At 34.2% G+C, this 72,089-nt stretch overlaps 3 protein-coding genes across 4 annotated transcripts; 1 reads left to right on the forward strand and 2 right to left on the reverse strand.

Moving 5' to 3' along the window:
* The first annotated feature begins 9,563 nt into the window (after positions 1–9,563).
* On the forward strand, positions 9,564–33,948 carry LOC132273722 (esterase-like). 2 transcript variants are annotated; one of them, XM_059774768.1, is made up of 5 exons: positions 9,564–9,917; positions 10,899–11,096; positions 31,254–31,423; positions 32,721–32,991; positions 33,481–33,948. In XM_059774768.1, exons 1-5 carry the CDS (start codon positions 9,659–9,661, stop codon positions 33,921–33,923), a joined length of 1,341 nt encoding a protein of 446 aa, XP_059630751.1. In that variant the 5' UTR covers positions 9,564–9,658; the 3' UTR covers positions 33,924–33,948. The 2 variants fall into 2 exon arrangements, with proteins under 2 accessions (XP_059630751.1, XP_059630752.1); XM_059774769.1 differs by having other exon boundaries at positions 10,986–11,096.
* Positions 33,949–40,176: 6,228 nt separating this feature from the next.
* On the reverse strand, positions 40,177–42,528 carry LOC132273723 (uncharacterized). Its single transcript, XM_059774770.1, has 2 exons — positions 42,099–42,528; positions 40,177–40,751 (listed from the first exon to the last, which is right to left on the reverse strand). Exons 1-2 carry the CDS (start codon positions 42,403–42,405, stop codon positions 40,423–40,425), a joined length of 636 nt encoding a protein of 211 aa, XP_059630753.1. The 5' UTR covers positions 42,406–42,528; the 3' UTR covers positions 40,177–40,422.
* A 10,100-nt stretch (positions 42,529–52,628) lies between these two features.
* LOC132273257 (probable CDP-diacylglycerol--inositol 3-phosphatidyltransferase 2) lies at positions 52,629–54,040 on the reverse strand. The gene is made up of 6 exons (XM_059774253.1): positions 53,925–54,040; positions 53,745–53,789; positions 53,591–53,656; positions 52,981–53,095; positions 52,831–52,887; positions 52,629–52,735 (listed from the first exon to the last, which is right to left on the reverse strand). The coding sequence occupies exons 1-6, from the start codon at positions 54,011–54,013 to the stop codon at positions 52,631–52,633; spliced, it is 477 nt and encodes a 158-aa protein (XP_059630236.1). The 5' UTR covers positions 54,014–54,040; the 3' UTR covers positions 52,629–52,630.
* Between the last annotated feature and the right edge of the window lie 18,049 nt (positions 54,041–72,089).

Here is a 72,089-nt window from a genome sequence, read left to right on the forward strand (position 1 = left end):
GAAGGGTGTACAATTCGTGTGGGATGAACACTGTCAGCGAGCTTTTGATGAGCTAAAAAGGAAACTGACTTCTGCATGGGTTCTGGCTACTCCGCAGAGCGGGATAGAGTATCTTGTTTACACGGATGCATCGTTGCAGGGTCTTGGATGTGTATTGATGCAGGAGGAGCGACCGATTTCTTATGGATCTCAGAAACTTAAGCCTCATGAGCTTAATTATCCAACACATGATTTGGAATTGGCAGCAGTGGTCTTTGCCTTGCGTATTTGGAGGCATTATCTGTTGGGTGAGTCCTTCAGATTATTCAGTGATCACAAGAGTTTGCAGTACTTGTTCACTCAGCGGGAGCTGAATATGAGACAGCGCAGATGGTTGGAGTTTGTAAAAGACTTTCATTACTCTATACAGTACCATCCAGGGAAAGCGAATGTGGTGGCGGATGCACTCAGTCGCCGACCTGTTGGTAGTCTTTCTGCTCTATTCACTACTGAGTGGAATGCTTTGAAGAATGTAAATGAGTTGTCAGATGCTTTTATGGCTTGCATGGTGGTTACACCTTCCATCATTCGCAAGGTTTTACAAGCACAACTCACTGATCAGCAATGTGTCGACAAGGTCACAGAGATAGCTTCCGGAGAGGTTCCATTCTACTATGTTGGGGCTGATGGAGGTTTAAGGTACAAGGGACGGCTAGTGGTACCTTCTGCTGATAATTTGAGGAAGGATGTGATGACTGAGACTCATCACTCTGAGTTCTCTGTTCATCTAGGAGGCGATAAGATGTATCAAGATATGAAGCGGCAGTTTTGGTGGGCAGGTATGAAGAGGGACATTGCTCTTTTTGTTTCTCAGTGTAGTACTTGTCAGATGGTTAAGATTGATCATCAGAGGCCGCCAGGAGCTCTACAGTCACTACCAGTTCCGGAGTGGAAATGGGAGAGCATATCTATGGATTTTATGGAAGGGTTACCAAATTCTTTCAAGGGGCATAATTCCATATGGGTCATTGTGGATAGGTTGACCAAGTCAGCTCATTTCTTGCCTATTTGCACTGACTACACTTCGGAGCAGTTGGCGAGGCTTTACATTTCAAAGATTGTGAAGCTACATGGCATTCCATTGTCTATTATATCGGATAGGGGTTCGAGCTTTGTATCTGGATTTTGGAAGAGTTTTCAGCAGGCTTTAGGTACGGAGTTACACCTTAGTACTGTTTATCATCCTCAGACTAACGGACAGACTGAGAGGGTGAATCAGATTATGGAAGATATGCTTCGGTCGTGTGTTCTGGATTTCAAGGGCCACTGGGAGGAATATTTGCCACTTGTGGAGTTTGCTTATAACAATAGTTTCCAGAAGACTATTGGGATGGCACCTTTTGAGGCGTTATACGGTCGACCGTGTCGATCACCTGTTTGTTGGATGGAGGTTGGAGAGAATCGATTCTTAGGTCCTGAGTTCATCAAGGATACTTCTGAAAAGATTGCTCTTATTCGAGATCGCATGCGTACTGCCCAAAGTAGGCAGAAGAGCTATGCTGATCATCGCACTCGTGCTTTGGAGTTTCAGGTTGGGGATCAGGTTCTTCTTAAAGTATCTCCTATGAAGGGTGTTATGCGCTTTGGGAAGAAAGGGAAGTTGTCTCCGCGGTTTGTCGGTCCATTCATGATTACGGATCGAGTTGGAGCTGTCGCTTATCAGTTGGCACTTCCGGATACTTTGGATCGCGTTCACAACGTGTTTCATGTTTCCATGTTGAGGAAATTTCTGCGAGATGAGGATCGGTATTAGCATATCGATGTTGGAGAGATTGAGTTGCAACCGGATGCAACTTATTTAGAGCCACCGTGTCGTATTGTCGACCGACGAGATCAGATTCTTCGTAATAAGGTTATTCCTTTGGTTCGTGTTCAGTGGAGTCATCACAATGAGGCTGAGTCTACTTGGGAACGGGAAGATGTCATTCGCTCGCAGTTTCCGGGAATTTTGGAAGAAGGTAAGAGCGAATTCCGAGGACGGAATTCCTTTTGTTAGGGGGGAAGAATGTAATACCCCTAATTTTCAAAAGGATAGTCTCGGTATTTTGTTTAATTGTTTTCTGTTCATTAATTGTTTTTGGTTCATTAATTGTTTTGAATTATGTTTTAATATGTTTTAATTGGTTTTTTATTGATTTATTTGGTTTCCTTGCCTTATTTGTGTTCTTTGAATTAATTAGTTGGTTTATTTGTTTTCTTTGGGTTTAATTAATTTATTTAATTTATTTACATTAATTATGTGTTTAATTGTAATGGTGTTATATTTAATTCTTTATTGGAAATTTAAATTGGTAAGTGTCTTGATTTAATAAGTAGGGTTTTACTGTTAATCAGTTTGTAAGCCGTCATAGGTTTCTCAGTATGTTGGATGGGCCGGTTAGGATTTCAGTTGGGGCTTGAATTAATTTAGGGTTTAGTAAAATCCTATAAATATATGTTAGATGTAATTGGACTTAGGGTTTTGGTTGCCTATAAATATATAAGAGAAGTCTGCTTAGGGAAAAAAATAATAAAACCAAAACACGGCTGTGGAATTAGAAACGAGGAACAGAGGAAGTTGTAGGAGGAATCGCCGGAGATCGTAGAAGACAACGTAGAGATTTTTAACAAAAATCTCAAAAGGCAAGTTCTAACCTTACTCTCTCCCTTATACTCGTGTTCTTTGCATACTCAATAGTTCCAGGATGAATTACATGTTTAAAAAAAAAATAAAAACGTTAGCTGTTTCATGTTTAGGGTTTCACTGAAACTGAATTTGTTTTAAAATTGTAAACTGTTTAAACTTTGAACTTTCTTGTTTAATTCTTGGTTTAATCCATATTAGTAGCATAATAAGGACTGAATTAAGGGTTGGAATCTTCTGGGATTAAGTTAAACTCTCTGAAAACCTATACTGTGAAGTATCGGAGGCGTAAACGGCGACCGGAGAGGAGAACACGAAGAAGAGTAGGGAGAGAGCCGGCTCCTATTGGATTGGAGCCCGCTCTCCTTGGACTGGAGGCGGCTCCAATGGTCTAGGAGCCGGCTCCAGGGCCATTGGAGGCGGCTCCAATATTCTGGAGCCGGCTCCAGGTTGTTTGTTCGTGGGTTTTTTGGTTCTGTTGGTTGTTTTTCCAATTTTCAGTGATTAGGCTTCCTAGTGATTGTTTTAATGTGTTTTAGTGGAGAATAAATACTGTAATAGATGGTTTAGGAGTAGTTTAGAGTAAACATAAATATGCAAAGATCGGATTAACATAGAATTGGACACAAAGCATTAATCATTAGGATTACATGGAGTTAATTATGAATGTCTTGTAGACTTGTGTGGGTTTGGAGTTTCTAACTTCCAGATTATAATGTAAAATTTCTTGTGAGAGTTTGTGCACTGCTAATTGCAAATTCTTAGAGTATACCTACATACAAGGAATCTGTATTTTTTTTGCTAAAGATTAATTGATGATTAAACTTGACATTTAATTCGTCAATTTTGTTGAATAGGAGCTTAACAGTATGATAAATTGTCTAGGTTTATTATGCATGCCATGGAAACAAATATTATAACATTTGTTTAAGCTCCGTTAATTATGGATATCGGGAATAAACTTATATTTACAGACGCAGTCCTGTGGGTGATCAAGTAATGGCTTATTGTTGGATTAATTAAGCATATTTTTCTAGTATACTTTAATGTGCTTAGTTTGGAACTGTGGGTTTTTGACATTGATACTGTTAGTACTTAATCAATGGTTGGATTTATTAAAGCATGATGGTTAATCTATTCTAACATGGTTAGGTTGGAATTGTTGGTTTTGGCATTTATAAATTATTTAAATGTGTGGAATAGAGTAATTAATATTGATATTTATGTTTCCAATGTTAATCAATTTGTTGGGACTATTCAAGAACGGTTGTTAATACATTCTGATATGCTTGATATGGACTCGTTGATATTGTTATGTACTTGTATATGCTTTATCAACTATTGGACGGATTGGATTGTATGTACCGGTATGGGACGGTGACATACTAGGTTTGGATTAGCTCAAATTGCTAAGTCCTACCTATTTTGGAGTAAGGGCACGGGTTATAAAATACAATCCTCCTTATATATATAAGTCGGTACAGTTGAATACGCCGAGTGACTTACTGGATTTCTTGTGGATGGTTAGAAACGGAGTTTAGATATATTTTTATGTTACCGTGTCATGAGCTTGAGTCTCAGTGTCGACGGTTAGGGTGCGTATATGCAGTTGGATGTGTAGCTGACTGTGAAGGTTGAGGTATACCCTGTTTAGGTTTAGGTACTCATGCCCACTCAGGTGCGTATTGTGTGATGCCTTCTATCCAGGTTGAGACCCCCTTCATGGCCTAGCGAGAGTCCAGTAGTGTGGAGATATTTATGTACGGATTATTAGTTATTGTTGAACTATTTAGTATGTACATGCGTATCGAGTCTCTGCTTGGATTGTAGTAGGATAGAACTTGTTCGTGGGCCTGACCCACTCCTATTTTTCAGGTGTACGTCAGTTCCAGGCTTGAGCTTGTTCGTGCTGAGCAGAGACGATCTTCCATTCTATCGACGATGTAGGGTTTCTTTCCAGATCTTGGATTTGGATTTTATCTTTCATTTTACTTTCATTCAGTGTGAGATTTCTATTAGGGGTCCACTAGAGATGGATTCCCGAGTTGTTCAAATTATGGATATTTGGTTTATCAAATTTAAGTATTTAATTATTTAAGGATTATCTTTTAGTTCTCTTTTCAGCTTTAAACTTTCATTTCTTAATTCATTTTGTATTCCGTGTTCGTTATAAAATATTAATTGTTTGATATTCCCTCGGGTTTGGGCCTGGGCCTGATCAACCCGTGTCTCGGATCCGAGGGGTATCACAAACCATGAGAGGTTATTTCCTCCTCTATTTTTTTTTTTTTTTTTTTTTTTTTTTTTTGCTCTCTCTTCTCTTAGCTTGTAGCACATCCTTATATAAGCCAAGTAAGAGGTTGGGTGATGTCATATGACATCATATGTGGGGCCTATTAACATTATAAAATAATGTTAATTAAGATGGGTCTAAAATATATGGGAGTCAAAATGGCATCTCTCTCTACGAGTCGGGTTAAGTGTTAACTCGACGAGCCCTGAACTTCATCCACCAAACCAAGAACCTCTTTGGATCCCAAATAATCCTGAGTCCTGCTCCCAACTCAGGTTTTCAAGTCTTCGATCTTCTGTTCGAAGTATACTGACATGGTAAGTGTCACGTAACTTAGACCGTTTAACTTGTGGGCCATCATTTCTGATGTGGCGTCACTTGTTGACTATTTGACCGAGCTTTGTGGGCCATTATTGATGATGTGGCATAGTCCGTTGACCGTTTGACCAAAAAATGTGGGCCATTTGAAGTGAGATGTATTCAACACCTACAAATTCCAAGAAGGAAATTAAGTGATGTCAATATAAACCCTTAGCTTTTTACTAGAGTTTGATATTTAATACAGGCCAAATAGTGCAATAAAAGCCCAAGTGGTTGCAGGTTTTGTTGCTCAATACTTCCCAAAGAGAGGAACCAACACTTCTGCAGAGATAAATTTGGACGAGCAGTAAACTCTTTAAATTCATTGCTTTAATTGTCCTTTTTTTTATCATCGACTTTATCATCGGAGGATTTTTGACAGGCACCACAATAGCAGTAATTCTTAGTTAAGGCAAAAATGGCGTCGTATCGGTCGTATCAGAATCACTCATCAACAATGTTAATCAATTTTATTTGGTCTATCGTGTGAAAAGTTTAAGAGCAAGCCTTTCATGAGTTGCCCCTCCTCATGGCAATTGTCATACACTTTTTCTTTATTTTTATTTTTATTATTTTTTCTCTTTGACAATAAAACACTCACATACCTACGTTATTCTTGGGACTTGAACTACTATCTATTTGCTTTAAAAGGCGAAAAAGTACCATTAAACTACAACTTATGGTAATTCCTTAAATTAACAAGTTTTGAGTACCAAAATATTATTAAAAAAAAATAAAATTATACTTATTTAAATTATATCAAATTATTTTAAAATAAAATTATACTTGCCAGTCAAAAGTGACAAACAGTTTGATAATATATATATATATAGTTAAAAAAAAAAAAAATATTATATAAAAGTTTGGTTAAAGTGTAAGATTTATTATAAATAAATTTTGATAGGAAGTTTCAACCGTATAATCCTTATTGTTTTTCTTTAAACGGTTAGGGTTTTTAATTTCCTCATAATTTCACATAATTAAGGTTAAACTCTTCTCATAATTGAATTAATGAAATGTTTATTTTTCAAATTTTGATAGTTTTGGAACTCACGGATGTAAATTGTTACTTATCTTCTGTCTCTCTTGAAAATTTTCTGGACAATCAATTCTGTCCTCTCTCTTTACTTGTCTTTACTTAAATAACTTTGTTTAGTTGCACTTGCGCTTAGAAACGTTGATTGAAATTTTGTGGACACTCAACAAAATAAAAAACGCATAGACGTTTCAAATATTGCCATGTCTTAACTGTGGGATCCACCCACAAGTTGTGAAACAGTTATCATCAAATTTGTCGGTGGTGTGTGTGAACTATGTGATTTTTATTTTTTTTTATATTGTCATGTCTAATCTGTGTGATCTGTGACATGAACTAGTTGTTTTTCCTTGGAAAATAGAAACTGCTTTGAATATCTATAGTTCAAATTTTTAAAAATAATGTCTCAAATTTTTAATTTTTACATCAAATAAATTCAATCATGCAAGTGTTATAAGTGACAAATGGTTATGTGTTTAATTTGTTTTCTCATGGTGAGACATAATTAATTTATTTGATGTAATGTGAATGTTTAAGACCAATTAAAAGTTTTTGTTGTATCAATAGCTGTCAAGTCAAAGGAACCCTTTCCATGCTTGTAACATTTTAAAATAAATACAATATTATCTTTTATATTTTAACATTAAAAAAAAAAAAAAAAGGAAGCTTGTAGTATTATGATAAAGGCTATAATTTTCAAATAATATGTCAATAAATTCAAAAAGTTGTTTTTATTTTTATTTTTCTTGACAAATGAGGGAAGGAGGCTAGAAGATAACCCCAATGGTTCAGAAAGTTTTGAGTCATTTGACCTTGATGCTGTATTAACTAGACAATTGAATAATGACCACTCAAAAGATTATTTAAGCTTTCAAGAATATATCAATAACATAATCGTATTTTAGTGTCATATAAATTTTCAAATAGAAACATTCCTCATTAATGATCCAATACCCAATTTTGTTTACGTATAAGAGTCAAACCACGATGATTTGAAAATTATTTTTGTCATGCAAGCAATCACAAGAGTGTATGTAGACCATTTTTTATTATTATTTTTTTCAGATGTATGTACAATACATACTTCTAGAAACACATATTGTATTTTTATTCTTAATTCCATGGCCAAAATTTTCAATCTCTGGTGTTGTTTTCTCTTGTTTCAATATCTGGTCAACATTTTTGTTATATAGTCTTTTATGATAATCTGTTCAAGATTATCATGCTTTTGAAATGTTAGACAGTTCTGGTCCTTTTGGATAAGCATATATATATATATATATATATATAAATACCCAAGATAAATAACTGATAATGAACTATGAGAGAAACAGAATATTAAAAAGATTAAATAATCATCGAAATAATAAAATAAAATATAAAAATAATGGAATAAATAATAAACAACACAACATGAATAACTTTGAAGAATTTTTGATTAAAATATGGAACTTACAACTTTGATCTTTAAATATAACACTTTTGTTCTGAGCCGAGCTCCTTGAACGAAGTAAAACGAAAAACTTAAACTTAAAAATTACAATTTGAATTGAGGACTTTTGAAATGAAAACTAAGAACTAAACTTAAAATGAGCCTGTCCTCAAAGTTATTCATGTTCTGTTGTTTAATATTTATTCCATTATTTTCATATTTTATTTCATTATATATATATATATCTTATAGACGTATTTAGTGATTGAAATGAGGAAAATAAAGAGAAGGACAGGATTGACTGTCCACAAAATTTTCAGAAAGCTTTATTTATATATATATATATTTTATTTATGAAGTACGGACACTTATACGAAACACGAGTATGACATGACACTGATACGGTGAACGACAAATTTTACCTTGCACATTCATTTTCTTAATAACAAACAGATATATATAAATACAAAATTGCAAATAAAACAACAAATAACATGACCAATTTCAATAATTTCATTTTTGTTCTAAGAAAAACATAGACAAGAAAAAATAGAAAATAAATGAAAAATAAAGTTGATCCAAATTTCAAACGAAGATGTGCAGAAGAGATATAGTTATAATGGGCTAAATATGTACATGAATAAATATATATACTTGCAGTCTTTCACAAAATCTTCTTCATGTAACTTTTAAAAAAAAATTTACTTTTAAACTTCTAAAAAATTACAATAGGTACCCCATTTATCTTTAAAAAAATTACAAAATATACCCCGCCGTGTCTGAGCCGTGTCCCCCGCTTATCTGAGCCGTGTCCACCTCGTGTCTAATAAAAAATAATTTTTAGACACTTTACAGAAATGTCGAATATGTGTCTGAGCCTTAAACACACGTGTCCGTATTTAAAAAGTGTCCGATATTGGTACGAAACTCCTAAAAAAAGTGTCCATACTTCATAGCGGATCGTCCACAAAATAAAAATCTCATAGACTTGTCAAATATTGTCATGTCCTCATTTCAATCGCTTTCTAAAAATTTTGAGGACATGACAATATTTGACAAGTCTATGAGATTTTTATATTGTTGACTGTTTACAAAATTTTAATAAATGTTTCTAAGCGCAAGTGCAACCAAACAAAGTTATTTAAGTGGAGTCGAATAGATACAGAGGATAGAATTGATTGTCCAAGAAATTATATATGTGTATATATATATCCTGTCCAGAAAATTTTCAGAAAGCGTTTATATATGCATATAAACGATAAGAAACAATCAACTATTACTCTTAATCAAAGTTCAGAATATTGGCCGGGGTGTATTAAAATCAGTCTATCATCAGTTATCAGAGTCATAAAAAATTCTCTACTTCACACATAAGGACCAAAATGTATGAAAAGCAATTTTTTACAATATAATTTGATAAAGATGAAATTTTAGTGAAATTTATTAAAATTTTAAAGATTAATCACACGAGTAATTATTTATTCATTTTTAGTAAATTTTATTGAATTTTTAAAGACTATTTAACATGAGTAATAATTTATTTATAAATTTGAAGTCACTGTTTTTATTTAAAAATTTAATAATGATATAGTTTTACTAAATCAATTAATACAAATAAATTACAATAAAAGAATAAACATTTATACATATATAACACGGTAAAAGAAAAAAAAAATTGTAAATTTAAAAATATAATACAAGTCAAAGGAACCCTTTCCATGCTTTTAACATTTTAAAATATATATATACATATATATATATATATACATATATATATTTCTTCTTATTGATGCAATTGAAAAGTCTTACCTTTTGTCACACTAAATAAGCAGAATTACTATCTCTGGCTTCAGCATACATGTTCTCTTCCACAACATGAAGTGTCTAAAGATGATCAAACCTGCCTTTACTCTCTCTTGTTTTTGCATGCTTCTGTGTTATGCCACTGTCCTCAACCCTGTTTTTGCTGACGATACTTGTGATTTTCCGGCCATTTTCAACTTCGGCGACTCCAATTCGGACACCGGTGGACTGGCAGCAACCTTTGAATGGAACCCTCCACCATATGGGGAAACCTTCTTTCACATGCCAAACGGGAGGTTTTCCGATGGACGGCTTATTATCGATTTCATTGGTATGCATTAGGACCTCACTTTTTGTTTACCTGTCACTTAGTTTTGACTCATAATTTATTTGGTAGTCCACTGCAATCATAACTCATGCTCAATAATTTTTATTTTTATTTTTATTTTTTTGTTTTTATTTTTATAATATCTTACATATCAGAGAATAATGATATAAAGTTTTAGAGTCGGACACATTCGATGAAATTTACTTAAGAGGTGATATTACGATGTAATGATGTCAGGGCGGTGTCACTCCCACTCACTTTGAACAATAGGATGAATTCGACTTTCAAATTACTTGAACATTAATGAGCCAAATTTTTTTAGTGGGAACTTTTTATTAGACATACCATCTAATAATTTTTCCTACCTTAACCCTAATTTTAATTATATTATTATTAATTATCATGTACCGATGGTTCAGAATGCTACTAGTCATGTTCATTTGTGAAAACTGTAGTGGAAGACTGGTAGGTACAAGAAATTCCATGAGCACTCATTTTAGCAGGGATTTTCCAAAATTATCCATTCTATATAAACCTTTTATCAAAATAACAGTAAGGGATAGCTAAGATATACACAGAATAAATATAAATGTTAATTTCATTGGATCTACACTTGCCCAATAAAAGTTGAATAGATATTGTGTGTCACCTATTGAGAGATAGAAAAACGATTTTACAGATACATAGAGCTAATAAAAAATAAATACGGAGATCATAAAATAAATAATGTTACTATTTTAAAAATTATATATATATTCTTGAAAACGCACACATACTCATAATACTACTCTTAAGAGGGATTCTAACGATCATAGCATCTCGACTAATGTTCAATTATTGTATCAATTAGAGAGAGCTAGAATCCGTGGACTTTTATTTGAATTATTAGCCTTTTTAAATTGACTTGAAATTAAACAACTCCTCTATTATTAGTATAACAAAAATTTTGCTCCATTCATTGATCCAAAAATTGTGCATTTGTAGCTTCACGTTTAGGTCTTCCTTTTCTGGATGCCTATCTCAATTCTTTGGGAACCAATTACACACATGGAGCGAATTTCGCCATTGCAGGAGCAACAATCACACAGCCGTTATTTCGCTATTACAGCCCCGTTTACTTAGATGTGCAGGTTGGACAATTCGAGCAGTTCATAAACAGATCACAATTTATCAAGAAATCGGGTAAGTTATGTGTTAACCACTAATTGACTCTAGAGGGGGGTGAATAGAGTCAATGACCAATTTTCGTAATTTATAAAAATGATTTCTAGCTAACTATCATGTAATAATCAATTGAGATAGATAAGCAATATATAGCACAAGTATAAAAGAGATAGGGATAAGAAATTGCAAACAATGACTCGGTGATTTAGCGAGGTTTGGAAACTCCTACTCCTTGGCTCAAGATCCTCTTTGAGACTTCCCAAATTCACTAGAGCTTCTCCTTAATGGTGGAGAGCAAACCTTCAAATGAAGCAAGTCCTTACTTCTCTTCCGTGCTAAGAGAACACCCTTTTCCTAGACTTCTTTCTGGGTCACACCAACCCTTACAAGTTTGTAGTAATATAAATGAAAGTACAAGATTGTTTCTTTCTCAAAGAAAAGTTGTACAAATTCAGCTCACAAATAAAGTAGATATGAATATAAATGAAGCTCAAACTCTAAGATGATATAAAAGATAAGTGATATGAATGAATGCTCAAAGGAGAATATTTATGGCTCTTGAATACTCTTTCAAGTGGTGTGAATGTTCAGCAGACCAATCATCTATATTTATAGAGTTTTGGAGCTCAATATAGCTGTTAGAGGTGGTTGGAGTTCATTAAATGCAAAAAGTCCCGTTGGGATTCAAATCTCACAGAGAGAGGTGGCTCTATGTTTAAATGGGGCGGCTCCCTTTCATTTGTGAGGCGGCTCCATGCCTCATGGAGGCGGCTCCATACCTCATGGAGGCGGCTCCCAAAATGGGAGGTGACTCTATTCATGGAAGTATGCTTTCTTGGGCCAAAATTTGGTTACTGGACAGAAAAGAGCCTGCTATACTTTTCATGGAGATGGCTCCTTTGTTGTGTATGACTAAAAATGGATTTAACTTTGTCCTATATACTTCTTATCATGTGTAGCTTATGTGAGAATGTATATATGAAATTCATGAACAATCTTTAGGCTTTTGAAACCAGAATTAGAGTGAATATGCATGATCCTATAATTTTGAGCTTCAAAATGTATTCAAATATACTTTGACATTTGGTCCTAAGCTCTCACCATTCTATCTACCATTTTCTTCATTCTTTGTCCATGATCGTTTAGGCTTGATAAAGACTTACTTTCTTTCTTTGAAATGCTTGGATGATCATTGTAATCCGAGTTTTCTTTGATTGGATATGCCTTTGATTTCTTGCAATTTTAAGGCTATTTTGTATCCATTGCTTAGAATGCTCGGGATAGTCTTTATAGCTCATCACTTTGTATCCATTGCTTGGAGTAGACTTTGTAGCTCATCATTGAGGTTTACCCTTGAATAATGATCATCTATACATCACTCAATGAAGATATTAGTACTTAAACATCATTAATGGTTTGCAATCATCAAAACAATTAGATTGTCCTTTAGGTAAGATCTTTAAGGCCAATAATCTTCCCCTTTTTGATGGTGACAAAACATTGATATGTTTATGATCAAGTGGAGTAACATTTGGAAGAATGCTCCCCCTATTGATATGCATATTTTGAATATAATAGCATGATTGATTTTTCAACAAATATTTTAGATATTTATGTGCATTTAAACTTCACAACATTTCTATAAGTCTTCCCTTATCAATATGCGTCTATCAAAATATATAATTGAAAGATAATATACGCATAAGCATAATGAATCACACATCATTAATACACTCATATTTCTCCCCCTTTATCATCTCAAAAAGGTAGGAGGACAAAGTATTTGCTTGCCATACCATGAAATAATAGAGCATAAATATAAGAAAAATGAGAGATAAAGCATATAAAGAGACATTGAAAACAAATTTTCATTTTATAGATGGCATATTTCAATACATCATGAGAATGGTGACAACAAATGCCATTCGATAGACAAAAACATAAATAAAAAGAAACACCTTAAAAGGAAATGACATAAGCAAAATACAACTAAAAAGATGCTTCTCGAAAGCATATATAGAAATGTAGTGCACAACATAGATTTTAAAGGGTTGCTACTGTCCTAAGGAGGAGGAAGACCATGTGTGCGTCGCATTTCTCGGAGATTAACATGAATATCTCCAATGGCAGTGATCACATCGCCAATTTGTTTATGTTGACTTGCAAGAGTAACTTGGTTTTGACGAGAAACATCAAGGATTTCTAACAAGAGGTCACGATTGGAACGATCTTTAGCTGGATTATTAAGAGGAGTTTTGAGCCCTAAGTCTATTGACTCATTTTCAGCACCATCATCACTTTTATTTTCTTTTTCCCCATCATCAATATCATCAATCTCTTCTCCTCTAGCCCTAGCCTCTTCCATCCTTCTTTTCCTGGGATAATACCACACATTATTTGTGTCCCTTTTCAGCCCCATCATCTCAAGATTTGTGGCAATGAGTATATCTTTTGGTCCTTGTTCGACTGATTCGCCATCATCAAGCGCAATTCCCTTATGGATGAAGATGTGAGTGAGAACCATGGCATAGTATAGGGGGACATTTTTCTTATTCTTACACGCATACAAGGGATGAAAGATGATGTATACCAAATCAAAGTATTCTCCATTCAAGACATACCAAATCAAAAAGACTTCCATTTGAGAGATTTTGGAGCGATTGCCGAATTTCGAAAGAATGGAGTATGTGATGATTTTGTGGATTAGGCGAGCTTCCATTGTCAATTGCTTGGCTTTTATCTCTTTTGTGTTGGTAGTGTGGGAATCATAGCTCATTTGTTGAATTGCTGCTAGTTTGTCAAAATCTTCCCCATTATACTATTTGTGGGGTGAGTATAATTAAATTCCATCCATAAGATGAATATTTCATGCAATGCCGCTAACATCAAGGTGGAATTCTACTCCAACCACAAAGCACTGTAATTTCTCTACACCGAGCATTTTTTCAAAGAGCGTGTAGAACAGTTTCACAAGTTTGGGATAATATTTGTTGTCCATCCTAACAAATGCACCAAGGCCAATAGCATCAAAGAGCTTGTTGGTGTTGATGTTGAGGTCGTTACATATTGTGTGTGACAGAACTTTCCCTTTGGCTACTTTCCTATAGAGAAATATTTTCTTATACAACCTCTTATATGTAGGGTTTCTATACAATATAGTTGCAGATATTTGAATGGGTCTTGGAGGAGGATTTGGTTCACTAAGGCCGAATTCACGATCTTGAGTACGTTGGGCACGAGAACGAGGAGGGTTTCTCCTAAGTGAAGAGGAAGCCATGGATTCTAGGGTTTGGATTAAAAAGAGTTTTGATTGAGAATGCACAAAGGACACTCAAAATAAAAATTCAATTAAAATACAATAAAACCCACAATTCAGTGCACAAATTCACAATACAAACCCAAAATTTGTGTTTAAATCACTACATGATATATCTACGGTTATGAGGGTTTGATAGAGAAGAATTTGACATAGAGTGCAAAGATAGAATCATGCTTAAATAATGGTGACTAGGAACATCATAAAGGCACGAATTTAAAAGAATAAATAATAGATTCTTACCAGAGAGGATGAACCAAACATTTTTGAGGAAGAGAGATATTCGGTGCACACATGAGTTTAGTGAATGATGAGACTAGGTGAAATGAACTTAGGAATAACTGACTGAAAATGTAAATTAGGAGCAAGAATTCATGAATTAAGGACTGAATTTGATGACGTAATCTTACTAGTAAAAGACCCCAAAGCACAGATGAAGTCACCCTAGAGGTTTGGTCTCTGAAATTCTAATAGAAATGCCCTAAATGAGACATACCGAGAGTTTATAAGATATATTCTAGGTGGGGAGCCGACTCTCCTTTGTGTGGAGTCAGCTTTATCTTCTATATTAAAAAGATCCTGAGAGTAGGAAAACACTAATAGGCATGGAGCCGGCTCTTCCTATTATGGAGTCGGCTCTTTCCTTTACTGAGTCGGTTTTCCCTTGTATAGAGCTGGCTCTGTTCCTTTATAGAGGCGGCTCTATGTTGTATAGAGCCAGCTCTGCTGCTGCTTGCTTCAGCACATTATTTCTTATTCTGTGGTCATTCCAATTTCTCTTCTTAATAGGCAAAATCTATCCTCTTGGAGTGGTTTAGTGAAGATATCAGCTAATTGTTTTTCAGTATTGACAAATACAAGTTCAATGTTGCCCTTAGAAACATGATCCTTAAGAAAATGGTACCAAATTTCTATATGTTTTGTCTTTGAGTGCTAAATAAGATTTTTAGAAATGTATATTGCACTTGTGCTATCGCACATAATTGGAATATGATTGTAATAGAGTCCAAAATCCTCAAGTTATTGCTTACTGTAAAGCGATTGAGCGCAACAACTTCCGATCGCTATATATTTGACTTCTACCGTTGATAGAGCTATAGAGTTTTGTTTCTTGCAAGACCAAGACACTAATGATTATCCAATGAAATGAAAGTCCCACTAGTACTTTTTCTATCAACTTTGCATCCTCCAAAACCCGCATCCAAGTAACCAACAAGTTCAAATGAGGTATGCCTAGGTTACCAAAGTCCTAAAAATATGGTATAACTTAAGTAACGAAAAATGCATTTAATGACACATAGATTAGATTCCTTAGGACATGATTGAAATCTAACATATAAGCATACACTAAACATGATATCCGGTCTATTTGCGATTAAATTCAAGAGACTACCAATCATACCTTTATACTTTTTAATATCCACATTAATGCCCTTTTCATCTTTGTCAAGTTTCAAAGATGAGCTCATTGGAGTATTGGCATGTTTGACTTCCTCTAAGTCTAATTTGTTTAGCAAATCTTTAATATACTTAGATTGGCAAATGAAAATAACATTAAGTGTTTGTTTGATTTGCAATCCTAAGAAGAAGGTAAGTTCATTTATCATGCTTATTTCAAACTCATTTTGCATGCTAGAGGCAAACTTTTCATAAAACACACTATTGGTTGATCCAAAGATAATATCATCAACGTAAATTTGAATGACCAACAAGTTGCTATCAATGGTTTTAGAAAAAAAAGTATTGTCAATTTTTCCTTTAATAAAACCATTGTCAAGTAAAAAATAACTTAGTCTTTCATACCAAAATTTTGGAGCTTGTTTCAAACCATACAATGCTTTTGACAATTTGTAAATATGGTTTAGACTATTATAGCTTTCAAAGCCCGGTGGTTGTTCTACATACACTTCTTCTTCAATGAAACCATTTAGGAAAGCACTTTTTACATTCATTTGATATAACTTAAAGTTCTTATGGGATGCAAATGCAATGAGCATTCATATAGCTTCAAGTCTAGCTACGGGAAAAAAGGTTTACTCATAATCAATTCTTTCTTCTTGATTATAGCCTTGAGCAACAAGTCTTGTCATGTATCTCACAATTATTCCCGATTCATCATTTTTATTTCTAAATACCCACTTTGTGCCAATGATGGTCTTATCTTTAGGTCTTGGAACCAATTTCCAAACCTCATTTTTTTCAAATTGGTTGAGTTCTTATTGCATGGTCAAGAGCCAAGACTCATCATTTTCAGCTTCATGAATATTTTTTGGTTCAAGTTGGGAAACAAAAGCCACATAATTGCATATATTACTAATTTGAGATCTAGTGCTTACCCCTTGGAAGGATCGTCAATAATTTGATTGATTGGATGATTAAGCACTTGCTTCCAAACCTTAGGAAGTGTGTCCTTATGAGAGTGACTTTCTTTTGGATTATCTTTGGAGAGATCTTCAAGAGATGTATCTTTTAATTCAAGATTTTCAATGTTCTTTTCACTCTTAATCACATCCTTATTATCATCCAATGAACATCTAAGAGGGAGCAATGGTAATTCATCGAATACAACATGTATAGATTCCACAACCACAAGTGTTCTTTTGTTAAACACTCTAAATACTTTGCTACAAGAAGAATATCACAGGAAAATACCTTCATCTAATTTAGGTTTAATTTTCCAGATTATCTTTGTCATTTACCACGAAACATTTACACCCAAAAACTTTAAAATAACAAATATTTGGCTTCCTTTTGTTCCAAAGTTCATAAGGAGTCTTATTAAGAAATTTTCTAATGATGACTCTATTTATGACATAGCCTGAGGTACTAACGGCTTCGGCCGAAGGAGTTTTAGGAGACTTACGTTCATTCAACATAGTCCTAACCATTTCTTGGAGAGATATATTTTTCCTTTCAACAATTCTATTTTTTTGAGGAGTTCTAGGAGCCGAAAGATTATGATTGTATCCATTTTCATTACAAAATCTTTCTACATCTTGGTTTTCAAACTCTCTTCCTCTATCACCTCTAATTGTTTTAGTCTTACACTTTTTTTTTTTGTTCTCGACTCTTTTACAAAATTTAGCAAAGATTGTATGAGCCTCATTTTTATGTGTAAGAAAAAATACCCAAGTGAATCTAAAGTAATCATCAACAATGACAAATGCATAGAGTTTTCCTCCGAGACTAGCTATTCTCTCTGGACCAAATAAGTCCATATGAATTAATTCAAGTGGTCTTGTAGTCGTTATGTCCTTTTTCCTTTTGAATGATGACTTGATTTGTTTTCCTATTTGGTATGCGCTACAAGTTTTTTTTTTTTTAAAAATAGTTTTTAGGAGGTCTTTGATGAATTCATTTTTAGATAGTTTCGAAATCAAATTCATACTAGCATAACCTAACCTTCTATGCCACAACCAACTATTTTCATTTAAAGACATAAGGCATTTAACATTTTGATCATGTAATTCACACAAAAGCAAAGTATACAAATTACCATTTCTAAGAGCATGAAATACTTCATTATTATCCTTTTTGACAATACATTTATCCGATTTAAAAAACGCATTATATCATTTATCACATAGTTGGCTAATACTAAACAAGTTATGTTTTAATCCTTTAACAAGTAAAACATCATCAACAGATAAGGAAGAGGAGATACCAATAATTCCAATGCCAACGACTTTGCCTTTTTCATTGTGTCCAAATGTAACACTTCCTCCTTTATGAGGTTTGATGGAAAGAAATTTTGATTGATCTCCCGTCATATGTCTTGAGCATCCATTATCAAGGAACCATTTGTACTTGGATGAATATGAAATCTTCAAGTAAACCTACAAAAGAAATTTGAGTAATCTTCTTTTGGTACCCACATTTTCTTGGATCCATGAGAGTTAGAAAGAGACACATATGTTCCTTTAATAACCCAAATTTCTTTTGTCATGCATGGCCTAATAGGATAATTATTAATCTTATGTCCTAACTTTTTATAATAATAGCATTTTGAACTTAGAGAGGAATTTTTAACAAAATAATTATTCAAATGCTTTCTCTTTTTCAACAAATAAGAATCTTTGTTGTGAGGATCATATCCAAGCCCATCCTTAGCATAAACATTTCTTTGCTTTCCAAGCATGAGGCTCAAATTCTTTCTTTCTTTTGTGAATTTGGCTAAAATCTCAATTTGATCTTCAATAATAACTTTCAATGATTCATTTTTAGAAATTAAATCAATTAATGTCAATTCTTTAGCTAATTCCTTTTCCTTTTTCAAAGTTTCATTTTCAAGTTGAGATTTTCAAGATTTTAAGAGATGATAAATTTTTCTCTTCTAAGACTAGCACATTTTTGAACCATCGTACCTAATTCATCATATAATTCTTTAAAAACATTTAACAAGTAATTATGCGCATCAACCATTACATTATAAGTAGTTTCTAAATCAAATGAGTTATGATTAGAATTTACCTCACCTTCATCGTCCATGAGACAAAGATTGACCAATTCATTGAGTTCATCGTCACTTTCGGATCCATTTGAATCATCATCCTCCCAAATAGCCCGCATGACTTTAGCTTTCTTTTTCCGTTCCTTTTCGTTTTTGTAAGCATAACAATTAGATTTGAAATGTCTCGGTTTTCCACAATGAAAATAAGTAAGCACTTCTCTTTTCCCTTGCTCACTTGATGAACCATTTCTTTTGAAGTTGTTACTCTTTTGATATTTCTTCATTTGAAGGACTTTTCTCACGGTTTTGGTGATGAGAGCAATTTCTTCTTCTTCTCTATCATTAAGAGTTTTATCAATTGTGACCTCTTTGGTAGTAGCTTGAAAAGTTAGATCTTTCTTTTGAATTTCTTTGTCTTCATCTCTATCATTCATTTCTAACTCGTAAGCCATCAAGGAACCAATGAGTTCATCTATAGGAAGTGTGTTGAGATCATTAGCCTCTTGGATGGTGGTTGTCTTGGCTTCCCAATTCTTAGGCAAGGACCTAAGAATTTTTCTCACATTGTCGGACGATGTATATGACTTTCCAAGAGCCTTCAAAGGATTCACAATGTTAGTAAAACGAGAATACATTTTGCTAATAGTTTCCTTGTTGTTCATGGTAAAGAGTTCATATTTATGGACAAGCATGTTCATTTTAAATTCCTTAACATGACTAGTACCTATAAAGGTAACTTCAAGTTTATCCCAAATTTCTTTGGCCATTTCGCAATCCGAAACTTTATTGAATTTGTCTTTGCTTAAGGTACAATAGAGATTGGTGATAGCCTTAACATTGCATTGTACAATAGAGATTTGAGGGTCCATTCAATATCGGTTGTTGGAACTTTTTTACCATTAACAATTTTGGTTGGAATATGGTGTAATACCCCTAATTTTCAAAAGGATATAACTGAAATTTATTTGTTTGTTTTATGTGCATTTTAATTGATTAATTTAATTCTCAAAAGGATATAATTGGAATTTATTTATTTGTTTTATGTGCACTTTGATGTAATTTTCTGGCTAGGTGTTTAATTGAAATTGTCATTTATTTTATTATTTGCATAATTGATTAATTGTGAATTATTTATTTGTTTTACTTTAATTATTTAATTGTAATGGTTTATGTGTTTTAATTTAATTGGTGTATTTGTGATTTAATTATTTGATTATTCGTAACTTAATTGACGTATATTTTTGGTAGCTTAGAATATTTATGTGTGTTATATTTATAATTAAGTTTAGGGTTTAATTTATGTATAATAGGGTAGCCGACGTATTAATGGGCTGGATTTAGGATTAGGGTTTAGAAGGAACCTATATATATATATATATATATAAGACATGATGGTCTGATAGGTTACAAATCCTATTCACGACATATTATCTTGAGAAGAAACATAGAGGAAAACTAGAGAAGAGAGAAACAGAGAGGTTTGAGGGGAAAAACAGAGAGCTTTCAGCTATAGACTGTAGTTGTGCCACAGAGGAAGGAAGAGGTTGATGGTGGAATAGAACTGGATCGAGCAGTAGGAAGGTTGCCAGTAGTCGTCCATTCATCGGAAACTCCATAGACGGCGGTGAAGATTTCAAACCGGAATCTTAAGGCAAGTTTCATTTTATCTCCTTCCTGTAAAATTGTGTTCTGTGCATTCTATATAGTCTCCAGGAATTTAATTTAACTATTAAAACGGATGTTTTATGCATGATAAAGTCTCTATACAAGTTTAGACCCCTGTTCGTTTTTGAAACTATGAACTGTTGTGTTTTTGTTTTAAATTTTTGTCATTAATTTCACAAGAGAATTTGAGGAGTTTCTAGGATTGAATGAACTTGAATTGAACCCTAGGAATGTAAGAAAAACATTCTAGAATGGAGGGTTGAACTTCGCCGGCGCGAAGAAGACAAACGGAGAAAACATAAACTGTTGCGTTCATAGTTTAAGCCTATGTCAAGTAATTCATTTTGGAGTTAGAAAAGTTTCTAGGATTGTTAGGACTTAATTTGAACCTTAGAAATCTTTAACAAAAGGTGGGACAGAGGGCTGAGGCTTTGCCGGACATGAAGAAGGCAACACAGAGGAAGAAGAGAACGAAAAACGGAGGCAGGGGAAGTGGAGGCGGCTCCACACTTCAATGGAGGCGGCTCCATTGAAGTGGAGCTGGCTCCACAAAGTGTTAAGGCGGCTCCAATGTGGGTGGAGCCGGCTCAACTTAAAATTGGAGGTGGCTCCAATTTTTGTAAGTGCCCAGTACGTGATTTTTTTGTGACTTTTGTTACTCCAGGGGCTAAAAGGCAGTGCTGAACTTTGATGGGGGTTCTTAAATGATGTTTATAACACATTAAAGACCTAGGCTTATTGGTGTAGGCTATGGGAATGGACATCATGAAATATAGAAAAAATAATATTCATGCTATCAAAGAAGGAGGAAGATTTAATTGCTAGTTGTTTAGCAAATTAAATAGACTGAATTGGAAGGTAATTTTGGGATTTTATATCAATGATTTATATAACATTATTAAGTCCCAAGAATGTTGGTTTCTACTATAGTTATAGACATCATGAAATTTAGATACTAAATTATATGCTGTCAGGAGTAGTGGAAGTTGTAACTTCTAGTTTCGCTTTAGAAAACTAAATGGGCTAGTATGGAGGTAGTTTTGGCATTCAAATATAATGTGTTTAGTTTATACTTCTGTGCCTCAATATATTATACTCTGGGTTTATATTTGAGGATTAAATGACGTTATGAAATTTGAATATTAATTTGCATGTCGTCAAGGATTGAGGAGGATTTAATTGCTAGGGTTGCTTTAGCAAAGTACATGGACTAATATGGACATATTGTTTTTGGCATTCTGGTATAATGTGTTTAGTTACAATTCTATTTAGCATTATGTCGTGCTATGGTTGTTAATTGCTGAACTGTTATAATTTTTGTTCTGTCAATTATATGGAAATGGATGGGTTTAAATTGTTTGCCATTACTTTAACAATTTAAAATGAGGATTTATGATTATACTCATATACTAGATGCATAATAGGATCTTGTCTATATTTGATTGCTATTATGTTTGTCTCTGGATGTATTTGATGTTCAATTGACTGTGCATCATTTATGGATCATTTGCATTGTATGTACCGGTATGGGACGGTGACTTACAGAGGGATGGATTAGATCAAAACGCTAATTCTAACCCATTCATACATATGGAATGGATTAACTAAAACAGTTAACTCCTACATGGATGCATGTCCTGTCAACTAAAACAGTTGAACGACATAATGGATGGTTGCTTTATTTTTCAATCTTAGGAAGGAATTTATATATATATTTATGGTACCGTGGTACGAGCTTGAGTCTCCTGATCATGGTTAGGGTGTGTATATCTCATAGGATGGATAACTGGACATCGGTGTTGTTCCCTGGTAGGTCTAGGTACACATGACCACATTAAGTGTGATTTGCATGGTATCTCTACTTAGGCTGAGACAGACCTACTGGACTAGCAAACGTCTTGTAGTGTGTACTTATATCTATATGGACTACTTTAGCTATTGTTGAGCTATTTAGGATGTATTTACGTATCGGGTTTATGTACGGATTGTAGTAGATTGGAACTTGCATGTGGGCCTGACCCGCTCTTATTTTTCAGGTGTTCGTCAATACCAGGCTTAGAGCTTGATCGTGTTGATGTAGATACAGACTCTCACTCTTCCGACTACATAGGATTTTCTTTCTTACTTTAGTTTTGGATTTTAACTTTGTAAACGTTTTATCAGTTGGAATTATTAGGGGTCCACTAGATGGATTCCCGAGTTGTATGGATTTGAAGGATTTAAATTATATTAATTTATTATTTAAAGTTTAAGGATTTTTATTTTAGATTTCTTTCAGCGTATTATTAATTTATTCTTAATTCAGTTTTTATTCCTGCTTGTTTACATATTGACAGTTGATATCCCTCGGATCTATGCTCAGACTTGATCACCCGTGGCTCTAGAATTGAGGGGTATCACAGTTGGTATCAGAGCACTCCAGGTTCTAGTGTCCTTATGAGTGTCTTTCATTAGAAGTCTTCCGCATTGCGTCTCTTAAACAAACTTAGAGCAATATTAGGATTCGTAGTACTCTTTTATGGTTCGTTAGGAGGAGCAGCTGATGTCAATTATATTCCATAATTATGGAATGGTTGACACTAGAAGAAGGATAGGGTCCGCGGCGACAGCGAATCAGACCTGACAGAGTTGAGGAGTACGTTATCGAGTTCTTTATCAGAAGCAGAACTTGGAATCGAAGGTTTAGTTTCGGTTGGCGCTACTTTTAGAAGTATAAGCCAAGGAGGAATTTAGGAGTGTGTTTTAGGTCACCGTATAAAGGGACCAACACGATTTCAGTTGTTCTCCTAAAGGAAACAACCGAGGAATAGGAGTCCGAAGAGGATTCTAGTGGAGGAGTTTTTCAACATACCTAAGAAAGAGGGTATTGAATTTTGATAATCAGGGATCGCATATTGATCACTTGTGTTCACTAACAGAAAAGTGACTGATGTTGGTGGAGTTGGTAGGGATCGACTTACATATAGTTAACCTTCCGTATTACCTTTAAACGAGGTAGAGAAAGAGAACTCTTCAGGAGTTTAGGATCAGATGGAGTTCTTATAGAATTCAGCAAAGATTATATAGCACGTTTCGGGGAGTAGGGGGATTAGGTTGTGACAATCTAAGTTGCTTAATACAGATACATTAGCGGGTTGCATTCCGTGTATAAGGATGTTGACGGTTAAGCCTTTGGAATTTTCTGAGGCAAATGGATGTTGTTTTGAGCTATGGTTTGAGCTTAGATTTCGAGGTTGGATGATTACCTCTGGAACTGGAAAAGGAGAATGTGAACTAATCGGGTAAAGTTGATTTCTAAAAGAGATTTTCTTTACTAGGAGGAACGATGTTTTACGTAGGGTTCTATTGTGTGTGCTTTATGTGTTTCGTTTTTGTTAATTAGTCTGGAATGGGAAAACGGTTTAGTTGGGGACACAAGTGAGTGGTCAGTCAACTACCGTTTTGGAGGAATAACGTTAATTACGCTAGGATTTTGGGCATGTGGTCATGGGATTTGGTAGGTATACCAACTTTTAGCCAATCTGATGAACCAAGTTATGCGAGGTTATAGTACGCTTTCAGGATAGGGTAAGTAGACCAGCAGTTCGAGTCAAATGATATAAATTCATTTGATAAACTGTAAAGCCACGATGATTTACCAGAGGAACTGACTTAGCTGAATATCTTTTCAGAAGTTTTATACAGGTGTTCCCAAGTCAGCAAGAGGATTTTGTACTGGTTTAAGTACTAATTGGAACGACATCGACTGAGGATAGTAGACGGATTAACTATTCATCGGTCTATCCTTAATCAAGAATTTGGTTCATGAGGGTGTGTCGGTAGGAGGAGTTACCGGAGTTGCATATTGAGGATGAAGCAAAGTCTCTTCATTGGCATAAATAAGGTGGAATTTTTTTTTTTTAGGGTCACAATTCGCAATAAATAGTTGTTGCTCAGAAACTGTTGACTAATTGGAGGCTGAAAAGATTCCAGATGCATTTGAAGTTGGACAAAATCGAAGGAGGATGTAAGGATTGAGGTTCATAACTCTTAGTTCTTAATGGGTCTTGGAGGAAACATGATGCTTTGAAAAAGGAAGCAGATGTTGGGACAGCAGGTAGGAAGAGGGACATAGTGATTTGTCTCACTGTCTGATATCTATTAGGTAATCTAGAAGGACCGTCAGAAAACATTAGATCCTTGGGGCAATTCTTAGGCTAGAGCAGGACTGACAGAGTAGTTTCCACAAATCTGGATGAGAGATTTCTGATTTTATGCAAGGGTTGGGATTCTGGTTGGGATATAGGTTGACTGATAAAATTATATCAGTTTCTTTTTGTCTATTTGGAACTGGTAAGATATCAGTTCATACAAATAGCACGGCTCACGAGGCGGCTTAGATGGATGGATGTGGTGATTCACACTTTGCATTAAGTTTCGTCTGGTGGAAGTTATTAGGAGGATGCTAATCTTATCAACCGATTTGGTAATTGAACCTTCGGTGATTAGTGCGAAATTAGTTGAGTTTTAGCATGTGTGAACATAACACTTGCTATTACTAAGGAAATTGGAAAGGTCAACTTGGAGTGTTGGACCTGACCCTGGTTAGCAAGATGGAAGATTGATACTTGGATGTCATTGGAGGTTTTAGCCACTTCTTATGTCAAAATGGGAGTAGGACTCGGAAGGAGTGGATGGTTGGTCGAAATTACCAACATTGGTTGGAATTTTAATTCTCTATGGATTAAGTATGGTGGATAGAGCAAGTTCGCTGGTGGATATTACTTCTAGTACTATTTACTTGGAAGTTTCTTATCAGTTCTACATTGCACTGATAACAGAGTCATTGCAAGTGGTTATTCATTATAGTAGATAAAAGGTGCTATGTCACAGGAATTTTCTGAAGATGTTGGAACAACAACTATTCTTCGCATTTCTAGACGGGAACTTTGATTAAACTATTATTGTTGATCATGGAGGATATGTTTCGGATATTTCTCTTAAGTGTGAATGGGAAATTGAAAGTGTTACTTCGCTTTTCGGTTATTATCTGTGCTATTATTGGCACAAGGAGGTTAGTGTGACCACGTTTGGGGTTTTGGATGCTACGTAGTGCTGCTCTTTCACTTGTTGGTCTGAAATGGAAGCAAGATTATATAATAAGACCTTGACTTTATTTAAAGGATACATCAGAGAGAAATACTCTCTTTTATAAAGGACTACGCGCGGTTTGGAGGCGGTAGTTGGATTTTGTAAATAGTTGAACTCGTGCAGTAGAGTTTTATCAAGAAATGGTTGGTTGGAATGTCTTCCGTGTAGGAAGTAATGTGCTGTTTGGAGGAAAGTTAGTTTTAAACATTAAATTGACTTTTCACGGATTTTGTTTCTCAGGTCAGGCAGTAGCCTATAGTTTAGCGTTACCAATTTGTTAAGCGTTGTATGCCTGGGAATTTTGTACGTATATTCTATGGCACTTGGAGGACTATGGATTGGTACCCTGGTATAGTTATTGGGTAAGGATAATTTGTGGTGCAAAACAACCTATGTGTAGTTTGTGGTGTTTTCTTAACTAATGGAACCATAAAATGTCTTAAAGGAGTGCGAATTCAGTGGAGCCCATAACCAGAGGCAAAGTCCACAACGGAATGGAAATGAATTTAACATAAAAGAATTCAGAATTTCGTGAATTCCGAGGACGGAATTTCTTTTGTTAAGGGGGAAGAATATAATACCCCTAATTCTCAAAAAGATATAACTGAAATTTATTTATTTATTTTATGCGCATTTTAATTGATTAATTTAATTCTCAAAAGGATATAACTGAAATTTATTTATTTGTTTTATGTGCACTTTGATGTAATTTTCTGGCTAGGTGTTTAATTGAAATTGTTATTTATTTTATTATTTGCATAATTGATTAATTGTGAATTATTTATTTGTTTTACTTTAATTATTTAATTGTAATGGTTTATGTGTTTTAATTTAATTGGTGTATTTGTGATTTAATTATTTAATTATTCGTAACTTAATTGACGTATATTTTTGGTAGCTTAGAATATTTATGTGTGTTGTATTTATAATTAAGTTTAGGGTTTAATTTATGTATAATAGGGTAGCCGACGTATTAATGGGCTGGATTTAGGATTAGGGTTTAAAAGTAACCTATATATATATATATAAGATAGGATGGTCTGCTAGGTTACAAATTCTATTTACGACATATTATCTTGAGAAGAAACATATAGGAAAATTAGAGAAGAGAGAAACAGAGAGGTTTGAGGGGAAAAACAGAGAGCTTTCAGCTATAGACTGTAGGTGTGCCACAGAGGAAGGAAGAGGTTGATGGTGGAATAGAACTGGATCGAGCAGTAGGAAGGTTGCCGGTAGTCGTCCGTTCGTCGAAAACTCCATAGACGGCGGTGAAGATTTCAAACCGGAATCTTTTAGCACAGTTTCATTCTATCTCATTTCTGTAAACTTGTGTTCTGTGCATTCTATATAGTCTCCAGGAATTTAATTTAACTATTAAAATGGATGTTTTTTGCATGATAAAGTCTCTGTACAAGTTTAGACCCCTGTTCGTTTTTGAAACTATGAACTGTTGTGTTTTTGTTTTAAATTTTTGTCATTAATTTCACAAGAGAATTTGAGGAGTTTCTAGGATTGAATGAACTTGAATTGAACCCTAGGAATGTAAGAAAAAATTCTACAACGGAGGGTTGAACTTCGCCGGACGCGAAGAAGACAAACGGAGAAAACATAAACTGTTGCGTTCATAGTTTAAGCCTGTGTCAAGTAATTCATTCTGGAGTTGGAGAAGTTTCTAGGATTTTTAGGACTTAATTTAAACCTTAGAAATCTTTAACAAAAGGTGGGACAGAGGGCTGAGGCTTTGCCGGACACGAAGAAGGCAACACAGAGGAAGTAGAGAAGGAAAAACGGAGGCAGGGGAAGTGGAGGCGGCTCCACACTTCAATGGAGGCGGCTCCATTGAAGTGGAGCCGGCTCCACAAAGTGTTGAGGCAGTTTCAATGTGGGTGGAGCCGGCTCAACTTAAAATTGGAGGCGGCTCCAATTTTTGTAAGTGCCCAGTACGTGATTTTTTTGTGATTTTTGTTACTCCAGGGGCTAAAAGGCAGTGCTGAACTTTGATGGGTGTTCTTAAATGATGTTTATAACACATTAAAGACCTAGGCTTATTGGTGTAGGCTATGGGAATGGACATCATGAAATATAGAAAAAATAATATTCATGCTGTCAAAGAAGGAGGAAGATTTAATTGCTAGTTGTTTAGCAAATTAAATAGACTAAATTGAAAGGTAATTTTGGGATTTTATATCAATGATTTATATAACATTATTAAGTCCCAGGAATGTTGGTTTCTACTATAGTTATAGACATCATGAAATTTAGATACTAAATTATATGCTGTCAAGAGTAGTGGAAGTTGTAACTGCTAGTCTCGCTTTAGAAAACTAAATGGGCTAGTATGGAGGTAGTTTTGGCATTCAAATATAATGTGTTTAGTTTATACTTCTGTGCCTCAATATATTATGCTCTGGGTTTATATTTGGGGATTAAATGACGTTATGAAATTTGAATATTAATTTGCATGTCGTCAAGGATTGAGGATGATTTAATTGCTAGGGTTGCTTTAGCAAAGTACATGGACTAATATGGACGTATTGTTTTTGGCATTCTGGTATAATGTGTTTAGTTACAATTCTGTTTAGCATTATGTCGCGCTATGGTTGTTAATTGCTAAACTGTTATAATTTTTGTTTTGTCAATTATATGGAAATGGATGGGTTTAAATTGTTTGCCATTACTTTAACAATTTAAAATGAGGATCTATGATTATAATCATATACTAAATGTATAATAGGATCTTATCTATATTTGATTGTTATTATGTTTGTCTCTGGATGTATTTGATGTTCAATTGACTATGCATCATTTATGGATCATTTGCATTGTATGTACCGGTATGGGACGGTGACTTACGGAGGGATGGATTAGATCAAAACGTTAATTCTAACCCATTTATAAATATGGAATGGATTAACTAAAACAGTTAACTCTTACATGGATGCATGTTTTGTCAACTAAAACAGCTGAACGATATAATGGATAGTTGCTTTATTTTTCAATCTTAGGAAGGAATTTATATATATATTTATGGTACCGTGGTACGAGCTTGAGTCTCCTGATCACGGTTAGGATGTGTATATTGCCGAGGATGGATAACTGGACATAGGTGTTGTTCCCTAGTAGGTCTAGGTACACATGACCACATTATGTGTGATTTGTATGGTATCTCTATTCAGGTTGAGACAGACCTACTGGACTGGTGAATGTCCTATAGTGTGTACTTATATCTATATGGACTACTTTAGCTATTGTTGAGCTATTTAGGATGTATCTGCGTATCAGGTTTATGTACGGATTGTAATAGATTGGAACTTGCATGTGGGCCTGACCCGCTCTTATTTTTCAGGTGTTCGTCAGTACCAGGCTTAGAGCTTGATCGTGTTGATGCAGATACAGACTCTCACTCTTCTGACTACATAGGATTTTCTTTCTTACTTTAGTTTTGGATTTTAATTTTGTAAACGTTTTATCAGTTGGAATTATTAGGGGTCCACTAGATGGATTCATGAGTTATATGGATTTGAAGGATTTAAATTATATTAATTTATTATTTAAAGTTTAAGGATTTTTATTTTAGATTTCTTTTAGCATATTATTAATTTATTCTTAATTCAGTTTTTATTCATGCTTGTTTACATATTGACAGTTGATATCCCTCGGATCTATGCTCGGACTTGATCACCCGTGGCTCTAGAATCGAGGGGTATCACATATGGTCTCCTTGTTCGGTGGCTTTCCAAACATCTATATCTAGGCCTATTAGGAATGTTCTCATTTTGATTCTTCAATAGTTATAGTCATTTCCGTCAAACTAAGGAGGTCTATTGTTAGATTATCAATCTTAATAAAAATTAGTATTGGCCATGATCATTTTCTAAGATGATTAAATCTTTCTCTAGAGATTAGGCTCTGATATTAATTGTTAACCACTAATTAACTCTAGGGGTGGTGAATAGAGTCAATGGACAATTTTCGCAATTTATAAAAATGATTTCTAGCTAACTATCATGTAATAATCAACTGAGATAGATAAGCAATATCTATCACAAGTATAAAAGAGATAGGGATAAGAAATTACAAACAATGACTCGGTGATTTAACGAGATTTAGAAACTCCTACTCCTCGGCTCAAGATCCCCTTTGAGACTACCCAAATTCACTAGACCTTCTCCTCAATGGTGGAAAGTAGACCTTCAAATGAAGCAAGTCCTTGCTAGGAGAACACTCTTCTCCTCGACTTCCTTTGGGTAACACCAACCCTTACAAGTTTGTAGCAATATAAATAAAAGTACAAGATTGTTTCTCTCTCAAAGAAAAGTTGTACAAATTCAGTTTACAACTAGAGTAGATATAAGCTCAAACTCTAAGATGATATAAGAGGATAAGTGATATGAATGAATGCTCAAAGGAGAATATTTATGACTCTTGAATGCTCTTTTTAGTGGTGTGAATGTTCAGTAGACCAACCATCTATATTTATAGAGTTTTGGAGCTCAATATAGCTGTTAAAGGTGGTTGGAGTTCATTAAATGCAAAAATTCCCGTTGGGATTCAAATCTCACAAAGAGAAGCAGCTCTGTGTTTAAAGGAAGGCGGTTCCCTTTCATTTGTGAGGCGGTTCCATGCCTTATGGAGGTGGCTCCATACCTCATGGAGGCGGCTCTCAAAATGGGAGGTGGCTCTATTCCTGGAAGTATGCTTCTTGAGCCAAAATTTGGCTACTGGACAGAAAAGAGCCTGCTCTACTTTTCGTGGAGGCGGCTCCTTTGTTGTGTATGACTAAAAATGGATTTAATTTTGTCCTATATACTTCCTATCATGTGTAGCTCATGTGAGAATGTATATATGAAGTTCATGAGCAATCTTTAGGCTTTTGAAAACAGAATTAGAATGAATTTGCATAATCCTATAATTTTGTGCTTCAAAATGTATTCAAATATACTTTGACATTAAGTCCTAAGCTCTCACCATTCTATCTATCATTTTCTTCATTCTTTGACCGTGATCGTTTAGGCTTGATGAAGACTTGCTTTCTTTCTTTGAAATGCTTGAATGATCATTGTAGTTTGAGTTTTCTTTGATTGGATATGCCTTTGATTTCTTGCAACTTTAATACTTTGTATCCATTGCTTGGAATGCTCGGGATAGTCTTTATAGCTCATCACTTTGTATCCATTGCTTGGAATACTCAGGATAGTCTTTATAGCTCATCACTTTGTATCCATTGCTTGGAATACACTTTATAGCTCATCATTGAGGTTTACCCTTGAATATTGATCATCTATACATCACTCAATGAAGATCTTAGTACTTAAACATCATTAACGGTTTGTAATCATCAAAATAATTAGATTGTCCTTTAGATAAGATCTTTAAGGCCAACATTATGCATTAAATAACACTATTAGTTTCATTTTCACAGTTCTAATTAAATAAAGTTTTTGCTATATGTAGTTGCATAGAATTGATATCTTGAAATTAGAAATAGAGAACATTTAGTTCAAATCAATTCTGTGCAACCAAACATATATATGTATGTATGTATGTATATATATGTACGTATGTATGTATATGGCATAAGATATATTGATATGAATTTTGATTGTGTTAATAGGAGGGATATTCAAGGATCTAATGCCTGAAGAGGACTCATTTGAGGAAGCTTTATATACATTTGATATTGGTGTTAATGATATGGCTATGGAACTTTCTGCTAATTGGACCGTAGAGGAAGTCAATGCATCTATACCAACCCTAATCAATGGGTTATCCAATGCTATCAAGGTAATCTTCATTATAAAAGGACGATGGTATGTGCCAAGAAATTATTACATGGGATCATGTGGTTGCGGTCAATCACAAGCTTTTACGTAATTAAATATGTCAATTTTATTTAACTTTTTGTTGCGTGATACTGATACCTTGAGATTGAACCACATGATCCCAGATCATGTATTTTCTATGGCCATGTGTGTAGTTAGTGCATTTCTTTCTTATTCGTCCCACTATTCTGCATTAATTATTATCAAGCGGAACTCAATGATATCTCTTCTATTTTTCAAAGTGAAAGGGGAATGTTTGAGTCCCCTCGTTAACATATGAGGGTGTGTAAGTTTATTGACAAGAATGTAAAATAAAAAAGATCCATTAATGAGTTACGAACTTATATGATTCTGCCCTTATGATCTAGATGAAATTTTAGTTCAATTAAACAATTTTACAAGACTTGAACAAAATCAAAATTACTAGGGAAAATTTTGGTAATTTTTAAATGCTAATTCTGAAATCTCAAATTGTTGAATGTTAGCAAAAATCATTGTTGACTGGTGTTGAACTTTAATAAAAGCGGAACCTGTTACAAACCTATGTATATTGGGAAGTCCAGTCAGTGTAATTTTTCAAGTAAGAAGAGAGGCATGTGTAATTATGACGAATCTCGCGAGAATTAACATTAATTTACTATTTTCTTTGTTGGCCTGTTTGGTTTGTAAATCTGAGAACAGTTTTCTGAAAACTGAAAACTGTATAAAAGACTATACTTGGTTCAATTTTCTGAAAACTCAGTTATGTCCCACTTGGTTTGTAACTCTAAAAACAGTTTTCAGAAACTCAGAAAACAGAGAACGGTATTCAAATAATAATAAAAGTCTGTTATCTGAAAACAGATATTTTTATAACTGAGTTTTCAGAAAACAGTTTTCATAAAACTGAACCAAGTTGAGTTTTTTTTGTACTGTTTTTAGTTTTCTGAGAATAGAAAACTATTTCTATAATTATAAACCAAACATGCCCAACAAAAAAAATAGTAAATTAATGTTAATTCTCATTCTCTTATAGTTCTCTTAAAATAGTTTTCTTATTATCTAAATTCTTAAGAACTGTTTTGAGAATTATAAACCAAGCAAGTCGGATATTTTTGGGATATCCGGAGCTTTTGCCCCCACTAATTTCTGAACTCCCCGTGCAAAGCGTCCCTCCACACGGGATAGAGTATTCTAAGAATATTTTTTTGTTTCCAATGAAAATTAGAAATTTGAGATTATATTAGAATTGGTATAACTGTGAGATTGTGATATTTCAGGATGTATACAAGTTGGGAGGTAGATCATTTTGGGTCCAGAACACCAACCCCATGGGCTGCCTTCCCGCTATGTTGACGAATTATCCGGAGGCGGCGGCTCAAAACGACAGTGTAGGGTGTGCAATTCCTTTCAATCAGTTATCTCAGTTTTACAATTACAAATTGAAGGAGGCAGTTGCTCAGCTGAGGAAAGACCTTCCTTTAGCTGCAATCACATATGTAGATGTCTACACCATCAAGTATGATATCATCAGTCATCCACAAAAATATGGTACGTTATGTTTCATGTTAAATAATTCAACGATTACAAATGAATGAAATTGTGACAAGCAACAGTGTTGTGACTGTCACTTCTGACAATAAATATAATTTTTTCTTAAGTCTTTTCAAATAACAGACCAAGTTATATGTTTGTTTAAGAGAAGAATTAGTCATAGTCGTCCCGTTACAATTCCCTAACACTTCGTAATTGGTTTTTAACAAATCAAAACAAATGTTTTTTTTTTCACATAGATATATATTTTTTTCTGATTAAAAACCAATCACAAGAGTACTGGAAAATTGTGATTGGCTATTGTTGTCGGACCGTCCCCGCACTGGGGACTATCTAGCACTTCTCTTTGATTAATTAACCTGAAATGAATTTCATTCAACAAGTTGAATTTGAGCTGTTCAACTCTCTAATGCATGACATGAACATTTGTGTGTATGCGTAACGTATTAATTAATTTACATTGATTATTTTCTTTGTAAACTGCAGGACTGTCGTATCCAACTATTTCTTGTTGTGGCTATGGCGGGAAATATAACTATAGCGATGCAGGCTGTGGAAGTACTGTGACTGTGAATGGAAGCGATATTTTTGTGGGATCATGCAAAGACCCCTCAAAGAGAATAAATTGGGATGGAGTTCACTACACTGAGGCAGTTAACAAGATTATTGTTGATCATATCTCCACTGGAAATTATTCAGATCTACCCATTCCCCTGAACATGGTTTGCCACAGGGAATTGGAAGACTCAGATTCTAATTATACAAGCACACAAACAATTATTACATATATATATATATATATATATATATATATATATATATATATACATGTATACCATATTATTGTTATACTTGTTAGATCTCTTTTATGTAATAAGCAAATTCATTCGAGCCCTTGGTTGGGTATTTGTGGGTGTGTATGTATTTAACAAATATAAATAAATAAATTTCAACTATCACAAATCATAATTCTAAAATATTAAAAAGGTTAAATCCCACTAACGTACATTCCCTCAAATTTGTCTGTGTGAGTGGCGACTGGCGACTGTCCAACTTGTTAACAATGCAATCTTATTGTTTTGTCCATGAAATATTTGTCTTTGATCATTTTAGATATTATAATGACAAAACTGACATTCTATCAATTTTCTACTACTAACATTCGCAGATTATGTTTGTGAAAGTAAGTGAAATTATAAAATAAAGAGGGATTAATGTGAGATATTGATAAACCTTAGGGAAGTGAAATTTATCCTATTAAAAAAGGTTTATTAAGGATTCTGGTTGATATCCAATCTAATTTCAATTTACTTTTTATTTTCAATATTTATAGACAATGGAATGGCTTCAGCCAGTGACTGGCAAGTCCATGAAGAATGGGCTGGATTAGTGGACTGATGGCCTGAGTCCAAACACAATGTATCCACAAGGTTATATATAATTAATTAATTAATTAATTAATTCAAATTTATAAAAAATTGCAAACAAATTCTTTGAAAATACAGATAGCCTCCTCTTGCCTTATATTTCTCTCTAAAAATGCCTGTCAAATCTCTCCCACCGCCGAACCTCCATCCCACAACCACAATCAAACATCCTATTTTTCACATACACATATATATATATATACATATATGTAAAACCTATATTCACACACACATATTTTGCACTTAACCCAAAGGCAAAATAGGGTTTTTGAATTTATTTTATATGTAGATGGTCATCACCACCACAACCACAACTCTCGCCAGGAATACTTCGCCGAACAAAAGAGAAGAACAAATAGAGGAGCAACAACTTCCGTCGCAGACTCGCGGTCCACAAAGCCACACAAATCAATCCAAATTCCTTCACAAAATTGCACAAGCCCTAGAGTTCAAAATCAATGTATCATCTGGTGAAGAGAAAGGTCTGGTGGGTCGAGAGCTTCTCTTCTAAATCAATCATAAATCAACCCGAAATTAACGTGTACAAAGGAATCCTGGTCAATCCGAAATCCAGAATCCTAAATCATTTGGTGGGTTGAGAGCTTCTCTCTCCTAAATCAATCCAAAATCGACGTGTTCGGAGGAAACCTAATCTTTCACACTGGTGATGGCACCGTAATCTCGCCAATTAAAAATCAGTGGCAAGTTCTTCGATAAAGCGAGGAGAGAAAAACATAGCCACGTTTTGACGTTTCATCAAATGTTTTTTTTTTTATTTAATTTATTTATTTTTTAAAAGTGACCATTCCTTTAGTTGAAAAATTGAATGAATTAGTGGAAATCACTATTTTCGGAGAATGGTCAGGATTCATTATTCCAACTTTAAAAATAGTTACCAAACTAAAGAATGAAAACAAAAATATTCCATTCTTGCTTCATTTGATTCAATTCATTCATACCAAACATGGCATAAATCTCTCCTCTAAAGTAAATGTTCTCACTTATTGTATATCCCTCTGTTAGATGTCTTTTTCCTTGGATCTTCATCTTGTTGCTAATGATCTTGCCTTTAGGAATCACCCATAAATCTCTATGAATGACCTTGGAGAGCTTAACTTGTGGGAGCTTCCATGAGACGAGAACACTAACACTAACCCTAAAATCTTATAAAGAGAAAAATCTTTTCTTGTCTTCTAAAATTAATACACAAAGGCGTAACCTAAAATATACATGGACCCCATGTATATATAGACAAAATAAAAATAATAATTGAAGACAATATATTTTTCTCAATCTCTAAAACTCACGTGATATCTCAAATCTAATGGGTCTCCAATATCAAGTTGTGTTATAAGTGAGAATTTTTTGGGTTTATTATTTTCTTGGTTATAATGAATTAATAATTGGTCCGGTCCATTATACTATAGACTCAATTTAATTAATTCATAAATCAATTTATACTCCATTTAAAAGAAATTAATTGAACTCCAATTAAATAATAAATAACTTCTAAGTCAATGTTGTATTTTGACCGCTCTATGCATAATTAGTCATCGGATAAATAAAGTCATCAATCTGACTACTAAATTAATATATTTATTTTGATACCTTTGATTATTTTCGTCTTGATCACAATAAAACATTTGTTTGACAAAAATAATATGATAGGGAGCAATTGCATACGACAGCTCTTGTAATATATCTCAACCTAACGCGGATCCAGTTCAAGTCTTAGTTAATAATGAGTCCATCCATAATTACTGATTCTGAACTCTTTATGATTACTATTTATGTTCATGTATTGATGGTCATCACATACATATAAATATCTCTTGTAATCAAGTGGACACTATCAATCCTATAATGAATCGAAATATAATACATTCACCAATTGTATAAAGTATAAATATTTCAGATATGTTAGAAACATATGTCACTTCAATCCAAATAGAAATTCACTATGCCAAGACATATAAATCCCAACATGAGAATTTAATTTCAGTCCAAATATGAGATTAATATAAAAACTTTGATCTCTATGTACAAATTTATATTCACAGTTTTGTTTATCATTAAAAAATAAAAAATAAAAATTATCCTTTTAAAAAATAAATAAACCAAACAGAAATGATACCAACATCCAGCCTTAAAAGGTAACTAGCAAAGAATCATGTCATGTGGACTGTTGTATGGCATGAATGAAATGAAGAGAAAAGTGGGCAAGAAAAAGGAGGAAAAGGTTTATTGGAACAGAGGCCTACCAAAGGTGTCTAAAGTCCAAGTTGGTATTATATAATCAATACTTTGGAAGTGTGGATAGGATTAGGCTTTGGTACGTGTTCCTTTAGGCCCCTGATAAAAACAATGTGCCTCATAAAAGTTGTTTGACTTCAGTTTGCAAAAGGGGATGATGCCTTTCTCTCTCTACAACGGAGCTGCTGCTTTTTTTTTTTTTTTTTTTTTGGTTAAAATGCTGCTTTTATGGTTCTAAGCATGTTTTCTCGTTTATTAGTGTCGATGGGGAGGGTTGTGGGGTCCCCACCCATCCCGCTATCTTTTTCTCTCTCTTGCACAAACATATATACACATTCTAAAATACTACCTCTGTTTCAAAAAATAATAATAATAATAATAATAATCTTATTGTATTCACTGTTTTTCAGGACATCTATTTAGAACAGATAGAATAGTGAATCACAGTTTCTTAAATATGACATATTTTTTGGAACAGAGAAAGTAGTTAGGTAAAGTATAAAGCAAAGAGAAAGAAACTACAAATACAAATAAATTGAGTGGTATACAACAAATAATGAATCTCAATTGATTGATTCTAATGTTGAAATTTCGAACTTAGTGTCTCATGAAGCATTAAATTTTATGTTCGAACCTTAGACATAGTCTGAGATTTATCTGAAACATCCTGATTATCGAAAAGAAAATTACTCTCTTCGTTCCAAAATTTTTTTTAATGTTTTGGAGATCTAACTTCTTATTCAAAAGCTCACGGAGATACAAGATCTATGCTTCTTAGATTTAAAAGGTTCATATAATAGATTCGAAAAGAAAAAAAAAATTACTCCCTCCGTCAAAAAAAAATTTCTTGAATATTTTATAAAATCTAGCTTTTTATTCATAAGCTCAAAGAGACAGGTGGATGCTTCTTAGATTAAAAAAAGGTTCATGTAATGGACTCTGGTGTTAGTGACTCACACTTTTATATATTTTCATATATATATATATATATATATATATATGAATGGTCTACCCAAAATATTCTCTGCGTAAACAAGAACATGAATGCACCAATTTAAAAAACCACTTAAATATGTTAACATAGACTTTATTTAACATTAGGTATGGGCTCATTAAGTGGTCTGTGGGGGCGGTCTGCTGAAATTTTTTTTTTTATAAAATTATTTATAATTTTTAAAAATATCTTTATTTATTTGAAAAAATCTTTAAAATGTCTCAACTCAAATTTTAATGATATTTGTTGTTCAAGGCCACCCCTCTCGTGTAATTCTTAGAGTCGGCTGCTGCTAACATGCCTATGTTTCTAAATAGTTGGTGTGGTTTTTGTTTTTTTTTTTTTGCAAACTTAATTAACTCCACATAAAAACACAACAAAAAAAAAACTAATCCTCGGTCTGCTCTGAGAAACAAGCAAACATAAAGATGATAGTTGGAATTATCTTTGGCATGTCTTCCTTTGAGTTCTAAAAAATAATTGATCACGAAATTGGTATCATGTGTGTGTGTTTTGTTTGATTAGTTGTTTGTTATGTGCCTAACGTTTATACTTATAAAAATATAAAAATCCTGTCTTTCTCAATCCTAAAACTGAAACTGTCGGTTCAAAGTTGTAGGTTGCGTTTGGATGAGTTTCCTAATATCAAAAAGTCTTTCAATAAAGAAACATTACACCAAATTCGAAGTATAAATGGAAAAGTCCTTTAATCATTAAATGTGTTTTTGGTGAATCGAATCAGTGGATTCAAAACACGTTATTTCAAGTGATTCATTGAAATTATCAAGATAGATTTTGTTTACTAGCTCAATGGTATAACCTTTCAGAAGTGAAATGCCTGTGAGTACTGACCTAATCAGGAAGAAAAATAAAATTTTTGTTCAAATTTGCCTTTTAAACCAAACCAAATAACGGAATTGTTTGTTTCTCTCTAACATGTTTTTGTTGCAATCTCCATGTCATTTTCATGAAGGGAGATGTATTAATCATCCAGTCATATTTTCATATGAATCGCAGAGAGAATTATGCTAAAACTAAATTCAGCTTCACATCTTTGTATTGATATTTGTTGTATGTGATTGTCAGAGTTGGATGTAATTTATGTCTTGTCATTTTCTTCCAACCCATTAGAGCTTTTTTCAACATCTATGGTGGTCCTTTTATGTAATGGTCCCTTCTTGATTAGAGTTGTCACGAATTGGGGACAAATTGCCCCACAACCTTCTTTGTTACAATGTAAATGACAACGTCTAACAAAACAAACACCCTTTGACCATTCACATGTGAACACCAACAAGCACTCACCAATAGGGTAACAATGAAGTGGTTTGGGGCGAAAATCTCATTCTTTATTTCTATTTTTTCACCTCATAACTGACCCAATCAAAATTCTTACGGTTTTTCAAAGTAACCCTCAATCTCATCCCCATTTACATAATCGATTCTTCAAAACTGCACCAAATGAGGCGGGCGCCGTCGGGGTGGGGATTTTTTTGCCATCCCTACCCAGCAAGCCTTCGATCTTTTTCTTCAAGTGTAAGTCTTAGAAGGGAAAAAAACAAAAATCAAATTCTATAGACCTACTTTTAACATTAGCCCCCTAAAGCAAAAATAAATGGTAAATTATGCTTACCTCTTCTAAGGTTTGTAAATATACCATATAGACCACCTCTTCTCTTGAGGTTCTAATTTGTGTAACATATTCCCCCTACCTGACCATTTTGCCCTTCTAATACCTGAAATAACAACAAACATTTTATGGGCAAATTGGTAAAAACTTCACTTAAAAAGGGAGGTAAGTGGAATTTATCTAAAAATAAAGAGAGAGATCATCTGATTATTTAAGCCCATAAATTACTAAGCCCATAAAATATTTGGTTGGATCAAATATTTTAAGTAATTAATTTTGTGGGTGTTTTCTTGGGCTTCCAGCAAATATTTTATGGGCAAATTGGTAAAAATGTCACTGTCGGGGAAGGTAAGTGGAATTTATCCAAAACTAAAGAGAAATATCTTATCACAGAGCAATTCGACTAATAAGGTCTTTGATAGTACTTTTCTTAAGTTATTCAAGTATCGCCGAAAGTACGATGTGGATTTAAATTATTTAATTAAAGCACATAATTTCAGACGATTGCATGCATCTAAAATTTGAAAACTATCTAAGAGTTGAAAGTAACTAGTGCTTATTTAGTTCAAAGTAACTGATGGATGAATTAATTCTTCGTTAAAATAAAAAATAAAAAATTATTGTCACGAATTAATTGAATTTTAGGAGGGAATGATCAAGGAAAAAGATATTCTCCCAAAGACAGCTAGAAGACAAGTACCAGCACAATATTCATGGGCCCTTGTGCCCTTAATGTGTGTTTCCTAATGGGAGCACCTAAATCCAGCTTGTGTCATGCTTCAATTAAATAAGTACCTAACATGGGAGGTTTGTCATTGTTTAGAGCGATGTATATGTACACATATGTACATCCAAGAAAAGAGAGAGAGAGAGAGAGATGAAACAACTTTGGGCTTTTTTTTCACAGCCCCTTCCTTTACAATTAAGAAATTATTCCAATCAAGGACACAAGAATACAAGCAAAAGCACATTTTTGGTTGTGATAAAGGTAATAATACTCTTTACCATCTCAATGATATATATGACTTTTTACATTCACACTGAGCCCCTACAGTAGTCAAATTGGTGGTGGTGGTGGTGGTGGAGGTGGTGGAAAAGCAGTGTGTCTCTTTCTGTACAACCCTTTATTCCTTGGTCCTCCTCCTTGTGGTCAGAAACCTTATCCATCCATTTCTCACCTTCACTCCCTCCAGCTTGCTGCCCACGTGGCACGCATTCCCTTTACTGCTCCTCTTCAATCTGATGAGCTGGAACAGTTGCCCAATCCGCTTTCGCCACCTCAGCGACGCCCGCGGTTTGGCATGTTCTACGACACTCTTGGCCTCCTTGCTCTCCTTGCTTAGGCTGTGATTCCAGGACATATTATTGCAGTGCTCTAGAGAGACCTTAGAAACTGTGTTCTTTTCCCACGAGGCAACACCATTTTCTTCAAACTTGATTGATATGAATGAATCTGAAAAAAAAGCCAAAACCTAGAGTTTGATTATAAAATGCCAAAAACAGTACATGAAAGAGGTTACACACATTATTGTTATATGGTAATATATATTTAATAACAATGGGACAATCCTTATCGTTACCTATATATATATATATATATAAAGGCTAGCTCAGTGCACGAAGACTATTAGCTATTACAAAGTTTGGTGAGGAGGGTCACATATACATGACGTTGATTAGCATATAACATTATATGGTAAAAATATAGACAAACAATAAGACAATGGCTTAGTGACTAGTGAGAAGAGGACATCTCAATGGATACAAACCATGGACCCTTAGGGTCCCTTTGAGATTTGCCAATGCACTAGGTATCTCAATTTGATGAATATTTGACTCATTCAATGCACTCATTTCATGTACAGATCATGTCATGACTCATGATTTTCCTGAAGTATTTAATTAAGAATTCTTTGTGAACAATTTATTTTTTGAAATGAATAATTTCTCATTTTTAGTGAATAATTACCCAATCATTCACATTGTCAATGAATGATCTTAGAATCCATACATGGTTATTTTTATTCAGCCAAATATTACATTAATTTATATTGTATGTCATATTGATATAAAGTAATATAATTTCTCAATCCTTTTCGAGAATTATTCTTTGCATACTAGTTAAATTCGTGAATTATTACTATAGTGAATAGTCCTAGAATGACCATATATACTTGTATTTTGTCATCTTAGCGCGCACACAAACACACACATATGGAAGAGAGATTGTACTTGAATTGTGTTATATCCAACTAATTTCTCTATAAATCTTTTTCAAGAATATATATATATATATATATATATATATATATAATACTAATAATAATAGTAATAAATGAATAAATAAAAGAATAGTTTTCTGCATATATACTTACCAATTTTTCTCACCACCCATATCCCTCAATTTTCTTCAGATTATGATTATTAATTTTCTGTTCAATTCTTGATCAGTTTCATCTTCTTTTGTCTTTGTGTATGTGTGCGTGTATATTGCACTAATGAAACAACTAGAATCTATATGCTAACACTTTTTCTTGTGCATATATTACTTTACCATATCAATATTATTGAATAATAATAATAACGCGAGTGAGACAGTACACCATATAATTGTCTATACACACGTACATAGTCACATATATGTGTGTGTGTATGCACACATTCACACACAAAGACCCAAAGATGTTTCTTTTTCAATCAATCAACATATTTCTATACTTTTGATGGAAGCTCAAGAAAACACCCACAAAAAATAAAATTAAAAAAGAAACCAAATTCATCAGAAGACAAGAAAATCTACCTTCATGACTGGTGGATGTAGTATAATCAACATGGTGATCATCGGAATCATCAAATTTCTTGTGGCGGAGCTCAAGGCGGTTGAGAAGGGAACCCAGAGCAAAGATCTTGGGGAGGGTGATGTGGGGCTTCCTGCTGTGTAGGGCACTGTGACTCCCGTAGGCGCCCTTAGTTTGGGACTGGTGCCCTTCTTTTGATGCCAAGATGAGAAGCCTCTCCCTCAAGCACAAGGGACACACCCCTACAATCACCTCCTTGGGATGAAAATAACAACACGGCCTATCATCTCCATAATCATTCATGTTCATATATATATATATAGCTACAAGAGAGAGAGTGACAGAGGCTTGAGCTTGAGCCTTCGAGTTTTGAGAGAGAGAGAAATGAACATAAAGGGTGATGCAAATGTTTTGGGGTGTCTATATATATATAAACATTTATTTTTGGTAAGTGCTTATATATATATATATATATATATATATATGTTTGTGTGTATATATATATCTGCTATGAACTTATGAAGGATAGTTTGGCATAAGCGTGACTTGCCACGTGTGTTATTTATTTATTTATTTTTATACCACTTAATGGGCATTTGTGCTAGTTGGACCATGTCCATCTAGCATGAGTCTGACTGCTTTCTGAATGAGTGAGTCTATGGTTCAAATGTCTTAATATTTGGACCTAACTCTAGTTTTGCTTTAGTCATACGACTCCAACCACATTCTCTTGTTTGGTCAACCAAAACCATATTTGGGTTGAATGTTTCACTGTTGACGGATTCACTATAGGAAACTACTCCTCACTTCACCCAACGGAAAGTGACTAGTTTACTAGTTTACCCTCACTAACCTCCCCCTTAACAATTTTTTCAGGGGCAAAGTTGGTATTTAAAAAATATATGTTTACTGACCTAAGCAAAAATTGATGTTGGACAAAATCTGCTACTAAATTATAAGTAAATCATAAGAAGGGTAGTGTAACTTATGAAAGTGTAATGGAGATGGTTTTATTTTTATTTCACTAGAGGGAAGGTCAATGAGTCAATGACCCTACAAAATATATATATACACACACACACATATACTTATTAGTGATACAAAAAATTATAGACTTTTTTTTATATTATAATTAATAAAATTTAATAAAAATTCTTTGTTAGTAAAAAGATAAAAATGAGGTAGGTCAATTCGTTTTCATATGCATAGAGATAATATCAACTATTGCAAGGATAGTGGTTGTTGGAATAGGAAAACAAAATGTATGTGCACTTGTATGCTCTTGTGAATAAAGGCACCGACGGACCCAAAAAAATTAGATGGGGGACAATAATGATTTTTTTTGGTAATTTCAGGACGAAAGCAAATGACTATATTTTTCACCATAGACTCACTTCTCTTAAATGTCTATTGAAGTAATATTTTTGGTCTCAAATGTCTCAATTGTCTCAATGGTTCAAATGACTATATTTTTCATTTTTATCTCAATAAATCATACAATTAATCAAGGTTTCATTAGAGTTTCATACTTATTTAAATATATTATTTATTATACAAACTGAGATAGGTCGCAGACTAATCAAATCGAATTTAACAAGTGATGTCTTCAAACTCAAACATAACTATAGATTAATAATCTGATTAATCAGATTTACATGATTTTAACATTAATATAATTAAGTCCAAACTATATTTATTAATATGTTGAGTCTAAGTTCGAGTCAAATTTTGTCATCCAAACTTACCCGCTCATCTGTTTTTGGGTGTGTTCGACTTGTTTTTATATTTATGTCGTGTAACGCCACCACCCGAGCACTGAAAATAGTCGCGCCAACTTTCTCTAGAATTTTCAAAGCAGCATTCTTACACCTCATCAATTTACTATTAAATTCCTTTTTTTATGCCATTTCCAACTATTAAATTATACAATCTTATCATAATCGTATGCCTACATACCAAATCTTATATCAGGTGAATCAGATATGTGCAATGTTTGATCCATAAACTTGCATTCAAAGTACAATAAGAATCAAGAACCCCCAAATATATACACACACACACAAAATTATCTAAAATTTTGTCGAATTTTACTTTGTTTCCTACATAGAGGGAAAGTGATTGCCATGGTAGGGGCAAAATAGGAATTGTGGGGATCCCATTTCTAGAGGAATAGGATTCTCATTGACAGGACATTCCAAACATGAGAATATCACAGTAAAAAGCAAAACACATTAAAACAAGTTCAAGTTGCTAATTTCATATAAAAAATAAATAATCAAATATTGTTATACAAATTCTATCTGACCAATATAGCATCTCCGGCAATTGTGTATATATATATTTTTTTATTGTAAATCTGATGTATTATAGTAGATTTATACAAATTAAACTATTCATCTTTAGCTTCACCTATTATTTTATATCTTGTGTCCCCTCATAACTTATACAAACTTACTTAATATAGGGTTGATTCGTTAATGGGATGAAAAATGAGGAGGATAAAGAAAATATGCTGATATGACTGTGTAAAAAAATTATATAAAATACACAAAAATATTACATATTTGTGTATCTTAACAGACTACTGTAGATATAAAAAAAAAATGTATACATTATATGTGTTAATGTATATTTTACACAAAATAATATTTTAATAAAATACTGGAAATGCTCTTAAGGCATCTCCTTAGTCCTTACTGTTTTGGCGCATATATACTTGGGTTCAATTAAACCTAAAATAGGGAGTCTAGTCAAAGATATTTTGAAAATGTAATATATATATATATATATATTGGATTTATATGAAAATATATTCAAAATTGTTACTAGATTTGATTTTTATTTTAAATAATTGAATTCGTACTAACATATAATCTTAAAAGATATATTTAATTAAGAACCAAACAAAGATTTCAACAATTTTGACTGGATACCATATGGAATCAACCAGAATACGAAAAAAGCCCAACATATTTAGTATTAATTCTACTTATATAGAAAACCATATTGTTTTGATGTTTCATAATTTATGGTTTAATGATTACTGAATATGATTTTGGATTAAAAAAAATCATATTGACCTGCTCTATGCCCAATATGCCCCATCCGGCAACGGTCAATAACAACATTTGAATACAAATTTTAGAATTTTGGAATACATATGTTGTCCCTATTATAATAATTTATTTTACAGGACTGAAATTTTAAATAATAATAAAAGTGTCCGTCTTTTCCTATTTTTGTTCAAAATTATATATCACTTGACTTTGAATTGACTTGGCCCGAGTCTTGACATGATTTTTGCCCCTCCTTTCCTGGAGGGAGGGAGGGAGTGTTATTTATTTAGTTATTAAATATTGCTTCTAATAAAATGTTTTGACAGTGGAGGAGAATAGTGGTAGAGGTTCGTCCACTTGAAATCCGGAGAACAAATGAAAGGGGTATTTGTGGAGGGGTACGTAACACTTTAGTTTTTGAATCAAAGGCAAACGTTCAATTTGTTAGGTGAGTATTAGAGTCGGACCTAATTCTTAATCCGATGTCACACTAAGCGCATGTTAGAAAAGTGGTCTAAGTCATGTGTCACGCAGGTAGGACGATTCAACTATAACAAAGACATTATGAATTCGGAGTGGGCAGAGTGTTAGAGTGCTCATCTCACGTCGGATCAAGATAAAAAATAAATAGGATATATATTAGGAATATACAATACTACTCAATAATTTAAAGTTATTGTTTTTATTTTTTATTTTTGTGAGAAGGAGGCAGGAGTCCCAAATCCCAATACTCTTAAGATTGTTACTTACATTATTAAATAGTTTTAATCTTATAACTTTTATTTTATATGTAAACATTCTCTACATTCAATTTCACTGGTGAATTATTGAGTGGATTCAAAAGCAGTTGTTTTGATTCATTGTTTGATTGATTATAAAAATGATTGGGAATAGGACTAATTTCATTAGTTGACTATAGAATAGGCACCAAAGTGGTCCCTTTGATTCGTTTACTGATTTCCATTAACAACTGCTTATACCAAACGTTGGATGGGAAAGTGCCTAAATATGCTCTGAGGACCTGAGTTTTTATATAATTAATTATATAAAAACTCAGGTAAGTAAAACATTTACTACAAATCATTGTTGATATGAAATAACCAAACTGCCCCTATTCAAATGTCATAGCACTTTCAGTACCTATTGACACCACTTCTACTTCTTTTGGGGGACGAGAGGGAAATTTGTTTACCCTCAACCCCAGCCCTATTTTGTTCCCATGCAAATTTTAGTGTAAATACTACTATTTTCGAGGGTGGAACTTGGCACAACAATAAATTTGTTTTTTTGTAACTTACAGGTCATGGATTCTAAATAGAACAGTCTTCTTGTACGCGAAAATAAGACATACATGTGATATAATGAGAGTTTCGTGTACAGAACTAACCCTCGTCACTAAGTATCACTTATTAAGGACCATGATATGCTTAACTTTCTCCAAAATGCACTCAAACTTAAAGCACAACGACAAGGGTTTTCATGACAAGATTGGAATTAAAAGGAATAACGACTTTTCTTTCTCTACCCTTTTCCTTTTATATATATATATATATATAGTTTACACTCGTGCACCACATAAGTTTGTCCCCAACATGCACTCTGGCACATACACAAGGGAGAGAGTAATCTCATCAAGTGGAAAAAAAAAAAAAAAAAAAGATTTAGATGCTAGTGTAATGAAGAGTGGAGAAATTGTTAGGTACGCCAATCGCATGCTGACACATAAGTAAAAATAAATTGATGTTGATATAAAGTCGATACACTTACTTATGTCTCAGCACACTATAAACAGAACAATAGTTTAATGTTGACATAAAGTCAAAACACTTGCTCATGTGCTAACACATAAGTAAGTGTATCGACTTTATGTTAACATTGGTCCCGGAACTAATTAATAATTTCTCGTGAAGTGTGTCCCGTAAAAATAATATAAGATCCAAAAAGGTATAAAAGTGAAGTAAACAAAGGAAGGAACTACTGTTTGTGGTCACATGGGGGGAAAGGGAATAGGTGTTTCCATTTTGGTTGGCTTATGGTCAAGTTCACATCATGGGCCAAAGTTGGTTGTGGGTCTACTCAAACCCACCCTTATTATTGTGTCTAGTCTCCTCAAAACTCAGACCCTTTTTTCCCTCCCCCAACTAACAATTCCAGCAAATTTCAATCACCTCTTTACCACTTTATATCTCATGAATCAGAGCTTTTTGGGCCCTGATGATAAGAAAGCAAGAGCTGTGACTCTTTTGCATTGGTGTGTGTACACACTTTTGTAACATTTTTCAACCAGACAGACTAATACTTAGCAGGAAAATGAATGCATTTTCAAAAAGCAACAACCACTTTTCTAGAATATAAATCTAGAAGTGGAAAAATCATATTTATACAAACAATAAACATCAACTATTCAATGTCGATCATCAACAACAAAAATGAATGTATTTTTCTAACTATTTATATTGTATTCATGTTTATAATGAACATGATAACAATTTTACATCGGCGGTCAAACTATTTATCGCAACACTTTTCCTTTATCAAACTTGGAACGTTCGATATGACAGCCCAATAGCTCACCAGGGCTCCCTGCGTGGGGCTCGCCACATGGCTTGCCACACACGATCACTAGTCATTGTTGGCGGACCAAAGGGCGGGTCCCTTTTTTCCAAAAACAAAACTCACACGATCACTAGCCATTGTTGGCGGACCAAAGGGCGGGTCCCTTTTTCCCAAAAACAAAAATTTTCTTTGAGCACTACATGATGGAAGAGCTGGGCTATGTAAGAGACTAAAGAGTCCAATAAATAAATAAATAATAAAAGTAGTCAGTTCAGCTAAGTATCATGACTTGACAAGCCGTTTTAAATGTCATGTTAACCACCAAAAGTAACTATTGCCCCTCTGGATTTTCTTCCTAACTTATTTTTTTTATATATTTTTGGACAAATTTCATAAAACCTTCAATATTTTTATTTTTTTATTATAAAATCTCGACTTGTTTCTAAAAATTCTTATACTTTTAAAAAGTGTTCACATTGCCCCAAAATCCATATCCGACCTGTTAATTGAGCTGTGAAATGACAAATTTGACCTTACCATTTAATATTAAATTAAAAAATAAAAATATTTTTATTAAATTACAAAAAAACCCTTAAATAGGGAGCAAGCGAAGAAGAAGGCGGCGGCGGCTGCTTCTGCGGCGGCGGGTGGTGGGGATTCGAAGAGCTTTTCGAGTCTGAGGGATGCGGTGAGCACCAAGCCGAAGAAGAAGAAGATAAGCTTGCAGGAGTTCACGATGCAACGCCTAGAACCGGCGTTTGATTACAAAGGTTTGACGCCGGACGAGATGCTCAGGCTTTCGACCGGGCCGAAGGAGCGGTCTGCGGAGGTAATGCAGTCCGGCCGGATTGACGGGGGTTTCTTTTCTTACGGCCGGTCCAGTGGAGGACTGGGTCGTATGCGGGATCGAGACGGAAATGGTGATAATACTTGGGGAAATAATCTGAAATCTTACAGTGGTGGATTCGATGACGATCGTAGGGGTCCGCCTTCTAAGGTTTCGGATTTTGATCAACCCTCGAGAGCTGATGAGGTCGATAATTGGGCATCGGGGAAGAAATCTCTACCATCCTTCGATTCCGGCCGCTCTAATCGGTACAGGTAGCTTGGTGGTGGTGGTGTTGAGGTAAGAGGCATGTCTAGGGCTAACGAAGTTGATAATTGGGCATCTGTGAAGAAGCCAATGCCTGCAAGATCTTCAACTTTTGGTTCGGGTTTTGTCGTAATTCTGGTCCAGAACCAAATCGTTAGACCAGGGGAGGATGGGGAGCAGGAGCTCCGCCGTTTGGTTTTGGATCCGCCACAGGTAAGGTCATATTTTAGAGAGAGAGAAGGGGTGAAGAAAAAGAAGACTTGAAGGGTATTTTAGTAATTTTAAAAAATAATTTTTAGTTTTTAATTTAATGTTAAATGGTAAGGTCAAATTTGTCATTTTACAGCCCAATTAACGGGTTGGATAAGGATATTGGGGCAATGTGAACACTTTTTAAAAGTATAGGGGTTTTTAAAAACAAGTTGGGGTTTTATGAACAAAAAATGAAAATATTGGGAATTTTACGAAATTTGCCCTATATTTTTCTATAATATATATATATTGGAAATGTGTTAAAATTCTCCCTACTGAATTTCTCTCTCTCTCTCTCTCTCTCTCTATATATATATATATATATATATATATATATACACACACATTATTTGTAAATATATATTATAATTTACAATATTTTCGCTTACAAAATTTCCTGGCCCTTTGAACATACACAAGCGGAGTTGACTAAAACTAATAATAATAATAAAATAATAGGCTGAACAAGTTACATTCTTTTAATCTCGTCCATAGCGTCTTGAAAAACTGACGTCCACAATCTCCACTCTAAAACAAAACAAAAAAAAAAAGTAACAATTGCCCTCTTCATATAGTCTATTCATTAATCACTAATCATTAATCATTAATCATTAATCATTGGATCTTTGTGGTGCATGCATGGAGCAATGGTTGTTAACATTTGTGAACTTATTTTTTAATAATTGCTTTGCAAGTTGATACCACTTTCTGGGCATGGTTGCATTTGATGTTCAAAAGCCATCCTTGTTCCACAATTCACTCGCCTCTCTTATTTATTTTTGTAACTCAATAGGATGTATGTTAAAAAAAAAAAAAATGGAGAGAGTACATGTCAAAATTGAAGTAGCTGCAACATGTGGTAGATCGAAACCATTTAGGTTAACAATTCCTCGACCGACAACGTTATGACTTCTGCTTTTTGTTCATGTCATAAAGCACACAAGCATCTGCTGCTGTCTTCATCTGAAAACACAAATTAAACTCCAAATTACAGCAATTTAGTAGTGATGCAGATACAGAACACACAAATTAGCCAACATATCAAATTAAAAAAACAATGTTCCGTAGTTATTTTTAAGGGTTAAGTGCAAAAAAAACTGCTCATATAGAGAGTTTGTGTAAAAATAGTCCATACTTTTTGAAAATGTGCATTTCAGTCCATAAAATTCAAAAAGGGTACAAATAAGCCCATCTGACCATTTTTTGGTCAAAATTGACATAAAATAAATTCAAAAATTCTATTTTGCCCTTGGGTTAAGTGCAAAAAATCTCCTCTACTATCGATATAGTGCAAAACAGTTCCTGTGTGGTATAAAACCCCCCTATACTATCAATTTGGTGCAATTACCCCCATGTTCACATAAAAAGACATTAATACCCTTTCTAATATAAATAAAATAATATTTAAAAAATTAGGCAATGTAAAAAATTCATGCTAAACAAATATAGAATATAACCACTACTAATTTTGATCTAACCAGACCGAGCCTAAAAATTTCAAAAATTCCGATTAATTTAAGACCATTAACCTTTTTTTTGAATTTTTTTTTTTTTCACATAAATTTTATACTAATAGTTACAAATTCAATATTATTCGATTAAGATCATTAACCTTAAAATAAATACATTTAAGATATTCAATAAGTAAAGACAAAATTGTATAAAATTAATTACTAATGAATTTTGAACTAAATTAAAGATATATTAAAAAATAGAATTTTATTCCTCTTGATTATTACAGTAAAGTGGATTTTATTTATTTATTTATTTATTTTACCCACTGTAAAGTTAAACTAACTGATAATTTTCCAACAAATGGTTTATACAGTAATTATGATAAATTTCAAGGATGATCACTATTATTTATTTTTAGAAATTACAATCACTGTAATTTCAAAATTGCATGCATTTGCTCACTTTATGTTTTCAGGGGACCCAAAAAGATGTTGTGAGTCCTAATTTCTTCAACTCGAGAGCAGTTAAACTACTTTTTCAATACAGACACTCATAGACCGTCTAATATGGATTATTTTAAGAGGAAATTATAGTATTGTATATATATATATTATATGTTTTTTCAAATGAGGATAAAATGTCATGTCTTTTTAAAAAAAAATTATTTTATGTCCATTTTGATCAAAAAGTGATCAAAGGGACTTATTTGCATCTTTTTTAAATTTTATAGACTGAAATGCACATTTTTAAAAAGTATAGACTATTTCGGCACAAACCCTATATATCAGAGGGGTTTTTTGCACTTAACCCAAAAATTTATATTAGAGAATGTATTAATGTCTTTTTATGCGACATGAGGGTAATTGCACCGAATTGATACTATAGGGAGATTTTATATCACACGGACTATTTTGCACTATATCGATAGTAGAGAGAATTTTTTGCACTAAACCCTCTTTTTAAACACAACTAATATCTCATAGACCCGTACCATTCTTCCCATTTTCAAATTCATTAGCTATTTTCATTTGATCACGTCATCAATCAAGTGGACCCTAGAAAAATTTCAGAAATTTCAATGTTTATAATCCGCTGAAACTTGGACTAGCTATGAAGCTATAGCTTGCTGTATCTTATTATTATTATTATTTTTTGGGAGACTGTTCCGGTAGAAAATCTTCAATCATGACATTCACTAATTTTCAGACGATATTGGAGTTCTAATTATAATATTTTAATCCTTCGTTCTTCGCTCAGTGCTACAGTATGTATGGTAACCATAAACAGAAAAAAAAAATTTGAGCATTTAAAATCCTATAAGCAGACCACAAGCTTCAGAGCAGTTTTTAGTTAAATAAATTGATTGCTCTTAATGAATTATTCGAGTTGTGCATTCAAGGATGAATCAGACTAAAAGAGAAGCCAACAAGTCATCCAATTCGTAATTCTTTTTATTTCTCCATTTACAATATTTGAACATAATGATTTCAACACATCAAAGATAACAAAAATAATCAGGTCTCTGATTTCCACCTTGTCTTGAACTCAGGAACGGAAATCACACAGAATTTTTTTAGTTAAAAGATAAGATTCGAACCTTGGCATCTACTTCATAGTGGCCTAACTTACAATCAGGCCAAGACACCAGTTAACCGTACTATTAAGTGCTCTAAAAAAGTCAGAATAGCACCCTATTTCTCGTGTATCAAGGCAAATTGAGAGCTTTCATGATTGTCCATTGACCGGGGTACCACGTGTAAGTACCCCTAGGTATCGTCTACTTTCTCCCTTAAATGGGCTGATACCGTTAGTACGGTCAGCGGTCAACGTAAGAATAAACATTAACTATGTGCTTCTTCGCATTTACGAGGTATTTGATCCATTATTCTTATCAATGCGAAGAGGATACTCTTCCGGAATGGCCTAAATATCTGGCCAATTCGAAAATTAAACTGATTGAACTCCGGCTTAAACCAAGAGGCTGACGACCCCTCCCTCCCACACCACTCCCAAAAAGTAAAGAATAAGAATAAAATGAAATAAAAAATGATATATTAAATATTTGTAACAAAAATTATATGAAGTTATTGAATGAAAGAAAACCTTTAGATGAACAATGCATTTATACCTGTATAATGTTCACTGCTTGCTTGATTGCCCATCCAAACAGAAGAAAGGGAAGTACGACAGAAAGTAAAGAACTCTGTTTTCCAGCATTCACTAAAATCTAAAAGAAAAAGATACAAAAACAAAAAAAGCCCGGGTAAATCCTCTCAACATTCAATTAAAAATTTTAACACCACTAACGAAATGAAGACTTACATCAGACAAATTTTCGGTCGTGTCCTTTGAAAGAAGAAACAAAATTATGTAAAGAACCTGCAGAACCAAAACAATCAGCTCAAGGAAAAAAATTAGCAATTACTTGAATGAATTGTCCCACTCAGGAAGGATTTCCAAAGCGACAACCACCTCACACGCTATACAACAGTAACCCATAAACATTCTGTTCCCGTAGTATGCCTTGAATAGCCAGTTTGTGCTGTCTTTTACATCTTTATGGCTAAATTTGCCTACCAAGAATGAACTGCGATGAAAAAGAGATATTCTCTTGAAGTTAGACATGTATCCTAACGGACGAAAATTGTGACTAATTTTGCGTACCAGAATGAACCGTAATGAAAAAGTGGTGGAAAAATAGTTGAAGAATAAAGTTATTTTGAAGGCTATCCTAATGGATGAAAATGCTCAACATTAATGGCTCCGTTTGTTTGAGCGTAAAATATTTTCTGTGTTTTTTAGTGTTTGGTTGTCGTAAAATATTTACAAAGAAAAAAAATATTAAAACTTAACAAAAATAACTTATTCATCAATTTTCGGGAAGCTATTTTACACACATAGACTCGACCTAGACCTTTGCCAAACACTGAAAATTAAAAATAAAAGAAAGTATTTTACCTAAAAATATATATATTTTCTGAGAAAAATATTTCACGTCGAAACAAAGGGAGCCTTAGATCCATAACATTCAAGCATGTTTTGATCTGGACCTTAAAATGAAAAAGGTAAAACTGATAGATACCTGTACATCTGCAACCAATGGCTGCCAATATCTAAAGCAAGAAGTGACAAGAAAACCGAGCCAGGCCTGAGAAAAGATCATAAAGAAAAGCTCAGAATTTCGCACGTTGAATAGTGGTGCAATTACTACAAACAGAGGTTAAAGCAGATTCTACCTATACACTTGGGAGAGAATTACTAGTAGGCAAGTAGTGCTAATCCTGAGCCACAAAATATATCAATCAAGATGGCCAGAGCAGTAAAAATTAAAGAATTCATGAGGACAATTATAACGGAAAGAACGTAAAAAATGCTGGAGGAAAATTATAGAGGGAGGGGAAGTTCATAGAAATCACCTATCTGTCACCATGTCCAAAACGGCTCCGAAAGTCGAAACTGACAAAATAAATAAAATAAACATAAGAAGAAGAAACACAAATAGCATTTCTGTTTATGGAATAAAGAAAATCATTCAATCACAACAGGTCAGCGAACGCTATCACCCAAGTAGAGATTGGTTAATATCACAAGCAAAATTAAAGTGGTCAAACGGCTTTGATAGCAAAAATGAACTGATGTGATAGAGTCAATAGGATGCAAGAGTAGGAAGAAAACTAAGAAATCAACTAATACTTGAACTGACATTTTGTTCAACAAAGATTCAGCAACAAGTACTTTAGTTTAAGTTTAAATTCAAGCTTAAATGCCCCAAAGACAAAACAAAGCAAAAACTTATAACCAATTAAAAACCCATGAAAAAGAAGAGGTGGTTTTCTCAAACAGGGTCCGCTGGTAAGCTGGAACACCAATTACTCGCTACAGTATGCTAAATGGCTGGCCAACCACATTCATAGCGGATTAAGGCAAGGATGATGAGTATGCTAAATGGTGAAGGGACACCAACAGTATTATAAATCCAATTTTGGAACATTAAACAAACTTCTATTTTAGCTTGCACCAAATTAGAGCCTATAATTGAAAAGGGACCTGCCTCTATCTTATTCTGCTTATACGACAAACACTATGAAACCATGCCTAAACATCCTTTCACAGTCCCTTCAGACACTTTGTTCGATTATGACTAATTCGGTATATAAAATCTACAAACACTTTTACATACATCTGAAGTTTGAGTTCACTTCTCATGGTCTGCAAGGTTTATTGCCTCAAACAATAAACACACACACACAGAGATTATGTTCTACAATCCAAAAATAGAAATTTTGGCATAAAAATGTAACAGAAAGAATAAATTATTGCAATTAAAAATTTCAGTCTCTTGTACAGAATGCATAATTATGTTACTTCATTTTATATTTTACTTTCTCTACTTCACACCATGCATCTTGCATCATACTAGCAAACCAGTCTCATCCGTGGTTAAGATTAGACACTGAACTAACAAATTGATGACAGCAACAGAACTATATGAATTCATACCTTGATTGAATTTGCGAGCGAACCAACCATCCAAGGCATCACAGGCAAAGCTGAAACCACATTCAGTCAATTAGCACTTCAACTTTTATGCACAATTAGCGCTATGAAACACATTACAATAGGGGGAAGAAGGGTCCCGAAATACCAATTCTCACCTAACAAAATAGAAAATAGAGAAAAGCTTTTTGTCGGAAAAGCATATGGCAAAGGCAATGCAATTTATTAGAATTCTTATATAGCCTGCGTTCAAATATACACATAAGGCAATTCAGTTAACTCCATAGAAGAATCCTTAAGCACTTTGCACTTACATATTAGCACAAGAACTCATTGGAAGAATAGTAAATGCAAACAAATATGCATTACGTATCCTGCATATCCATATCGGAATATAATAATTTGAAGAAACTATCAGCATGATAAAAGGATTCAATCAATAATGTGAGAAGACTTGTGTATCCTGGATTCCAGTGTAAGCATAAAATGAATCAACCAACTCAACGCAGAATAAAATTTTGAAAACATAATAACATAAGAGTTCTTGTCTTTCCCAAAAACTTGGGTAATAAAAAATAAAATAACGGCTTCATTTCTAATATATCAACATGCAAACAGTTATACGAAAAAAAAAAAAAGGGGGGGGCATTATTTAGTGTATTTCCCGTCTACATGAGGTACCAGCAGGGAAGACTGGAGATGGACAATTCTCATCTTAGCATGCTTTTGCACAAAGTGGCTGCTCTTAGACTCAAACACGAGCTCTAACCATTGCGGCAATGATCCCCATTATGCAAACAATTACACATGGAAGTTTATATATATCCTACATACCCATGTAACTTTTTTATGATCCAATGAACTCATTTGCAGAACAGAAAAAGCTAATAGTTACGTCTGATTGTTTACACATATCATATGACAGTAAAATGAACTCATGGACATTAATAACAATACACAGCCATCATTCAAATTGAAGTTAAATGCTTGCAACAACAAAATATTGTCAACTATGTTTGTAGTATACTTTTGTAATATGTGTGGGTGCTTACTTGGATAAACCACAAACAATAGAAAAGTCAACAAAGAACGAATGTCAGGTCCACAAGACCTTGAGGGACAATCCTTAAGTCTAAAAATAAAACCCTGAAAAATCCCCCAAGTCCACCAAACCTCGATGAGCAATCCTCGAGTCCCCAAAGCCCTTTCTCAGGTCCACCAAATCTCGAGAAGCAATCCTCCAGTCCCAAAAACCCTAAAATTTTCTCAAGTCCATCAAATCTCGAGAAGCAATCCTTGAGTCCCAAAAACCCTTGAAAACATTTTTGCATTCACCATTACTTCCTCTGACTTGCCTACTTCTTCCCCTCCTTCCAGAACATTGTTCTCCCTTTGTATGTGATACACCTCACTTATTACTGTTTATTACTCTATTAGGAATGAAACCCCCACAATATTCAATTCCAATTTTACAGGAATAATGATATTTAAACCATTAGGGTACGCTTTGGCGCAACAGTAAAGTTGTTCCATTGTGACATAAAGGTCACGGGTTTAAAACCAATTCAAAGCCCTTGAATGCATGCATTGAAGTGACCCCTCAGTATATCATCTATATCAATTTTATACCAAAACCATAACTCAATTCAACAATACTAAGTATCTTAATTAGGACACAAAAAACTGTTTAATCAAGAAACCCACCGATGATATTGGGAATGTAAAGGTATACAGATAATTTCCTCGGTCGTGACGTCTTAGCCATTGCTAAAACTTTATCTACAAATCAAAATTGCATAAAAGGCATCAGTCTAAATACCATCTATCATTCAAGCATAAAAACAAATCCCCTGTAACATATCACAATTATATGATCAATATATATATATATAATTTCCGAAAAAAATATATATAGAGAGAGAGAGAAAGAGAGTTACAGTGTCCAGTGACCAGAACCCTCACCGATGGGGAAACCCACTTCCTTGGATTTGCCGAAACCACCCACGTCCTCAACCTTTTATCGGCCAGCTTCAACATGAAGCACTTTTTTGTAGGACACAAATAGGGAGGGACTTTTTTGACAATCATCTTTTTTTCAAAAACATTGGCTAAAGCCTAAAACCAAGTTTAAGTTGAGAGTTTCAAAAGCTTAATTATTATTATTAACGAAACTGTTTTCTTTTTTTTTTTTAAATTAAAACAACTGTCAAGTTACTAACAAAGTTTGGGTGATTTATTTTATTACTTTTAAGTATTCGTAGATAATACTTCAACATAATTATGTTCGCCAAACATGTCTTAAGTGATGATGGGTAAAGAGAAAAATTCAAAGGTGTACAATAATTCAAGTTGGTTGAAGACTCTCTGCTATAAATTTTGTTGTAGTGCTGTATGCGTTGAAAATTATATGTAACTTTTTTTTTTTCCTTCTGAAGTTAAAATTATATGTAACTTTTTTCTGTTTTTTTTTTTTTTTTTTTTTCTTCTTCTGAAGTTAAAATTATATGTAACTTATTAGAGCAAACTCAATGGAGTATTTAAAATTGACTTTCTGAATTTGCCGCGTAAATAATTTTCAAGAACCACGTCAGTGTTTTGGAGTCCGTCAGTGTTTTGGAGTCTTTCAAATTTTAGCTATATATTGCATATACTCCAATAGTGTATTTTTGCTATTATTTTAATATTTTTTACATTTTTTTTAATATATATATATATATATATATATAATCATCATCATTATGTAATGAACAATACGAATATTAATCTGTCTAAATTATGTTTATCCTAGATTCAATTATGGGTCGTCCAAAAGTCGCGTTGGAATGTTTAACCCGTTTTTGCATTAGATTGCTGCACAGGGTATTGTTTCCAGTAAATCGTTGACAGACGAGTAATAGAATCTCTCTTAAGCAGAAAGACGACAGAATAGTAACTTACTGTTCATTATATAATATTATAATATTTATACTGCTTAGACCTCAAAGCATTAACAATAATTAACAGACATGTTACAACCATCTTCGTCCTCTTCTTCAGGACTACAGGACAACCAGGACTCAGAACTGGTAAAAAATACTGAAGTTGTGGAATGGACCAATGTTCAAAATCAATTGAACAAATGGACTATCCCTCCAGTAAGTGCAAAAAGCATTTACAAAATCGGAATGCTTAATTTAGCTGATCTATGGACTATTAAGACCATGGAACAGACCATGCAATTAAGCACTAAGGATACAATAATTAAATTATTGTCTTCCCGTGACCTTCAGAGGCACATGCATAAATACAAGTATATCCATATAGGTTTAATTCAAATTGCTTTTAAACCTTTAACCTTGTTAGGTATGGATGCCTGCATTCAAGCAACCTTAAGGGATGCTCGATGTCTGAAATTTCACCCTTCTTTGATGGGTGCACTGGAAACCAGTCTATGTCATGGACCGGTTTATTTTGATGTCTATCCTAGTCTAAATTTATCTTTAACAGATAAAAATATCCATGAGGCAGTTAGTCTTCGGGTACAGACTTATGGATATGACTACTTACCTGGATCGGAAGTGATAAGTGTTATTTATCGCATCCATTACAAAGTACTTGATACTATGTGTCCCAAGGCCATACGCAAAGACTCTAAAGGAGTAACAGCGTTATGGGATACTAACATGTACACATCAAATGTTGCCACAAAAAGGATGATTCCTTGGAGTGAGATAACATTTTCTGAACACTGGACGATTTCTAATGCCGTCCCAGCACAGCCAATTGCTAATCATAGCTTAGACTGTGTTATTCAGGATCAAGATGGTGATGTTTTTCTGAATTTCAGAAAATCCATCGATCTATCCAGATCGACATCATTTAAAGGAAGTCATCTTCCTTATCGTGTTTCTTGTCCTCCTTCTCGACATTCGATCTCGTCAGATTACCGTAAAGAAGGACTCCCTGAAGCAGTTGATTCCAAGCTCAAGCTGAAAGGAATACAACAATCTCCGAATCAAATTCCAAGAGGAGTTTACGAGAAAGCACCAATAGGTATGTCTCGTCGCCAATTTGGAATTGAATTCAGCCCAACTCCATCTGAAATGGGAATCGGAAACGAATCTGTTAAGGATCAATTTGAAGATCCAACAGACATAAATGATCCTCATGAATATTAGTTTTAATGGATTTTGTCCCTGATAGAATTGCCATTAATGCTGAATTTCAACAGGATCGATACAAAGAATTCAGAAGTTGGTATTTCAAAAGTTTTGACAAAACTAAGTTACAGCGTTTTAAAACCCAATTTTATGAATACCTACAAGAACAAAAAATGGTTATACCTTTTGTCTCTTGGTTCTATATGACCAATCATTCTCTTGTTAATATTAACATTTTGGATGATTTCCTAAAACCATGGACCACATCTGAAGATAAGGTTTTCCACTCTGTCCATCCTCCCCCTGACCATTTAATTCTCAAAAGAATTGACCCGGACAGTGGTTCTAAAGTGGAAACCAAGGCTTATAGCCAACCGAAAGTAATTGATCCAACTAGTACTGCTACTAGAAAGGACATTACTCACGTTTACAAACAGAACAATTATATCAATGTTTGCTTACAAACGATAGGATCCCTGCTTGGGAGAATTGAAACAGGAATAGACACGGTATTCAATACAATAAATACTAAGTGTATTTCTGTGAAACCTTCTCCTCCAGAAGCTTCCTTATCCAAAGCATTGGTGAAACCTGCAATTGAAGTTCAAGGCTTCAATCTGACACATCCTAAGAAGAATGAAGAATTTCTTACTCTTCTTACTCAGAAAATTCAAGGACTCAAAATTCAGACTTTATCCCATGATGAATCTGAAATTGGTTCTGATCCTGAGAATGTGTTACCTCATATTGAGGAAGATCTAAAGGATCTTACTCAGTTACCTGAGTTCAACAGAATTGTCTATGATAAGAATATCCACTCAAATACAGCCCATGCTCCGAGTCGATATTATTATCCCAGACCCACACCTCAAGATATCTTATATGAAGAAGATTATTTTCATACACAGAAATCTTTTCATGGCAAGACCATTTATGAATGGAACATAGATGGCAAATCTGATTATCAGATTTACGAAGTTATTCATCAAATCCTGATGTATAGCCAAGTTTGTAAAATCAACAACAATACTGACCCAACCATTGCTAAGTTTGTCGTTGCTGGTTTTACAGGAATCCTTAAAGGATGGTGGGATAATGTTCTCACTGACATTCAGAAAGCTGAAATCTTTGCTGCCACTAAGATTGTTAAAGATGAAGCTACTCAACAATCAGGCCCTGCTCCTGATGCGGTTTACACACTCATTACCACTATTATCCAACATTTTGTTGGCCCTGAAGGTGCTAATAGTGAACGGAGTCGTGAACTTCTACAAAATCTAAGATGTCCATCTTTAACTCATTTCCGATGGTATAAAGATGTATTCTTGGCAAAGGTTCTCCAGCTTAATGATGCAAATCATGAGCACTGGAAAGCCAAATTTGTAGATGGATTGCCAACCTTTTTTGCTGAAAGAATCAGGAAAAAGCTTAGAGATATGAATAATGGTATCTCTATTCCTTACAGAAACTATACCTATGGTGGATTAGTTAATATTGTAATCCAAGAAGGTCTAGCTCTCTGTAATGATCTGAAGTTACAATCCCAGTTAAAATCCCAAAGATTAACTGGTCGAAAGGAAGTAGGTGAATTTTGTGATCAATTTGCCTATCAGACTCCCTTATCTTATCCTAAACCTAGGAAAAGAAATAAGGTTGAAAAACCTTATAAAAGGAAGTATTCCAAAAGAAAGAATTATTCAAAGGAAAAGGATAATTCTAGACAGTATACTAAGCCTAAAAGGAGATATACTCCTAAAGCACAGGGTAAAGGAAAGCCCAAGGCTGAGGCTAAATGTTTCAAATGTGGACGTATTGGCCACTATGCAAACAAATGCAGAACTAAGGAGAAACTCAGTAGTCTTCACATAGAAGAGGAACTGAGACTCCAATTAAGTAAATTGTTACTTAATACTAGTTCTTCTGAACCAGAATCATCAAGTGATTACGAAGATGTTGTCATGGAATTACAATCTTCTTCTTCCTCTGAAGCAGAGGTTAAAAATCCTAGATGTTCCTGTAATCCTTCTCATGATGATTACTACAAGGCAATTGTTGAGATGAATGGGTTAAGCTTAAATGTTTTGACTTCAACTCAACAATCCTTATTGGATCTTATAGATCATATCCAGGATCCTCAAATCAAGATGAAAGTCTTTGAAATAGGTTCTGCTTTGGCAAGATCTACAGAGGATACGGATAATCCAGATTTTCTGAGAGCAGAAAATCATTACAGTATGAAAGAAGTTCTACGCAGATTAGAACACCAAGGACAAAATTCTCGTCCTGCTAATCTCCCTGACCTTAAAATGGAGATTAATCTTTTAAAAGAAGAAATTCGTCAATTGAAGTCTCGGCAGACTACGATGGATTTGGAAATTACTCTTTTAAAAGCAAAATCTGCAATCCCATCTTCATCATCCAATGATGAAGCTCTTCCATCCGAAGGTACTAATTATCTTCAACTCTTGAATCAAGTTACTTACCAAAAATGGTATATTACTATCAATTTGGTAATTAATCAGGAGTACACACTCACTAATGCAATTGCTTTAGTTGATAGTGGTGCAGACATGAACTGCATCCAGGAAGGATTGGTTCCTACTCAATATTTTGAGAAAACCACTCAAGGTCTTACCAGTGCAAGTGGAGGTAAGATGCAGATTAAGTATAAACTTAATCATGTTTTCATTTGTAAAGAAGGTATTTGTCTCCCATCTACTTTCTTACTCATCAGAAATTTGGCACAACAGGTTATTTTGGGCACTCCCTTTTTAGCTTTGATTATGCCAATTGAGAAAATTGATTCTAATGGAATATGCTCTACTTTACATGGTCAGTCAATAACTTTTCAGTTCTTGACCCCACCAGTAAATAAGCATATCAAAGCCCTTAAAGATAACATTATCTTTAAGGAAAAGCAACTGAATTATTTGCAACAGGAGGTATCCTCCTTAGCAATTAATCAAAGATTGGTACAACCCAAAGAGCAACAGAAAATTGAGTCACTACGGCAACACTTTCTAAAGGAAATCTGTAGTGAGATTCCTAATGCTTTTTGGGCCAGAAAGAAGCATATTGTTTCTTTACCCTATGTAAAGGGGTTTACCGATAGCATGATTCCTTCTAAAGCTAGTCCCAGCCACATGAAAGCTGACTACTTGGAATTATGTAAAACTGAAATCAGCTCTTTAATGGCCAAAAAGCTTGTCACTACTAGCTACTCCTCCTGGAGTTGCAGAGCTTTTTATGTCAATAAAAATGCTGAAAAGGAACGAGGAATTCCTCGATTGGTTATTGATTATCGACCACTTAATCTTACTTTAAGTTGGATCCGATACCCAATTCCCAACATCAAAGATCTTTTAGATAGGTTACAATCTGCTGTAATTTTTTCTAAATTTGATCTTAAATCTGGATATTACCAGGTACAAATTACCAAAGAAGACAGGTACAAAACAGCCTTTTGCGTACCTTTCGGACAGTATGAATGGACAGTAATGCCATTTGGGTTAAAAAATGCTCCTTCAGAATTTCAACATATTTTGAATGACATATTTAATCCTTTTACTGAATTTTCTATTGTTTATATTGATGATATTCTCATATTCTCAACATCAATAGATCAGCATTATAAACACTTGAAAATTTTCAAAGATGTTATTTACCGAAGTGGTTTAGTAGTTTCTGCTCCTAAACTAAAATTGTTTTTAACAAAGGTCAGATTTCTTGGTCATGAAATTTGTGATGGGAAAATTAGACCTATTGATCGCAGTATTGAGTTTGCTTCTAAATTTCCAGATGAAATCAAAGATAAAACTCAACTTCAAAGATTTCTGGGTAGCTTGAATTATATTCGAAGTCACTACAAAAATCTTGCACAGGATACAGCAATTTTGTACACCAGGTTAAGGAAATCTCCTTCCCCATGGACATTGGATCACACCAAGGCAGTCCAGAAGATTAAACTCAGAGCCAAACAAATTCCTTGCTTAGCTCTGGCAAATTCTTCATGGTTCAAAATTGTGGAAACAGATGCCTCCAATATTGGATACGGTGGTATTCTCAAACAGAAAAATCCAAATACAGGAACAGAGGAGCTTGTTCGCTTCACTTCAGGAACTTGGAAAAATGCACAATTAAATTATTCAACCATAAAAAAGGAAATTCTTTCTTTGGTTAAATGCATTTACAAATTCCAAGATGATTTAATCAATCAGAAATTCTTGCTACGCATTGATTGTAGTGCTGCTAAACAAGTACTAGAAAAAGATGTAAAGAATTTAGTTTCCAAACAGATATTTGCTGGTTGGCAAGCTGATTTATCTGCTTTTGATTTTTCTATTGAATATATTAAAGGCAGTTCTAATTCTTTACCTGATTTTCTAACTCGTGAATTTTTGCAGGGTTCATGAATCAGCCCCCCCATGGGCAGGGCCGGGGTCATACTCCAAAGGCTCGTGGCAAAAACAAGGCCAAGGCCAAAGTGGTTATACCACTCACTGATGATCAGTTTCCATATTTGGAGCATGTTGCTGATCTGCTCAAAACTCCTTCCAAAGGCAGTAGTAGTTCCCAGCAACACCAACAGAAACCAACCATGAAAGAGGTTCTTGAACAAGAAACTCCATGGATACCTAATCAAAGGTATATTCAAACAGCATTGGTACTGGATTCTCAAGATGAGCAATGGATGCCAGATCCTTGGGAAGTAAAATCCAGATATTTCCAAACTCAACAATATGCTGCACCGGATGGTCGCCATAGATATATCTATGAAGCCATTCTTACTGAAACTTCCTCTGTGGAAATCAACCACACGAAGCAATTTCCGAATTCCAAAGATAGTCCTCTTACTTATAGTAAAGCTATCTTTAAGAGGCTTATACGGCCTAGTGACTGGGGATTAAATCCAAATTTGCCAAGGAAAATATCCTATGGTCACAGTTACAATTATTGGGATTATATCTCAGCATGGACATATTCGTTCTTTTATCAAAATCCGAAGCATAGGCATTCTTGGTTCTTCAAGATATGTCCTCAATCAGTTAAGGCTGATTTCCTCAACTGGGTTATACCTTGGTGGGCTATATTTGGCCCTGATCTGGATATGTTGCCTGAATCAATCAGCAAATTATATTTGCCATGGCAACAATTTCATCCTCAATTACGAGGACAGGATAATATTCCTGTAGGGAAATCCACCCTATTGTTCTTTACTGAATTTGGAATCCCTTGGATTTGGAAATGGGATTTCCAATGTGGTTATACCACTGACAAGTTACCAGTCCTCCAGAGGATCTTTTATTACAGATGGTGGTCAGGCATGACTCAAGAACCTATCCAAGCCCTCCTCCATCAGATCAGAAAGAAAACAATGGAATATATGGATAAGATTCCAAAGTTATCTATTCCGGAACCAGAAATCTTTAACCCCTTTGAACTTGTTAAAGATATGATCAGAAAACAACAACCATTAATTACCGAAGCAGATTTAATGGTTAAATGCATGGATTTTATGAGGAATAAATTTGTTAAATCCTTTGAATCCTCTACCCCTACAGTACGAGATGATGCATCCATGGTATCAGTCTCTAGCCAGACCAGTCAAGATGGAAATCAGTTTTCTTGTCTTGCAGGTTATGCTCAGGATCCCAATGAGGATCTTAATTCCGAAGATGAGATTTCAATAGCAGATTATTGGGATTCGCTCACAGGACATTTGAAGGACAAGATGAATCCACCCAAAAAGTAAAGATTCCTCTTATCCTGCCGACAGAAGAAGCCAAAGAACTTTTCCCCAAAGTCTTTGATTCAACAGTATTTCCTTTATCAGATGTCTACTTTCCATCAGATAAGGAGACAGCACCTAGTGGTGGGCCGACCGACTGCATTATTCCAGCACACGATCCCATGCACTATGCGGACTTCAAATTATTAATTTCAAGTCCATTTTATGTATAAATAGAAGGCAATGTTTCCCTTCAATGTATCTTTCAATTTTTCTTTTCTCTCCTCTGTAATATTTCTCTGTACCAGTTTGAAGTTGAATAAAGAAAGTTTTCTGTAAGTCTGTGCAATACTTAGTTAAATCTGTTCTATTTGTTCATATCTGTTCATCTATCGATCCATAGAATTATTAATTGATAATATTAATTGGTATGGAAGCAGAAGATTGTAATTCCATGACAACATCTCCGTAATCACTTGATGATTCTGGTTCAGAAGAACTAGTATTAAGTAACAATTTACTTAATTGGAGTCTCAGTTCCTCTTCTATGTGAAGACTACTGAGTTTCTCCTTAGTTCTGCATTTGTTTGCATAGTGGCCAATACGTCCACATTTGAAACATTTAGCCTCAGCCTTGGGCTTTCCTTTACCCTGTGCTTTAGGAGTATATCTCCTTTTAGGCTTAGTATACTGTCTAGAATTATCCTTTTCCTTTGAATAATTCTTTCTTTTGGAATACTTCCTTTTATAAGGTTTTTCAACCTTATTTCTTTTCCTAGGTTTAGGATAAGATAAGGGAGTCTGATAGGCAAATTGATCACAAAATTCACCTACTTCCTTTCGACCAGTTAATCTTTGGGATTTTAACTGGGATTGTAACTTCAGATCATTACAGAGAGCTAGACCTTCTTGGATTACAATATTAACTAATCCACCATAGGTATAGTTTCTGTAAGGAATAGAGATACCATTATTCATATCTCTAAGCTTTTTCCTGATTCTTTCAGCAAAAAAGGTTGGCAATCCATCTACAAATTTGGCTTTCCAGTGCTCATGATTTGCATCATTAAGCTGGAGAACCTTTGCCAAGAATACATCTTTATACCATCGGAAATGAGTTAAAGATGGACATCTTAGATTTTGTAGAAGTTCTCATAATGATTACTACAAGGCAATTGTTGAGATGAATGGGTTAAGCTTAAATGTTTTGACTTCAACTCAACAATCCTTATTGGATCTTATAGATCATATCCAGGATCCTCAAATCAAGATGAAAGTCTTTGAAATAGGTTCTGCTTTGGCAAGATCTACAGAGGATACGGATAATCCAGATTTTCTGAGAGCAGAAAATCATTACAGTATGTAAGAAGTTCTACGCAGATTAGAACACCAAGGACAAAATTCTCGTCCTGCTAATCTCCCTGACCTTAAAATGGAGATTAATCTTTTAAAAGAAGAAATTCGTCAATTGAAGTCTCGGCAGACTACGATGGATTTGGAAATTACTCTTTTAAAAGCAAAATCTGCAATCCCATCTTCATCATCCAATGATGAAGCTCTTCCATCCGAAGGTACTAATTATCTTCAACTCTTGAATCAAGTTACTTACCAAAAATGGTATATTACTATCAATTTGGTAATTAATCAGGAGTACACACTCACTAATGCAATTGCTTTAGTTGATAGTGGTGCAGACATGAACTGCATCCAGGAAGGATTGGTTCCTACTCAATATTTTGAGAAAACCACTCAAGGTCTTACCAGTGCAAGTGGAGGTAAGATGCAGATTAAGTATAAACTTAATCATGTTTTCATATATATATATATATATATTTTTAACTTTTTCCTAACCGTTATATTTCTAACAGCTATATCATACAAAAAAAATTTAAACAATACAATATTTATTATGGATTATAAAAATTAAAACAATACAGGGGAAAAGAGTTTTAAAAAAAATGCAAAAGAGAAGAAAACACACTAATTTATGAAATTTTGTTTAGCCAAACAAGCCCTTGAAACACTGCTACAGGGCTTCTAACCGTGTTTTAAAAAGTCAACACTTGCAATTGGGCCCACATGCGGATCGTCGTTAGGGTCGCCTAAAACGGTGACCCATTCCCCGATTCAATTTTTTTGGGTTCAAAAGCAGCGAGCCCATTGAAATAAAAAAATCGCCAAACAGGTCGTTGGGCTCAAGGAAACCCTTGCGTTGGAGCTATGCTCTTAAAGTAGATATAATGCGTTGAAAAGAGTACACCATCACCATAACATGGGTATCATAGCAGAGGTTGCGTGCTTAGAGCATCTCCAATGTTAAAATGCCAAATTTATATTTTGACAGTGCTACAGTGTTAAAATGCTACATTTTAGCAATTCTGCTCCAATGATGAAAATGCTATTTTTTAACACAACCACTATTCTTTTTCAACTATCATTCCCACCATTCATATTTGCATCAGTGATGTTAATATTAGACACATTCTAAGTCAAGTTGTAGACATTAGAAGGAAACTAAAATTAACCTTAATTAAAAAGAATCAAAAATCTAAAATATCTGGTAAAAAAAGGACCCAAATATATATATATATATATATATGTATAAATTTATATATTTGATTATATTATTATATAAATTTTTTTATATAATATTTTTATCTTTTTTGAAAATTTATATTATATATATATATATATATATATATGTATATTATATATATTTGATTATATTAATATTAAAAATATATATATATTTAGGGCAAATCATTTCAGCCTCACAAATCGCCTCCATCTCTATTCACTCGTTCACAACTCTGAAATTGCCCCTCTCTCTCTCTTTGCCACCGCAAACTACAAAATCTACAAGAATCAAATGTTCAAAACCCATATATTTAACTTTATCTTACTGTCTGCAAGAATCAAAAATCCAAAATCTATTAGCTATATCAAAACCCATATCGGCCATATCATTTCAGATTGTTCAAAAAATCAAAACCCATATCTTTCAGTTTCCATATCCCACTGTTCCAGTTCGAGTTCGCGTTCCCAAGCTTTAGCCGCTGTCTCAAGCTTGCTCCCCTCTCTTTCTCTGCAACTGCTAACTTGTATGTATGGGTTTTGTTTTAATATTTTATTTATTTATTTTTTTTTCTTTCTTTCTGTAATCAAGGTCTGTAATTCTTGTTTTGCAAACTAAATCCTATTTGGTGAAATTTATTATGATCTTTTTTAAATATATATATATATATAACCCCCCCCCTCTCTCTCTCTCTCTCTCTCTCTCTCTCTTAAATAGCTACTGCTATTTCTTGTGCTACAATTGGCATAAGAAATAGCAAAGTTAAAAAATAGCAGCCAAAATAGCATTGTATTAGAGAGCCTATTTTTAAGCCAACTTCCTATATTTTGAATTGACAGCCCATATGGCAGTCCCATTGGAGATGCTCTTACAAGACACTTGAACTAGCATTTGACACGATGGAATATATACTGAAATTGAATATTATCTAGTGGCATAGTCCATAAAGCACCTAGCTTCCTGAGTAGATTGTCTGTGTTTGAGTCCCTTTTCTCCCTAATTTGTTATGATAAAATCAAATATGTTTTGAAATTTGATTTTTTTATTTTTATTTCTTGGTTGGACACAATTAGGACATGGCGATAAACATGTTTGAGACACTTTTAGAATACATTGAGGTAGTTTGCAACCATTTTTCTTCGAAGAATGTGATTTTAATGCAATTTTAAAATATATTAAGAGTTAATTAAAAAATAATATAAAATTTTAGAAACACAAAAATAACAAGCATCTAGTTCTAAGTTTATTGATTTTATTCTTGATAATGTGAATAAAATGAGTAAAAAATATTTTTTTACATTTAATAATATATTATTTTTGACATAAATATGTTGTATGTCTTATATTTTTAAAAATTTGTCAAATTGTCTTGAACCATACACATGTCTAATTCTTCCTATCTATGCTTCATGGTAGAAAATTAAGCTAAGTAAAGCCTAACGGAGGCAATTTTGTGGAGAACCAGGTTTTAGAGTCGGTATGGTTCTTCTTCTTCTTCTTCTTTTTTTTTTAATTTTTTATTTGTCCTTCAAAAATTAACATTTCATTTTTTATTTTTATATATAAGACACATTATTTGTGATGTTATGGTTCGAAGTTGGTGTCGGGATCCGACGACTCATTAAAAAATTTTGACCCTATTTTTTGCTTGCGGGTCATGGACCCTATTTAATATTCTCTTATAACCCGATATATAAGGGCACTTAGGGTTTGTAGTGGGATGATTGAGAGACATTAAAAATCACAGAAAAAAGAGTGAGAGCGAGGCTAGGGTTTGGGGGTTGAAATTTGTAATCTTCAGAATTTTCGCGTAATGAATTCTTTTGACGGATCTTCACCATGGACGTAGACTTTGCTAAACCATGCTAAATCTTTGTGTTCTTTGTGTGTGGAATGTTGATTTTTTGTCATGTTCCTTGGGGTTTCTACATTTATCGTAACAAACTAGTATTAGAGCTTTTGGTTCAAAGTAGCAATGATGGCTAAGTTTCAAGAAATCAAGAAGTTTAACTATATAAATGATTTCAACCTGTGGCAGGGTAGGATGAGTGCTCTGTTGGTTCAACATGGGTTATCCAAAGCCTGAAGCGGAAGGAAGCATTCCCAGAAAAGATTAAGGACAAATATGAGGTTATGGAGAAAGCATACAGTATGATTATCTTGTGCTTAAATAACAAGGTTTTGCGAGAAGTTGTTGGAAAGAATATGCTAGATGGGTTGTGGAGCAAGTTAGAGTCTCAGTATATGACGAGATCTCTTACGAATCGCTTGTATCTAAAGTAGTGGTTGTTCACTCTTCATATACACGAATGTTTGTCTTAGACCATCTTGATGAGGTAAGCAATATCTTCATGGACTTGAATAATATTGATGTCAAGATACAGGATGAAGATCAGACTATTATTCCATTATGTTCTCTACCACCATCGTATGAGAACTTTGTCGATATGATGATGTATGGCAGAACTACTTTGTTTTAAAAGACGTGAAGGTAGTTCTGAATTTCAAAAAGTTGCAGAGAAGGGTGTTTTAGGGCAATATAGAAAGTTCAGTATGGGGGTTGGTTGTTCAAAGGAGAACAAATCAGAAGGAAGGGTGTGGTAGTAGAAATCGTTCCAAGTCTAAGAATAGAACGAAAGTGCAAGGAAGGGCAATTTAGAAAAGATTATCCATACAAAAGAAAGGAAAAATCCTCTAAAGCTGATAATGTGGTTGTTTTGTAGAGGGTAATGATTTAGATAGTGGTAATGTTCTCAAGATTTCTGTCGACAACTCTTATGATTAGTGGATTCTTGATTCGAGTTGCTCAGTTCACGCTTGTCCAAATATGGGTTGGTTTACCTCTTATCGATCTATTGATAGAAAGGAAGTTATGATGGGGAATAATGCACTGTGCAAAGTTGCAAGTATTAATACAATTCGAATCAAGACGTATGATGGCATAGTGAGGACACTGACTGATGTCAGACATGTACCAACACTGAGGAAGAATTTAATTTCCCTAGGTACATTAGATTTCATCGGGTGCACATACAAGGTTATAGGTGGAGCCATTCGGGTTTCAAAGAGTGCTCTTGTAATGATGAAGGACTGAAGAAACATGGTTGTATGCTCTACAAGGTAGCACAATCACGAGTGCAGTTGTTGTATCATTTTTAGATTTGGATTCAAATACTACCAGATTGTGGCATATACGGCTTGGGCATGTAAGTGAGAGGGGGATGAATATTTTGAGTAAGCAAGGTTTGTTTGGTGATTAGAAAACTTACACGCTAGATTCCTGTGAGTATTGTGTCTTCAGGAAGTAGAGCATAGTGAGGTTCAGTATGGTAATTCATATAACCAGGGTATGGTGGATTACATCCATTCTAATATTTGAGGTCCCTCTAATGTTGTTTCATATGGTGGTGGTAGACATATGATGACTAATTGAGAAGCGAACTGAAAAACAGGTCAAACACTTGAGGACAGACAATAGCTTAGAATTTTGTGATGGAAAATTAACGAGTTCTCCAAAACTCACGGGACTGTGAGACACTATATAGTGAGGATGAATCCATAGTAGAATGGAGTTGCGAAATGGATGAACAAAACGTTGTTGGAGAGGGAACAATGTATGTTGTCCAATGTAAGGTTAGGCAAACTGTTCTGGGCTAAAGCTGTTTCTACAATTAGTTACTTGGTGAACCGGTCTCCGTTGACTGTTATTGACTATAAGATTCTAGATGAGGTATGGTCTGGTTCTCCTACTAGTTACAATAATCTGAGAATATTTGGGTGTTCTGCGTATGCTCATGTGAATAGGGGGAAGCTTAAACTGAGGTGTAACGACCCATTCCACTTTATGGCATGATTTTGTCTATTTTGGGCCCAAGCCCGCACATTTTTGTTCTTGAGTTTTACCCCAAAAAGCCTATTAACAATTTGAAGTATATAAATCCCACATATATACCACTTTCCTTTTCCACATCTAGGCGATGTGGGATTGTTAACCTGTTGCTCGCCTAATGTGGTGGCCTACCAAAGCCTTTTGCACCCACCCATGGGCCATGGCACACTCGCCCACATAAGTCGCCACAATCACGCCCCCTTAAGGGCCCAACGTCCTAGTTGGCCACACTTCTAGCTGGGTGAGGCTCTCATACAATTTGTAATGACCCATTTCACCATATGGTATGATATTGTCTTCTTTAGGCCTGACCTCACACGGTTTTGTTCTTGGGTTTTACCCCAAAAAGCCTCGTATCAATTGAAGTGTACAAATCCCACATATATAGCACTTCCCCTCCCCACACCCAGACAATATGAGATTGTTCACTTGTAGCTCGTCCAATGTGGTAGTCTACTAATGCCTCTTGCACCTGCCTACATAGGTCGCCACACGAAGGCTAAGAAATGTATATTTTTTTATTATCAACCTGGGCTTAAGGGATACAAATTATAGTGCTAAGAGGTTTTAGGGAAAAAGATACTTGTTAGTAGGGATGTGACATTTCATGAGTCTGCAATGCTTACTTTGCAGAAGAAGGTAGTTGATTCAATGAGGCTTCAGGGTGTCAATGAGTAAGTGAAGCATATAGAGGTTTCAGTTAGAGAATGATTTTGATAGGTTAATTGATGAGTAAATGAAACATATGAGCTG

The sequence above is a fragment of the Cornus florida genome, unplaced genomic scaffold (genome assembly GCF_030987335.1).
Source record: "Cornus florida cultivar Cherokee Brave unplaced genomic scaffold, ASM3098733v1 CherokeeBrave_3.0.0_Hap2_Chr09, whole genome shotgun sequence".
NCBI lineage: Eukaryota > Viridiplantae > Streptophyta > Magnoliopsida > Cornales > Cornaceae > Cornus > Cornus florida.

Excerpts from the sequence above, each read along its gene's own strand:
- LOC132273722 (XM_059774768.1), top strand. The coding sequence starts at position 9,659 with ATGAAGTGTCTAAAGATGATCAAACCTGCCTTTACTCTCTCTTGTTTT. Across the intron at positions 11,097-31,253 it reads ACAATTTATCAAGAAATCGG|GAGGGATATTCAAGGATCTA; the intron begins GTAAGTTATGTG and ends TTGTGTTAATAG. Across the intron at positions 31,424-32,720 it reads GGTTATCCAATGCTATCAAG|GATGTATACAAGTTGGGAGG; the intron begins GTAATCTTCATT and ends GTGATATTTCAG.
- LOC132273723 (XM_059774770.1), bottom strand. The coding sequence starts at position 42,405 with ATGAACATGAATGATTATGGAGATGATAGGCCGTGTTGTTATTTTCAT. Across the intron at positions 40,752-42,098 it reads TACATCCACCAGTCATGAAG|ATTCATTCATATCAATCAAG; the intron begins GTAGATTTTCTT and ends CTTTTTTTTCAG.
- LOC132273257 (XM_059774253.1), bottom strand. The coding sequence starts at position 54,013 with ATGCTATTTGTGTTTCTTCTTCTTATGTTTATTTTATTTATTTTGTCA. Across the intron at positions 53,657-53,744 it reads ATTCTCTCCCAAGTGTATAG|GCCTGGCTCGGTTTTCTTGT; the intron begins GTAGAATCTGCT and ends ATCTTTTCTCAG. Across the intron at positions 53,096-53,590 it reads CATTGGTTGCAGATGTACAG|TTCATTCTTGGTAGGCAAAT; the intron begins GTATCTATCAGT and ends TTTTCATCGCAG.